The sequence below is a fragment of the Ammospiza nelsoni genome, chromosome 4, assembly GCF_027579445.1.
Source record: "Ammospiza nelsoni isolate bAmmNel1 chromosome 4, bAmmNel1.pri, whole genome shotgun sequence".
In the NCBI taxonomy this organism is placed as follows: Eukaryota; Metazoa; Chordata; class Aves; order Passeriformes; family Passerellidae; genus Ammospiza; species Ammospiza nelsoni.
Genome location: NC_080636.1, coordinates 25646376 through 25707323, shown reverse-complemented (window position 1 = coordinate 25707323; position 60948 = coordinate 25646376). Strand labels below are relative to the sequence as shown.

The 60948-nt window shown below is 36.6% G+C and overlaps 1 protein-coding gene across 1 annotated transcript; it reads left to right on the top strand.

Moving 5' to 3' along the window:
• Nucleotides 1-1527: 1527 nt before the first annotated feature.
• Nucleotides 1528-32984, top strand: GABRG1 (gamma-aminobutyric acid type A receptor subunit gamma1). The gene is made up of 8 exons (XM_059470373.1): nucleotides 1528-1671; nucleotides 9213-9280; nucleotides 20723-20943; nucleotides 23662-23744; nucleotides 24924-25061; nucleotides 25188-25340; nucleotides 28380-28591; nucleotides 32925-32984. The coding sequence occupies exons 1-8, from the start codon at nucleotides 1560-1562 to the stop codon at nucleotides 32949-32951; spliced, it is 1014 nt and encodes a 337-aa protein (XP_059326356.1). The 5' UTR covers nucleotides 1528-1559; the 3' UTR covers nucleotides 32952-32984.
• Nucleotides 32985-60948: the final 27964 nt, after the last annotated feature.

Here is a 60948-nt window from a genome sequence, read left to right as displayed (position 1 = left end):
AGTTTTGATTTTCAGTGAGACTTGCTAGTGTTATCCAAGAGGTGATGCAAGGCCTTTCTATTACAGACTGGTTTGAGGCATTTCCACAAAGGACTGCAATAAAAGGCAGGCATGCCTTATCTCACTCTGTCCTTTCCTGACTTTTTCTGTCCTTTCTTCACATGGAACATACTGGTGGTCTTCTTTCCTGTGGTAAATTTGCTGAAAATTTCCGCTCTTAGTTTCTAGGGCAGCATATGTCCGTGTAATTTAGAAGCCCTTAATAAAGCAGTAACATTTTTAGTTTTGATATACAATGGGAATTGTCACAAGGATAGTAATTTAATTATTTTCTTTTACTGGAATATTGTGCTTGTGTTAACATTGGCTCTGATTTATAGGGGCTGCATATTTTCTGTAATTGCTAGCCAGTGCCCATTTGTGAAGGTAGGTTGTGTGACTGTTAGTTACTGCTGTCAGTCTCAAGCAGTTTGCTTGACCTCAAGCCCATAGCATTTCCTTGAAATAAACTAGATGAGTAATATAGATAGCAGTTTTTAGCACTGGAGGAATATTGAAGTCCATACTCATTTGATTGAAATGGAAAGAAAACTACTTTCAGGCATTCTTTGACCTTTTGGTGATATCTGAGTGAATTTGCAGATGCAACCAAGGTATTGCAATTTTTTTTAATGATCTAGGGATTCACTATCTATTGCTGCTTATCTAATTAAAAGATAGGTAATAAATGAATATGTAATTATTTTCCTTGTACAATTGTTTCATCTTGATAAAATAGGTAGCTAATAAATGATCTGAAAATGGAGTACCATTCCTTTGAGTTAACTATACCATGTATACATTCAGAGACGTAATTGGCATATGTCTGCAGCTTCTGCTTCTCCTAATGCTTAGTTGTAGCACATGGATGTAATGTTTGCTTGCTTAAAATGTGAATGGAGTTTAATCAGAATGCAAGTTTTATTTTTTTACATCATATAACAGAGTCTACTAGGAAGGAGATTCTGTTGATGCTTTTTAAAATAGCATACAATAGATATGCTATTATGAAGATTAAGCATCTCTTAGAAATATCAGCAGCATTGCTTGAGAAAGAAATGCATGTAGGGAAAAGCTTTGGAATTATACTTTTGTTTTAAAACAGGAAAAGGCTGACAGTAAGCTGATGGCTGCTGCTGCCTTTGTGGGTTTGACTCATGGCTTGAGTTTTTCTATATGGGTGATGTGTGGATGCCTCTATTAACATTTACACTCTCCACCATCCTAAAACAAAATGTTGGTAAATATTTTATATATATATATATATATATATATATATATATATATATATATATATATATAGTAAATAAGGGCCTGCTTCTTTCTTCTGGCACGAGAATGCATTTATGTTTGCACAAACTATTCTAAATGGTGTTCAATATTTTTATCTCTTTCTTCTCCAACTCTTGTGTATTCAGTTTCACCGTGACTTGTGTTTTTCCCAATTTTGATTTCCTTTTTTTTTTTTAATCACTCAACATAGAGCTGATAAAGCAGATGATGAGGATGATGAAGATCTAATGGTGAATAAAACATGGGTCCTTGCACCAAAGATTCATGGTGGTGATGTAACTAACATCCTGGACTCCTTGCTTCAAGGATATGACAATAAGCTTCGGCCAGATATTGGGGGTAAGCTCATAAAATGATTCAGTTTACTAGAAAATGTGAACTAGAGATGGTGTGCATTTTGTCAAAGATGGCAAAACTATGCTTGTTGCAAAACTCAATATAGCAAGCTAAATATAAGAGTAATAAAATGCAGTCATTTTTCTGGAACTAGTAAAAAATTGTTCTATACAAGATAAGACCTCATCTTCTATTTATAATATTTTTTTCTTATGGAAGGTACTGGTTTTGGGGGACAGTGAGCAATCTGTAATTAATCACTGAAAGGCAATTATAATTTTCTTTGTTTAACAAAGATCTTCTGTCAGAAAGAACCGTAGATATAAACCAGCCATGGCCATTTCAAGAATTGATCTTAAGTCTTTAGGACTTCATTAAAGCATTATCCCTAGAAATTTTATTCTTACTCTGTGAAATTCGTTGTGTCTATTTTGAGCAAATATAGCTCAACTCAATTGTCTTCTTCCCTTAGCAGAGATTTTGAAAAAAAACCCAGGAGTCTAAAAATATAACTTAGCACCCATTTTTAAGTGGAATATAGGAAGGAAAACTGCATTGCTATAGATCAAACTTTGCAGCTATATGAAGGCTGCATCTTTCAATAGTCAAAGCATCAATTTGCATATAACTATTAAGCATAAATATTTGGAAGAATCATGTTTTGAAAACATGTAGTACATGAAACCTTGCCAGCTCCTTGCATGCAGGATGAAATAAAAAAGCAATATATTTTCTCTGAGTTTGTTTCCTGAAATGTGAAGGAAGAGGTGGAGGACATAAGTATTTGTGATGTACCTGGCACTCCTTATCAAAGGAATGCCATGTAAGTCTGTAAGCTGTTTATACTTTAAACAACAATCTAGACCTGTTTCATTTATGTAGGGGAAGAAAAAGACACAATCTCAAATTAAGCATCTTCCTTTGAAAGCTTCTGACAAATTTTTTTCTTCCCCAAACTTATTAGTTCTGTTTTATTGGTGACTGTTATCTTAGAGGTGTTGAAAGGCAATAATTCTCTCCCTGTCATAATATAATCACATATGAATCTCATAAAGTTTGGTTTGAGTCTTTTCCTTCATGTTCATTTAATTGAATTACTAAAAACATTTAGGCAACACGAAAAGTCCTCCAGCATGTTTTTCCTTAAATTCTCAATGTGTGACAAATGTATAGCTTACTGTTGGTTTTTCCCCATTTGATGCAACAGACAGAAAAGTGATTGTGAGGAAATAAACTGTCTCTTCTAGGATTCCTTCTAATGATTAGCTTGTAGGTGGGGATGAAACAAAAGAGAATTCTCTTTCTCTTCTCTCCCCATAAAACTTACAAGTAAATGGAACAAATACAGAGGAGGAATTTATTCTGACATGTCAAATGCATTTAGATGGGCATGGAAGAATTTTGATGTTATTCTTAACTTTATTTTCATGGCTATGTTCTGAGTCTTGATAGGACAAGAATTGTCTTTCTGTGAGTAACTCAATGTGCAGCTTCTCGGATTCAAAATATCAGTTCCCAAAAGAAGACGCTTAGTTCTAACTTCTCTCTCATAAATGTACCTCTTCTCAAAAGTTCTGTACCTATATGACATTGCTATCTGGGCCCTGCATCCATCCACTATACTAGAACATAAAGTTCATGAATAATCAGCCAGAGTAATGAAAAAAGGAAACATTTGGGGGTATTTGAAGAAATGTTAAGCATGATTCTGCCACAAGGAAGAAATTTTGGACAACATAAGATGAAATTTCTGACTTCAGTTGAAAGCTCTGCATTCTGTCCAGTTGTTTGGAAACTGCAGCAGATATTTGACAGACAGAAAAACAAAATCAGACTATAGTTTATTCATCTTAATCTGCTTCAAGTATGTGGATAAAATCTGGTGTCAGATTCCTTTCTTCAGAGTGTGTGTCAGTTCTTGTACAACAAGGTTATTGAACTGGAATTTTCATTATCTTTCAAAACATTAGAATCCCACTGAACGTTCTTATGATTGAATTACAAAGCTCATTTACAATAGCAACATTTTTTTTGTTTTGAACTTGGATTTTTGGGTTTGAATCCCCGGGCAGAATTTAGTTTTCTTCCTGGTGTTGACACAGAATTTCAGCATCTCGCAGTGAGATAAGAGTTTCATTGTTAAACATGCAGTTAGTTGAGGGACATGCTAAAGGAGAGCCAAATGAAAATTGGCATTTTGGACGCAATACTGAAATTTAATAGGGGAAAACCATTCTGTAATTTTCTGCTTGTCTCATTCAAATAACTATGAGTTGTAGTAATTTCTTCTACCCTTTGTTATGTTTAGTAATCTTACTAGCCTTTAATTCAAGTTATGTAGTAGGCTTGAAGTGTTTGGAGCATAAATGTTCTATCATTCTTCTACTCAGTATTAAGTAATAGTAGTTATCAGATAAAGTCTCCTATCTGTGGTATAAATATGTTTAATTACAGATACAACATTGGAGTGTTGATATACTAATGAAGCAATATTATTCTCACTGTAACATTACCTTCTGGGTGCATGATTTTATAACCATACTGTTTCACCTCTAGCCCCGCATCAACGTCACTATTGTTTTTGAACTGTCCTTTTTAAAGGAAAGAATTCTGGCTTCTCATTTTTTACCCCTCTCATCCTATGGGCACTGATCTACTAATATTATCCTATCAATGTACAGATAATTTTTTCCAGCAGTGATGCGTATATGTGCAAAATACAACTGCACTATCTGAAATATTAATTAAAAATAGGAAACAGTCATCACATATCTACAACTTTAGTGAGTGTTTTCATTAACAGTTTAAGACAACTCATCATTGATGGAAATCTTAAGAATTTGGGATAATTGGGTGGGAATTTAAGGATAATTGCTCATGGATGTAGAAAAATTGGATACCTAGAGAAATGTGGATCGTTGTTATTGCCCCATAAGCAGAACACGGGTAAATAATTACATCTCTCAAGTGCACTAATATGAATAGTCATGTTCTAAGAGACATCAGGAATACATGGAAAATACAGGGCTTTCAAACTGAAGTGCTAATTCTCAAAAAATAAATGTATTAGAAAGTATTCTGTTGAAGAGGTGCTCCTAGTGTAGCAGTGATGAAAGTATGAAATAGGCAGAAAAGTAATAAGCTCAAAATGATGCCTAAAGATTTTTATATATTTTTCATATATTTGTAACTTTGCAGACTGTTAATGCATAGTTATAAGTTTTAATACTTTTCCTGACTTCTCCCATCTTTCAACAAACTCTTAGTAATACATTCTTGGAATTCTGTTTATTAGTCTAGCAAGGACACTTTGTTTTGCACCATACATTGTAGATACAATAATGTAGAGGGTTAAAAGATCAAGGAGCTCCAATGGGGCAGGACCTGGGGGAAATTACCTAGCCAACTGTGCTTCTAATTAGACAATATTTCTCAGATATACTAGTTAAATAACCTTATAAAAATTGTAGAAATACTGTAGCACATGTGCATATTGCCATATTGTGCCACTGTGAATGCTTTGCATTAAGGACTTGCTTTTGCATTCTCATTTTAACACTCTTTGAAAAGTTTTTTAATTTTATTCCAGACAGCAAAACAAGCAGGAAAATACCAAGGAAAGTTAGAGAGAGATGTATTTTAAGAATATTTTCCAAGAATTGAAGAAAATCAAAATACAAGAGCAAAATGTAGAATCACATATTCAGGGAATGTTGAAGGTATTGGACGTGTGCACTGCATAGAAAATCATGGAAATTATAAAAATGGTGGGGTAGGAGTATCTGCAAAAGATGAATTTCTTTTAAGTAGAAGTATAAAAAGTTTAGAGAACAGAGCTCTGCCTTCATCAAAATCACTTTGAAAAAATTCTTCAGAGGTTGACCTGGAAGCCTGCTGTAGACGCTTGAGACTAAATTTTCAATATAAATAGCCATTTAAGTAATAATCTTAGATAGCTGATTCTTAGAATTGTATTGTTCCATTAAAAGCTATTACAAATTGAAGGACTCTGTTATTTCTGCATAGGGTACCCACCGAATTTATTTGCTGAATAAATACCTTATCACTATAGGGGATGCTTCTTTAGGCAAGTATTGAGGAGTTGGAGAAAACATGCTCAAAGAAAATAAGCCAGGATGAAGTTACAAAAGTGGTCTTAGTTAAAGAGCATAAGAAGTATTAATTAAAAACAAAAGTGATGTGACTTAAACCTTCATTAGAAAATGAGGGAATTGTGGTAAACTATGGGGTTAGTGAATTTAGGTGGACTACCATGCTCTAGGTTAATGTATTGAATGGATTGGAGGAGTGAAAATAGCAGAATTAAGGAATAAAAAGTGCAATGTTCTAGACTTTTACAATAATGATTATTATTTGTGTCAGGAAATAGATGTTTATAGAATGAGAATAGCTGATAAGAAGAGCTCTTAAGTGTAGCAATAAGAGATATATCAAATATTAAAAGCTGAAAATTGAGCCCACAAAAGTATAGGCTAAAAACCAGGCACTTTAAATATCAGGGTCAATTACTAAAATAATTTGTCAATTATTGAGATAGATTTTTATTGCTATGATTTTTCTTATGAGGAATAAACATTTTTCAAAACTTTTTAAACCCAGAAGAAGTTTAGTCTAGTGAAAAAAAAAGTCAAAGCAGGAAATCAGAAAGTGAGTATATCTCTCTAGACTGGGCTTGCCAAACAGGTTCCCTGTGTGCTGCAGCTGCATTAGAAGCTGACCTTATGGTCGGCTGCTCCTTTTTGCTCTTCTTTCTCTGTTTCCCCCTTCCTCTTGAATATGCACTCTCACCTTCTTGCTTTACTCTAGCCTGCATCATCCTGTCTTTCAGTTTAAATATTTAAAGTGTTCAAGCCCTTTCTCCCCTTGTTTAGAACACTGCTGCTCTGCACTTCATGCAGGATGTGTTAAATAGCCTTCTTCTTACTTGTGTTTTCAGGGCTGATAGCAAGTTTTAGAGTATAATAGGAAGCAGCCAGGGTCAGAAAATCTTCTCAATTTGTTCTTCTCAAAGTATCAAGAAGGTATTTTCGTTCAGCATTTGTCATTTTTATGAACTGTTACCACTTCTAGTTCAAGAACACAAGAAGTATTAGTTAATCCTTCTAAATCAGAAGTACATTTTTCTGTACCATACAGAAGAACTAAGGTAACAAAATAAGCTTCTTCCAATCCTCAATTTGAGTTTCTCTCTCTGGATCATTTATGTCAATTACAATAATTTTAACAGAGGCAGATTTTTAAACTGTTCTCTGGCTCTTAATACTTCTTATAATCTTACTCAGAGCAGTATGGAAATGGCAAAATTAGCTGAGTGGCTCACTACAGGAAAGCCCTTGTGGCAGGTGAAGTACTGCACGATGCAAGTATGAATTTCTTAAAATTGGCACAGCCTCCATTAAAAACTGTGTCACTGACAGAGCTTGACATTTAGTTGTTAATAAACATCCCAGTGGCTGGGATATCTATAGTGTGGTCTCATGGGAAATTTTTGATCAAGAATAATGATATTTTGAATTATTTTAGTAATTCATTTCTATAGTAAAGCTGGCAGATGACACAAAGACTATTGGAAAGGGGGTGGCTGCACCTGCAGAGTATTTAGCTCCTTCAGTATAACTGGAATTGAGAGGGTAAAAAAAGGAGGGGGAGGAGAAGGAATTCTGTGAGTTGTATTTCAATGAATTATTCAACATTACTTGAGGAATAAGGCAAGATACACTTTGATCCACCTCCTTGTGTTCTGCTCTAGCAGTGGGGCTGCTGTTATAAAAATAAATAGGATTGAAAATTAAAGGAAGAGGATATCCATTTGCAGAATGTGATATATGTCTAAAGGATTTCGTCATACATATGACTAAATACATACAATATGAACTTTCTTCTTACTCTGATATTTCAGTCTGTGTGTATGGGTCCTTTTGTTGTCTCCCTTCCTTTATGAGCTCTGCAGAAATTGGAAACATTTGCAGCTTAGAATCAAAGAATAACAGAATTACAGAATATTTTGAGTTGGACGGGACCATAAGTATCATTGAAGGAAGTACTTATTTTTTCTCCTAGGAGATAAATTGGTTTCCAGAATCTGTTTAAACTTTCTCTGAAGCATGCTGGGGATGGTATGGTGATCAAGTGACTCTGTGCTCTGTGGTCATACAGAAAATCCTTTGTGCAGCCTCACTAGTGTGTCTTTCTGTCAGGCTTATGTTCACACCATTAACCAGATTTGGAATCAGGGCAAATTTCCTCCCAAGTGAGCTTGGCAGGGAAAAAGTATCTTGGGATATTTAGGAAATGCCTCTTGCCTGTCATTGTAGTTGGCAAGGATGTCACTGTTACAGTCTTGCTTTCTGTATGTCAAAGTTTTCAGAGATTAGGTTTGCTGTTAAACCCTTGGCTTTTGCTGTATAAAAAAGTTAAATCTGATGACTGAGGCTCCCTCTCCTATGAAATCAAAATGCCTTTTTGTTTGTACCTTCCCATTTTTTTTATCTGCAGCTTGAAAGAGATGCTTCTTTATTGTGCCATACCATAAAAGGACTAGCAGAGCTCTATTATTATTATCCCTCTTCATTCTATTGGGTACAAGGACATAAATTCTCTTGTGTCCACATTCTGGTTCTTCAGCACAAACCAGAAGATGCTTGGTAAAATGATGAAATTAGAATGCGTCCTCTCCTCTTTCATTTGTGCCCTTTTTTCTGTATAAACCAGTTAGGAGATAAAAAATGAGCTATGAGAGCTTCCTGTACTTCAAGTGTGCCTTTTATGGACTCTTAGACTTTGCATCCTTCTGAAAATGCACAGAGTAAAGAGTATATTCTGTACTGGAATACATTTTTAAAAGTTTTTGGTTTTTTGTTTGCCCAGTGAGAGTGTTTACCCTGTTTTTAAAGAAAAATAATTTTGGTAATGTTTACCTTTTAAATAACTTTAATTGACGAGCTTTCAATTTGGTCTTTTAACCAGTGTAATAATCAAGCTGATGAAAGAGCATTAGTAATCCCTAGGTGTGCTGTAGCTTTATGACTTGAAGAAGCCTGTGGTGAAAAGTTATTTTTTATCTGTTACATATTCTCAGAAACTGATAGAAGGCACTTCATATTGATTCCTTGCAGCTGATAAACACATTTGTCCCAGACCTCATGGTTTGTTTTATGAAAAGAATGTTCCAAACTTGTTTTCTTTTTAGGACTGCATTTTTATGTTGGAAGAGAGTTTTGGGGTTTTTTGTTTCATTTTTTTTCTTTTCTTTTCCTTTTTTATCTATCTTATATTGATCAAAAAGCACAGGTGAAGATTGCATTATGAACTAAAATGTTCAAGTTGATATTTCTAAAAAGTCATATGAAATAAGACAGCCAAGTCATATATGATCCTTCACAAAATGAACAAACCAGAAATTAAATTGTTCTGAATCTAATAAAAAAATACCAGATGCAGTTTTTAGTTAAATAAATTAAATTGCGCTAACAATGCACAGAATTAATGAAATATGTAATTATTATGGTTACTATTTTGTTTAGTGAGAACTACGGTGATTGAAACAGATGTCTATGTTAACAGCATTGGTCCAGTTGACCCAATCAATATGGTAAGTTCTGATTATTGACACAAAATATCATCTGCATGTTGATATGGGTTACTATTATGAAATAATTCTAATCTCATTCAAATTTTTCTTTATTTCTTACTATGTATTCTTATGCTGTCGGATATGATTGTAGTTATTGCAGAGATACATTAAGTTGCACTGAAATTGTTGTAGTTTTAAAAATAGTTTTTCTTTTAGAAATGTGAGGTCACACAGAGTCCATGGTATCAGGTCCTTATTTTAGTTTGTGTTGAACATTTCCACAATATTTGTGCATATCTGGTTTGTCTCTGGCCTGGTTTGATTTCCTGGAGCTACTCTTCAGAGTCTAAGAAAAATAACAATTGACACAGTATTTGAACAAAAATATTTTCAGTGAAGTGATTTTTTTGTTTGTTTGGTTTTTCTTCAAATTCATAGAAATCAAAATTTGAATTAACTCTTTTGTCCTTCTTTTTCCATTTAGTTTTCTGTATCCTTTTCAGTGTGTGTATGTATACACAACTGGTTTCCTAGAAGTTAAGAAATACATCTCACCTAGTTTGTGGTACACCTTTGAGATCTGACCCATCTGTTCAGTACCAACACTGAAGTAACAGCACTTATGAGGAAGTTGGGGATGTAGGATTGTCTTAGTTCTCTTAGGTTGTGTGTTGTATGAAATGGGGGGGGCTTTAGAAAGGCCTTTTGGCATGACTTCCGCCCAGGACTAAGAAGGGGCCTTGTCTTTGGGTGATTTTGAGTTTACCTCCTTTACTTCCTCCCTACCGAATTGCTGACAGTATTGAATTTGCATGACAGAGAAAAGTTTTGTTCAGAGGCTAGAGCATGCCAGTGCAGAGGGCTTCTGAGCATTTCCTGAGAGTGCAGTAGTTCTCAATTATTATTAAGAATCTTGTGGTTTAGACGTGTGGGGGTAGAGAACAGCAACTTTCAGTGATGGGAAGCCAAGCAGGAAAATCCAGTGGTACTTTGATACTTTAAACAAGTTTCTGGATCACTAGAGTATTTAGGCTTATAATACTAAATCTAAAGATTTTTGAATCTGTCTTTTAGAGCTAGTCTGTGCTATGTATTGTGCAACAGCCATGTAAAATGCAGCTAAGTGCTGTTACATGGCACATTCAGGCCTACCAGGCCATCAAGCCCAGCCAACATGGACTTGTGAAAGTAAGGTCCAGGCTGACCAACCAAATCTCTTTCTATGACAAAGTGACCAGTTTAGTAAATGAGGGAAAGGCTGTGTTCTATCTAGACTGCAGTGAAATATTTGACACCATCTCCCACACCATCTTCCTGTGAAAATTGGCAGCTTCCTGAATGAAAGAACATGAAGGATGCACTTTGGCCCATACGTGAGAATTTGTGAGGTTTTCTAAAGGTTGTGTGGATTCAGTGTGCAAGCAATGGAAATTTTTGGAAATTCAAGTATATATACTTCATGCAATTTGGTTTGATTCTCTTCCAAATGGCAGGAATTCTGTGATCAATTTGTTCATAAGACAGGACAAAAGTACCAACGGGTCTTTGAATATTACCTGTTTTTTATTGTACTGTAACTTCTTTGAGAGAAGTTAGAATTATATTATTTTTCCCAGTGTACATTTTTAGTTCAGTAGGGAAGATGATAGATTCCAATCATTGTGGTGCCTGTCAGCACTGCAAGTGATCATGGTTAATTGGCTTACTCAGATGACTGTTTGAGATTGATGGATGCTGTTCATGTACAGCAACTGAGTAAATTTTTTTTTCAGTAGCCTTGAGCATTGTGGGATTTTTTTATGGAATATACTTAAAATTCAAACCAAATATTTCTACTAGCATTTCTTGTGTTACCAACTCTAGAAATTGAGTAATACTTCACAAGTACTATTTAATGATTGTTGTCTCTTTTTTTATTCTCCAAAAAGATTAGCTTTAATTGATTAATCTGGTTCTTGCAATTTGATTACTGCAATTGGAAAATACCTCTAAGACTTTCTTGTTCAGGGAGAATTGACCAAATACATGCAGTATTCTGCTCATACTGGGACAGCATAGCAGTTTCTTTTCAGCAGCTGGTCCCAATTCCTGTGATCAATTTGAAGAAAATGGTGAGGGGTGAGGGAAAATGCAATTACTGTACAATTAATGTGCTGAACAGTTACTGTACAGAAAATACAGGTACAGTACTGTACTGTACTCACAAGTGTTGCTGTAGCCTTCTGAAACCAAAGCAGACAACAGACATCTTTTCAGTCCTCACTTTAAACAGCATTCAGTGTTTTTCCTGTTTTCACCTGCAGTTTACCCATTGTCCCTTAATAAGTGTGAAGCCAGGAGAGGTACTGAAAGTTCCACACAAGTCACTAGGAAAATCTATGCTCTTTGCTGCAAAGTATGGCTTTCTATGAGCCATGTAATAGCATTGCTATGTAAGGCTGCAGTCTTTTTGTGCTGTGGTTTGTTCTGAAATCTTAGATTAGTTCATGCTTTAGGAAATACTGGTTTTGTATTGTACCACTGCATCACTTAAGCCACAGCTGGCATGGTGGCAGTAATGATAATAATCAATATAGTAGTAGTACTACTACTACTACAACTCCTGCTTATTTTTACTTCACTCCTCTGATTTCAGTAGAGTGTGCCAGCATACTGTTTGGAAATACTGTTTGTTTCTTCTCAGATTCATAGCATTCACAGCCAGAGCAATAACCAAACTGCCTCTGAAGTGCCTGAGCTTTCAGACATAAGTGCTCTGTAGTTGCACGGGGCTAATCTGTGATTCTGTAACTTGTTAAAGAAATGGCAGGGGTGCTGAGCTGTGGACATGCATAGGGCCAGACAACAATTCTGAAAAAGCTTCCTTTTTACCTGTGGTCAGTCTGTCAGTGTGTTGTGATAAAGTCTCTTAGTTTCTTGTGTTTGTACCACTTGATCTGTTTAAGTATTGATTTGAATGTATTTCCTACAGCTGTTCCTTTGTTGCTTCTGCACAATGTCTTCCACGGTCACTTTTCTTCTCCTGTGCTGTTTCTTCTTGAAAGTTTCATGCACAAATTTAGACACCTTTCTTTGTCAATAGCCTGTTATTCTCTGTCTCCTTTTGTTCTAAGGAATCTAAATTCTGTTCTGTGTCACTAATATGTGTTCACAGTTGTTTTGTTAGCTCAATATGACTGAATTACAGCTTTAAAGCTTACAAATTTTCACCTCTTATTCACTCTCAGTTGCTGTGAATAATCATTAATTTATGGCATTGAGGACTGGAATCTAAAAATTTTCTATGATGTGATGGGTCTTAGAACCAGGAGTAGTCTCAATTTTGTCTTGCAAATTCTGAATACAAAGGGATTTTATATTTCTTTATTTTTTAACCCATTACATAAAAACTCTTGTCCAAATCCTCATTGTTACGCTACGTATTTCTGTAATCTTTCCAGTTGCAGCTTGGCTCCACTCATTGCATCTAGAGATGTCCTACAGGTAGAATTTTCCACTTTTCCTACTGACTGATCTCTTGTTCAGGTTCTTCTTTTGTCTTCTCTTTCATTGGATTTCACACATAAACTGTTCCCTTTCACTTTCAAGGTACTTCAAAACCTGTCCTCAGTGATTTTTAGTTGTTTTTTTTTTTCCTCAAGAGGCCATTTCCTGCCTCAGATCTTGCTAGTTTCTGCTCCCATACTTTCAACTTTTTACATCAGTATCTCCCAAGCTGCCCTTTATGCTTGAAAGAAACTTCCTATAAATGTCTGCAAAGCAACTTCATTGTTTCTCATTTTGTTTCTGTTTAAGCTTACTTTTCCTTTTGCTCATTTCCTATTTTTCCCCCTCTGTGAAGGTTACAAAATATCACAAAGAATTAAGCTCATGTTGTGCTAAAGTTGCTGTCTGTAATTATGCCCCCAATAATTTGGCTTTCCAAATCTTGCCTTTTATGTTAAATTCAGGCCATCAGCTGCTTGCAGAGGTTATGTGTCCTGTATAAGCAATATTGAGTCTGCATAGTTCAGTTATGATCTGAGATGATCTAAACCAAGAGTAATGTTAGTGTAAGTATTACATAGCACTTCACTGAGAAGGTAAGGGTATTTACTAGTGTTAAAGATAACCCAAACAGCACTTTACTCTTTCTTTTCACCCCAAAGCTGCACAGACTATGTCTCTGTTCTGATGTATAGTTTATCTTTACTTGCTGTGCCCTAATAAACTCTCCAAATACTTTCTGTCTTCTTCAGCTGTGTTGTGTCCTTTGTGTCTGCAGCTAAGACAAGATCCATTTAATTTTTTGTCTGTACCTCTTATCTCTGTGTCAGCTGTAAAATAAATATTTTGAGGAGCATTACACACCTGTTCTTTAATTCCTTATCTGTCTGTCTGTATGGACATACGTTGTGCTGCATTCCAGTTGTGTGAATAATTCTGCTGGCCTGGATTTGAGCTGGGTTTTGGAGAAGAGGCAGAGGGTGTGCTTTGATTGTTGCAGTAGCTGTGATAGGGGTTGTACAACATCTTGTTGTGATAGGGGCTGACCTCAGCAGGGGCTCTTATCACAGGGGTTTCCATGGCTGCCTCTGGGCCGTGCACCAGCGAGAGCTGCTGCAATTCACTGGCCCCTACAAGGGGGCTCACACCACAGAACCTCCTTCTCTCTAAAGCCAGGCAGATACAGCTGGGTTTCTTTCCTCACGGTGTGTGCTACAGAAAGTTCACTTTGCTGACAGGGGAATGCTCTGGAAGCCTTGTCCTGCAGCAGCACCTCCAAACTGTTTACCAAGAAAGTAACCCTACCCCTGGAGAGAGCGTTCCTTGCTCCCTTGGCAGCAGGGCTGACTGCACTGACCAAGTTTTTAGGAATGGAATATGCTTTTGCTGATAAGTGAGTGCAGCTTCACTGCCTGTTGCCCTTGGCTTCTATTTTATTCTGGTTTTGCCCGATTTTAAATTTCACTGAGTCTTTCACATCTGGGTGCTTATTTAGACCACCATGGAGAATGCACATTTAAAACACTTTTTCTTGGGCTATATTGAAGTGTGTCATTCACAAGCAAACAGAAAATGCTGATTGAGATGTTGCCTTTTTGAATAACAGTGGTGTCTCAAGTGTAGAGTTTTATCCCCACAGCAGGTTATGTTCTTAAGATCAGTAAGGCTAGTAAGGAAGTAGAGGCTCCTTTTATGAAGTTCTTCATGGCTATACATGCTCTTATATATTATTTATCTTGTATAGTGTGGCAGATGATTGGTGTTTGAAGGTGATTCCTGCCCCATCAAACAGAAAACCAAATAGGTATACTGTATTTCATGTGGGATCATGTATTTTACAGGAGTTGCAGAGTAGAAACCAAGCCACAGATAAGTCTGTTTGCCATCAATGTTGGGGTTTTTAACCATGGCAGGAAAACCATGTACATTAAAGACCAAACAGTAAGTGTGCAGTTAGCCTTGCTTTGAAAACAGTTGCACCATACTGAATGGTGAAGTATTCCCTTTGCTTATAAAGAGAAATGACAAAACCATGTATGCCTGAGTTATGTAAGGCTTTGCTTTTAAAGTTGCCTGTGAGTCCAGTTTGGGCTAGAGTGTCTCTAATTTCCGCAAGGTAAATGTAGCTGCTTACTCTAGAAGGTACAGTCAATGGAGCAGATAAATCACTATTGACAATCTCTAAGCCAAATCCTTAATCCATTTATTCATGTGGTTTTATATATATATATATATATATATGTATTTACATGTTTGGTGGTTGGTTTCTATTTTTATGGGGTTTTTTTTTTGTTTAGTTGGTTTTTTTTTTTTGTTTCAGTTTGTTTTTTTGTTTCAGTTTTGGGTGTTTTTTGGTAGTTGTTGTCGGTTTTAGTTTTGTTTTGTTCTGAGTTCTCTAGTTTTTTCTAGAGTTTAATGTTTGTTCATGAGAACTACTGGCTGAAATATTCAATATTCTGTTGAAAAGTAAATCAATTTTTTAATATAATTTTTACCATGAGAACGTATATAGATTATGTATATAGCTTGTCTACTTCCTCTCCTTATGCTCTCTTCAAATGACCAAATCTGATGAAATAAAAAGCGTAGATTTTGCTGTAGTGCTTAAGTTTCTTTTCTAGCTAATCCTTTCACTATTGGCAAGATTTTAATGATAGTTCATAGTATACTAAACATTGAAATAAGTCTTGCCTTTGTTGTTTGCATCTGTCAATTTGCATGTTCAAAATGAGGACTAGATTAGCACAGATGCCAAATTATGATGTGAAGAGTGAGATTTTTTCCTGAATTGTGACTATGTAGGTCCTACCTCACCTTCTGTAGATATGATTTGCCATATTTCCACTTACCCTGTGCATATGTTCTCATAGCATCCTCCAGTGTGATTATCTGTACAGTTACAGCAATCTGACCGATTAAAACTCTGGAAGCAGAGACAATGCACTTCTGTTCACTGCATGAATTCTGTTCATTGCATGGCTGCAGCATCATTAATGTAATATTACAGGTATGTGTCAGAACCACTGTGGTTTGTTGGATCTGTTAGGTTTCACCCTAAGGTCAGTAAGTTCAGATTGCTTTAGAGACCAAACAAAAATGGTTTAATAAACCAAAAAAATTTTACTTTTTCTTTGGTCTCAGCCATGGGGACAAAGTTCTGAAACCATTGTTGGCCCTGAAGCAGCTAAACAAAAACTCTTTAAAGGGCTTTTAAAGTAACCGACCATGCAGAGTAGCCACATTTTCAACATTTTGTTAAGAAAGGTTATACATCAAGGATAGGTTAAGTATTTTAATAAATTACTTTATAGCCCCTTATTGATGTTCAAAGAAATTTGGGTGAGGGAAAAGGTAAAGGTTACAAGTGTTTATTGGCACCACCCTGGGCAGATGAAGATAAATTGACTAATGCTTGATGCTTTATTTTGTGCTTGCCTCTTAGGAAATCATGTGGTTACTGGTTTTGTTTATGACGATTTTTGTTTTTAAAATCTTTCCATCAGAGTATTAAATTGGTATTTAGTATTAAATTACATCTCTTATTGTGAAAACATTTAGGCTGGTAGAATGCTTTGTTTAGTTTCCCTTTCTTTTTTTTTTTTTTTCTGAAAAATTCCCTTCCTCACTGACATTGAATTCCAGTTTAAGAAATTAGAATGCTGAATAGAATGATACAACACCTGACTAAAGTCATATCAAGTTGTTAGTTCAACTGCTTTGAGACGCCCCATATGAAGCAGATTTCAAAATGTGCCATTACAGGAACAGTGAGGTGCCCTTCACGCAAAATTTTGGATCTGGTAGAAAAGCTGGGGTGGGTTTCTGAGCAAAGATGAAATGATAGGAATATTTTTTTTTTATTTTTCTATTAAATTCGCTGGTAATTAGCTGTATTGTAAGTCTGTAGTTTGCAAAAAATTTTTTTAGTTCTGAGTTTGGTTTTGGAATTCTGCCTTGATTTTCTGTTTCTGAAAACAGAACTAGGCAACTTTCTTCTGTTCTCAGACAAAATGTGTTGCATTTAACATAATCCAGCCAACAATTTAGCTACTTGTTACTTGCCTTCTCCATTCTTTTTTTATTCTGGAATATCAAATCAGTTGTTGGACTGTCAGGAAAAATAAGAATCCTTTTTTTTTTTTTTGCTACGTTTTTTCCTATCCTTATTGATATTATATTAGAATTTGTGTGCTGCAGTTTATAAAGAGAAACAATTGTATTAGATGATATCTGCCTCTCTTTCTTTCACAGCTTTCCAGTAACTAAAAAAAGCAATCCACTGACCTTTTTCAAAGTCTGACTTTAATTGAACTGTTCATGACAATGAAACATATTGAGGATTTTATTTATCCCCCTTCAGTAGCTGTTCCTGCTTTGTTTGAAGTATTGTTTTTTTATATTAAATGACTATCACTGAGGCCATGAATCTGTTTGTCAGCAGCCACAGTTTGTGCCCTGCCTGGCCCTTTAATGGTAATCTCTGATTAGTCACACTGTTCCCAGCCTTTGGAGTTTGCTAAGATCTTTTAGAGAGGAAAGAGATGGAGGAGGATTGAAGTTATCTGCAAATAATTATGCAGGTGGGCACTTCATGCCAGCTGTGAATAAAAAGTACTCACAGATTTAATCAAATGCCAAATAGGAGCCAATATGTGCCATTGTTCTTGGACCCTGTGAGGTTAAATATGAATAAGCTGTGACTAACACAGCCATAGATGGATTCCACTTTATTCTGCATGCCTATTTTGCCATTAGTTTAATTTGAAAGAGAGGATACTAAACCAATTTTTATAGTTGCACAGTGGCATTAAATGTTGAGTTTCATCAAAGACTAGTAGAAGTGATAGGAGTGTTAATTTTAAATTTTGTAAGAAAATAAGGAAAGCAAGATTGTTGGCTAGAAAGATTTGTTGCACTAAAAGAATATTGCATTAATCTTGTTGCTGTTATGCTTGCTTATGCAATCTCTGAAAAAAGATAGGGCTTTTATTAATCTTGTTTCAGAAATAAAGTACTCCAAGAAAAGACAGTATGGTGATTTTTCTGCCTTATTTTTAATAACTTTTAGGGACCCAGATTTCCCCTTCTTAAAAGGAAGTAGTAAATATTTTGGGGTAAGAATGTGATCACATGTAAGATGCATTTTGTGAAGAATATATGCTGCCTCAATATGTGTTATGTACCCTCAGAGAGGTCTTTGGGAGGCATAGGATAAATAGATACACTGAAGAAATAGGTAGTAATGTCACCAAGGCAAATGGTAGACGTGGAATAAATGTTCTTGGGTGAAATCAGAGCACTGTCTCTGGGTCCCTGCTGAAGAGCAGGGTGAGCTGCTGCTGCCACCCACCATGAGGCTGCAAGTCCATGTCTTTCAGGTGGGATGCATGGTAGGATTATGCCTGTAGTTGGCTGATTCCAGGAGAGGGAGAAGGATGTGTCTGAGTGCAGAAGTGTGAGCTTTTACAAGGAGGACAAGTCTCTTCAGGTGTGTTACAAGAGGCTAGCACTTGGATCTCCTTTGACGTTCAGCAAGATGCTTGGAAACAAGACATTACTAATTTTCTGACGCTAAATTATTGTGTACTGGGTTATTTTTGAACAGTTATAAATGTATCATGGAGAATTATTCTTGGTTTTTTTTTTTGTTTGGGTTTTTTTGTTTGTTTGTTTGGTTGGTTTTTTCTGTTTTTTGTTTACCCCAAGGGTTTTTTAAACAGCTCCTCTAATACATGCTGGTTTAATCTGTGATAGAACTATTTTTCTGCTTAGTAGCTGGTAGAGTGCTGCTGTTTGGAGTTAGCAGGATACAAACCTGCACATTTAAAACTGAAAGGCAAAAGAATACAAGCATCTGAGTCTGCTGAGGCCATTCCCTTGTTCTTTGTGTTCAAAATAATCTTCTTTTTTTAGTCTAATTTATTAGGGTGGCTGGTATTCTATAACAAGCTGTGTTTTCTTGCTTGGGTGGATTTGACTATAATGACTTAGATAATTTTTTTTTCAAACGAGGCATTGCTACTGTGAAGTGGCTGCAAAGAGTAGCACCTTCAAACTCAGATGGTCTTCACTTTTCGTACATTTCATCATGTCTGTTGATTCTGCTCACTTCTTTTTTCATTTCTCCTATTTGTATTGTAAAGGCAATGCATAAATCTTTGTTCATTCTGTCCCATTAAAGCCCATTAAAACACTTCTCTTGTGCACTGCCTTGGGCTCTCCTTTATACTACAGCAAGACAAGTTTCATTTTCAGTTGTAACTACAAATGAGCACAGAAAGTTGAATTTTAAGGTTAAACAGGTCCAGGGTTTTCACAGGTACCTGGAATTCTGTTTGCAGAAGAAGAAATAAGTCAAGGACTTGTTTTGACCTTCAGAATCTTCCTCTGCTGGCAGTGACTCTCAAGAAATACGCAAAGTTTTAGAACAAAGTCACCTTAAAACTTCATTTTTATAGTATTTTTGATCTCTCTCTCTCTCCACTGTTTGCCTCATGCATTACTTGTTCATAACCTTTGGAAAACACTGAGTTACCAGGTGGTAATTCATCTGCCATACATCATAGAGCAAGAGGAAACCTCCCTCTAGCATATCTGTTTCCTGAATTTGTACTTCTCCCATCTGGAGAGGTGGGAAAATCAAGAGAGATTAAGATAGTCCTGGAATATCTGCCCTGGTACTTCTCAAGGATGAAGTGCCAAATTTCTCAAACTTTCCGAAGAGATGGGTGGTATCAGTTGCTGAAGCTAGTGAGGAATCTGCAACTTGTACAGTTGGCCGCTGTGATTGCTTAAAAGGAAAATGAACAAAAAAATCCACTCCAATCAATAAAGCCTTTAGCTTTCATTTAAAAACAGAATTGATTGACTACACTATGGATTTTTATTGACCAACTAAACAAGTGCTAACCCCTTTGGCTCAAGCAAGAGTGTGGACACCATCTCTTCCTCGCTTTCTCCTGTCCATTCAACCCATAACTGAGAGGTGAACAACCAGCACCAAATGTTTCAGCTTGGCCTGCAGCTCTTTCCCTGCAGGGGAGCTGCCCAGTTCTCATTGAAGCCCTCATGGGGCAGCCATGCAGGAAAGATCACATCTGCTATGGGGTACTGAGACTGTTGCCATTAAGGTCAGAGTATGGTCTAGAGCTCTGACAACACACAGAGCTGCTGAAGTGCAGAAACAACTGGCTGGATTCTTCAAAAAGAAAAATTCTTTTATGCATCTGTATTGATATCCCTCTCAAGTTTTACTGTGTCAAGAATTATTTCATAAGATGGGGTTACCTTTTATCTATTTATTTTGTTTTTCACCTTTCTTTTCTGGCCATAAGTCTACAGAGGAATTTGATTTTCTATTACAGAAGGAACTTCCTTGAGGCTTTAACAAGTAAAGTGGAATTTCTTTAGGGAAATTTCCTTCTTGATTATGATTATGTATACTTTTGTGTGTATGTTGGTAGGTGTACAAGGCAGATGGTAACAGATAGTTCTGCAAACTGGCATGTTTGATTTCCATATATTAATGAATTCTTCATAATCTGAAATTTCTTGAAAAATGTTAACTTGTGTGTTGAAAAGTTTGGAGGAAAACATAGAAAGCTTTCTTTGTTTGGTTCTTAAAAGTATATCTCTCTTAACATAGTCTAACCTTGAAGTACTAAGGTTGCCCTTAAATTTCTGTCCAGGGCCCCCAGAGGTGATTGCAGTATGCGGGAACCTCCAAGTTACACTCCCATCACATACCTTCTTCCTGAAGTAATCAGTGTGTGTCAGGGGAGAGGAGGTAGCGACAGAAGGCTGTGTGCATCTTTTGTCTCTCATTCTGGGTTCACTGGCTGCTGTCTGCTATGCAAATGGTAATACAAAAGAGAATAGAGCAAGTGGCTTCGGATTTGTATACGAGTCAGAAAACAGTTGGCTTGCAGACGTTGGGAAACGTAAACATAGATATGGTTGTTTCTCTGTTTTTAGGAATACACTATAGATATAATTTTTGCCCAGACTTGGTATGACAGTCGTCTAAAATTTAACAGCTCAATGAAGGTGCTTATGCTTAATAGCAATATGGTTGGAAAAATCTGGATTCCAGACACTTTCTTCCGGAACTCAAGGAAATCTGATGCTCACTGGATTACAACTCCAAACCGTTTGCTTCGAATCTGGAGCGATGGAAGAGTATTGTACACTCTAAGGTGGGTTTTTATTATTTGGGTAGAAAAATAATCAAAACATATTCCTTTTATGATCAGGAATATGAAAATAATGAATATGAATCAAATTCCTGCCATCTCTTTTGTTATGGACAATAGGAATTTGCAAGGAATTGATTAAACAAGAAAAAAAAAAAGATCATTTGATCATGAAAAAATTAAATTAATAGTATTGAAATATAATGCGGAGATAATTGACTAAGGACAAGTGAAGGTAATAGCAAATTTTGATCTCATTTAGGTACAGGCAAGATTTAAAAAAGGATGCTATATAGTATATAGCATCTAGGCGGTCTGTCACTAATATATTGCAGATAAATTATTTTTGGTTGAAATACTTTAAAATCTAATTTCCACCAAATGATATTCTGTAAGTAAAATATTAAATGCTTCAAATAATGTTTGATTGAAAGTTTGATTAAAGCTAAGGCCCCAGCCCTGTATGTACTACTTAACATCTGTACACTTGTAAGCAATTAAAATCAGCAGATCTATTCATCCAGAATAGGCATAAACAAACATGTTGGTGATAATTCTACTTGGCAAATGGGAGATACTTGTGCTTCTTTTAACCTTAAGGCTATTTGTACTGCTTTTTGAGTCACTTTTCAAACAGTTAGTGAAAGGCTGTAGTCTACAGAAAGTATTTTAGGGTCATCTCTGTCATATTTTCTAAATATGCTGAACAAATCCTATAATAAGTCAGGGGTTGATCAAGAAGTAGTCTATGCAGAGGATGCCATAAATATGATTTTGCTCTTAAGAGTTTGTTTATTTAGTTATCTATTTAAAACAGAAAGTGGCACTTTACTTTCTTCTCAATCATTTATGCTCTGTTCATATGCACTATATGTTGTATGAACAATGTATAAATTTCTCATGTATCAAATGTAAGAATTAGAATGCATTACAAGGATTCTCTTCACTTTATTTTTTCTTATTGTGCTTATTTGGGAGCATACAGACATCCCTGAAGAGCACTTTTTAAATGGTTTATTATGCCAGTTGGTGTTTATAAAAGTCTCTAGAGAGCCTCTCCTGTTGACATGCTTTTTTTTTTTCTTTTTCTAATTAGCAATTGTAGAGTCATACTTGGACTTTACCCTTCCATTGTCCATTCATTTTCAATGAAAAAAATTCTTCTAAAGAGATTCAAAGTAAAAAATCATGTGAGCCCTCAAAGAGCAATAGGTTAGAATTATTGTGTCAGAGCATGAGAAATAAAGTGCAATGAGCTGGTAACAGAACAGCAGAACACGCTGTTACCCTGCACTGCAACACACAAACATCCATATGGGTGAATATATGGCCTGAATTTGACCTAAGGTAAAACAACATTTGAGAGGTTCATACCTGGCTTGTTGAAGGAACAATAATGGGATCTGACAGTTCTCCAGGTCCGTGGGCTGTCCTGTATCACCACTCTTTCCTTGTTGGTAATCGAGGGGGCAGACGTGGTGAAAATATGAACCAGCCTTACTGAATCTCCTCTGAGGGTGTCCCATGGTCTGTCCGTTGCACCATCTGTGATTCCAGATCTAGTTGTGGTGCTTTGAACACAAGGCTCAGCTTGTTTTCTTTTTCTTTGAGTGTTTAACTATGCAAAAATTGAAAGTGGAAAGTAAAGGCAATAAATGCATAGATCATAGCTGACAAATTTGAAAAGCATCTCCATAGTGATGCAAGTATTCTGCTTGAAAGTGTGGGGAAGGGTCTTTCTTCCTCTCTCTCACAGGTTCCTTGTAAACATTTGGTCAGGTCATAGTGGCAGTTTGTGTAGAATAAATACTTTGTTCAGAGACTTGTAAAACTATCTGGCAGCATGTCTTAGAGCCTTTTCCTATCTCTTGTCTAATATGTAAGCATTGCACACATTAAAGTATGTGAGCATTATGGCAATTTTTAAAGTTGATTTTAGAAGACATTCTGCCTTTCTATACAGTGTTGCCAACAAAGGAGGAGGTATTTTAAATGCAAAGAAGTCAGTTTGAAGTCTAGCCCCTTGCTTTGGCTTACTAGTGAAAGGTAGCAGGACTGGGTTTTCCACTTATTCCTTGGAAGTCATGTGGAAATTCGTGATAGCATTTTCAAAAGCAGAAAGGGATTTAGTCCAGACAGTTATGAGTCCTAAATCAATTCTAAAATGTTTATAAGTTGTAAATTATTTGAATGCCTTAGACATTAAACAGGTAGAAACATAGTTTGCTTTTCCTATCCAAATGCTTTTTTCACCAGAGCTGCTTCCATGAGTATAGAGCAAGTCCAATGTGCCCCACAATGTTTCTCTTATGCAAAGCCACCAGATACAATGATGGCAAATGCAATGTGACTTCATAAATGTGTTCTACAAAAACTTCCTTTTTGTGCTATCATAATCTCTCTTTCCCCTGTCTTCAGACCCTAATTTTTATCCCCTATTTTTTGTAGAGCTGAGAGATGCCTCAAAATCAATTGAAATTTTGGAAATGGCTTGAAATACCACTTGAAACAACACAGATTCTCAAATTGCATGCAATAATAATTCCTGTTTTGTTCTTTGGTACTAATACTGGATGTTGTTTTTCTGATACACAGGAGGCTATTCATAATATCCATTAATTGGCATAATTTATTTCAGTGTATGTTATTTACTATGTAGTATAAAGTATCTGAATTCTTGAATATAACCTATTTTCTTCTTCCCCTTCCTTTTCTAATTAGGTTGACAATTAATGCTGAATGTTATCTTCAGCTTCATAATTTTCCTATGGATGAACATTCTTGTCCTCTGGAGTTTTCAAGCTGTACGTGGTAAAATACTTTTGTCCTCTTTACATTCAGCTATATATTTACTTAAATTTTGTCATCAGGAGAGCAAATGTTTCCTTTTTAAAGCCTTGAGGCAAAAGAAAGAACCGACCATTCATGTTTTGACTGGATTTATTGTGTTATTTAATACACTAATTAATTACTTGAATCACATGTATTTTTTGCAACTTTAAAAATAGTCTTTTTACTTAGGAGTCTAATACAGTGGCTATTACAGTTAATGGAAATGCACTGTCCTGGAAAAACTTTGTTTCCTTATTCCTGCAACTTTGAATTAGTTCCATATGGTGTACTTAAAGGAAAGAATAAGATATGTCTTGTTCAACTTGCTTCTATAAATGCTGAATCAGTAGAAGTCCTTTTCCTTTCAGTGGAACTTAGTTTATATGAGCAAAACCACTACCTTCAGGCTCTATTTTTGATGCAAACTATGTTAAAAAAATCCTAGAGAATTGTGCTATTATAATCACACAATCATTAATGTTGGAGAAAAACTCCTACATCAAGTCCAACCTATGACTGAACACCAACATCTCAACTAAACTGTAGCATGAAGTGCCGTGTCCAGTTGTTTCTAGAGCACCTCCAGGGAAGGTGACTCCACCATTTCCCTGGGCAGCCCATTCCAATGCTTCACAACATTTCAGTGAAGAAATTCTTCCAAATATCCAGCCTGAACCTCCCTGATGCAGACATGAGGCCATGTCCTGTCACCCTGTTGCATGGGAGAAGAGGCCAGCTCCTGTATTGCTACAGACTTCTATCAGGTGGTCTTCCCTAAACAATCAAATTATGTACTAAGAAGTGTACTTTTGAGCTCTTTCTGATAATTTAATGATAATGTAATGACATTTATGTTTTAATAGTGATGATTCTGAGCCAGTTTTTATTACTGGAGTTTGAGAATACCGTGTAGATATTTTATAAACATTTGTATTTACACAGTTTTTGGTTGATTGTACATTTACCTTGACTTAAAATTGAGACCATTTATTTTGTGGTTAAATTTTAAGTGTATCAAAAGGAATATAGATGGTCTCAAATCCACTTAATGTACAGCTCTGTTTTAATTTATAAGAAACTTCAGAGATCATAAAATGTGCTTTCTGTGTACATTCTATGGCTTAGTGTTTGATTTTTTTGTTTCATTCTAGATGGATATCCCAGGAATGAAATTGAATACAAATGGAAGAAAACCTCTGTTGAAGTGGCAGATCCAAAATACTGGAGATTGTATCAGTTTGCATTTGTAGGGCTACGAAACACAACTGAAATTTCTCATACCTTGTCTGGTAAGGCAAAGTGTTGAGTTTTATTTTGTGAATATCTATTTAGATCAAAACTAACATATGAAGATAAAACTGAAAACCATATTATATGTCAGATAAATATATTTTATTATTTTTTTCAATTTTTAGGTGATTATATTATTATGACAATATTCTTTGATCTCAGCAGACGTATGGGATATTTTACTATTCAGACATACATTCCTTGTATACTCACAGTTGTTCTTTCATGGGTGTCATTTTGGATCAATAAGGATGCAGTTCCTGCAAGGACTTCTCTGGGTAAGAATGTCTTTTTTAAGCCTTGAAGGATCTGGTGCTCCTAAAGAAAACAAATGTGTAGCACATTTATTTTCCCACAATTATTCCCCTTCAGATTGTGACCATTGGTCATTCTCTCTTGAACTGCAACATTGGGAGTAGGAGAATCCTGCTGTAGTTGCGTGGCAGAGTTTAAGCAAGCAAAGCTGAGCATGGAAATCATGATCCAAGTTTGTCAGTCTGCTGTTGTTCACATAAATATGTTTTTTCTTTTTTATGTTTTTTTATCATCTCCGAGGACCGTCATGTGGCAATTATTAATCTGACACTTAGCGTCATGGAACAAATTGAAGTCATTACTACATGACCAAAAATGGCAAAAATCTGGTTTAGTTTTTACGTTGTTTTTTTTGTGTTCTTGGCATTGGTTTTTGGTTGGATTTTGTTTGTTTGTTTCGGGGGGTTGTTTGTTTTTGTTTGTTTGGCTTTTTTTTTTAGTAGAATGATTCAATTATTCTTTTAGACTGAGGATAGGACAGAAAACTTGCAACCAAAGTTACACTTCAAGAAGTTAGGTCTATAATTCACAAAAACTCCTGTTTTTACTACAGACAGTCTGAAGTGTTTGCAAGTTCTAATACGAAGATAATTATGTGTTAGTGCCATCTTGGCTGACCTGTTCAGCACAGCATCAGTCTGCTAAGTTTGACTATTTAGGATTCCTGTGCTGCCTTGGAGAAAAGTTGCAGTCCCCACATAAAGCCTAATAAACGGGTACACAGAGTGCACAGGACACAGCTTTGAGCTTAGCAGGGACAGATAGTTGTAGCAGAGCTAGTGACAGCAGTCTGACCTATTTTGGGGTCAAGAGCTGAGAGTTCTATCTTAGGAAGTTAGAGATGTGAGTTAATTTTCCTGATCAGCTGTATTGCTGTGAGCACACCATTCCCACCCTACAAGATCATTTGCTACCAGAAGCATGAGCCCACACTTTAACTCCCTGCCTTTCCCACTGAAACTGGACCTGCCAGATTAATGAGTCAAGAGAGAAAGTAAGCAAGAACAAGCATGGCTCAGTAGCCTAATGAAAAGGTAAGGGAAGAAAATCTCAGTCTAGGACTCTATGTTGTTTGAAAGTGCTGAAAAATTTAGTGAAGAGAGTCTAAAGTCTTGAATAAATAAGTGAAAATTACTTTTGATAGTTTTAAAACTTGATGCAGAAATTTCATCAGATTTCTTTGACTCATTGAACATCATTGTGGATTCTGTTGGTATCCTTCTAGTTCTGTATCCAGATTTTTGTTTTTACAAAGTACTTTTTATATGCCATGAAACTGATGTCACAGTTAAGCTGAAGAGTTCAAGCTCTCAGTTCAGCATTACTAGCCTTCATCTACTTGAGATGGAATACAAACTTTTGTAATATGTTATTTACAGCTCCCTGCAGGTAACTCTGAACTCCTTTCTTGTAAACATGTAAAATCCATCGCTTGACAGCTTGTAGGATGACTTTTCTTACATGCAAATGTTCTGGAGAAGGAGAAAGAGAGTACCTGTCAAATAGACACAATTCTATGGAAAGAGAAATCAATACAAGAAAGCCAAACCTAAGCCAGGTTTATTATGGCAGGTAGCTGTTTTGCTGTTGAAGGTTTGCTCCCTGTGACAGCCCCCTATGCATTTCACATAGCAGACAAGGCTGGAAAAATTTCTCTTTTCGTCCTCTCTGAATGGATGTTGGTACAGGGAATGGTGGGTGCCATTTCCCACCTGTAAGGTGTGCTGGGGTCTGGTACCCTGAAAAGGCTGGACCTTTTTTTCTCATATCTGTTGGAAGATCCTGGAAGATTGTGGTTTCCCAGAGCAAAAGATTTGGGGTGATTACAGATATTTAAATATGTAGTTATACAGAGGAAATGCCAAATCAGTTTTCAAAAGTATCTGGTGGGAGTGAAGCACTTTTGAAGAACACTGGTTATCTGTTTGCCCCTTTAGGCATATAATTTCATTGGGAAATCTCTTGGAAAAATACTATTGCCTTCCTGCTGCAGGAGCAGTCCATAGTGACCAGTGATTCCATACTTTGATTTGTGAGCCATAGACAGTTTTTGCCTGGTGTAATGCTTTTTTTTTTGTTTATTTGTTTTGTTTTGGTTGTTTTTGTTTTAGTTTTAAATAATCTTGTGCATGTAAATAACAAATTATTTGTGTGTTCAAGTATCGCTCTTCAAAGGAAAGGTCACACTTAATTTTGGACTACTGTGTAAATGGATTTGCATCTCCCTGAAGCATCAAATATAAGAAGAAAGTGTTAAAACCTTGTAAATGCTAAACTAATGAAGAGTGGTACAATTGAGCATATATTTTGAACACATAGTTATTAAGGCCAGTTTGTTCTTTTAATTAGCTTGTATGTAAGAGAATCAGGGGAAACATTTTTTATTACTTAGGACACAGTGTTGAAAGCATATCTGGTAACTTAGACAATGAGACCAGAAAGCTGTGAATGTCATCAAATTTGATCTTCTATGTCTTCTTCAGAAGGAGACAATTGGAAACATTATTAATTTTTCTTTTGTTTACCAAAAGCTTGAAATCATTGATACATAATACATCTTTTATTTCTGAATGCATTCTTTTTAACATTTTAATAGCTTGAGCTAAGGGACTTTCTTGTGCCTATAAAGTTTGTGTGCTTATTTGTACCCATTTTTCTACTGTATTTATGTGTACATTTCATGTCAGATTTATAAAATTTCACAAATTTAATCTCATTGTTTGTTCAGTGTGAGCTGAAAATAGGATGGATTTAAAGGGAAGGGGAAATGTGCTGCTTTCTCTATGATCCCAGGGAGGATGCTGCGTCCATAGGGAGGGATTCTTGCCATAGCACCAATGTACATGAATGTAATCAGTGGTGAACCCCCTGGCCCCTCCTGTGGGTCACTCCTTATATGACACATCAATTAAATAAGAGCTAATATGATTACTTTTTTTGGTGACAATATGATTTGATTACCTATACGTTTCCTTTTTCTGTCTTTTTTTCTTTCTTTGCAGGGATCACAACAGTGCTGACCATGACAACGCTGAGTACAATTGCTAGGAAGTCACTCCCAAAAGTTTCCTATGTGACAGCAATGGACCTTTTTGTTTCAGTTTGCTTTATTTTTGTGTTTGCTGCCTTGATGGAATACGGCACCTTACATTACTTTACCAGCAACAGAAAAGGGGTCAAAGGAAAAGAAAAGAAGGCAAAATCAAAGCCATCAGTAAGTTTAGGCAAACAGGAAAAAAAAATACAGAGTGGTTTTTATTGTACCATTCATTTTGAATGACTGCTTCTTAAGTAGAAAAGCTAATGTTGAAAGATAATTAACACTAATATTTATTTTTTCTTTTTTTTGCAATTAGGGGCTTGTACTAATTTTATGTAAATACAACTAGTAAGCAAAGGGTTTAGGTGATTTCACATATGTGAATGAGGACACATGAGCCTAAGGTGGAGAGTGGTTTGATATAATATTCCATGTCCTTGGTGCTTCTAGAACTGCCCATGAAGTGTGTGCCCACGGAGATGGTTCTGCAGGGGCACAGGGCTTCTGAAAACAGTCCCTGGCAGACCACAGCTAAAACTGTAGCAGTAAAGATAATGTGCATGAACTGAAGGTATGAGGATTTCTTTGGATCTGCATCACCTAACTGAAGTCTTACAAAGCTTTGCAAAGGAAAAAATGCTTGTTATTGGCCAGTATTCTGAATCCCACTACAGAAATTCTATCTTAACTCTTTTCTAAATTGGCTTCCATGTTTCTTTCTGGTTAAATTAACCTTCTGCTTTTACAAGTTGATGTTTTTATGGTAAACCTCTACACATCTCAGGATCAAATATTATTCAATTTTAAGAGTCTTTCTGCTTGTGTAGTAAAAGTGTTGTAATTTCCAAAGAATTTGTTGGAAGTCAGTACAAATACTTAAAGGTAGTCTTTAAAGCAAGAAAACATTGGAGAGAATAAGATAAAGGAAAATGTTATAAAGCCCCTTTCCAAATCATCTCGTCAAAAGATGCAGGTACATATCTGAACCATAATACCAGTTGTCTTTTCTGCATGAAGGCTGAATACCAGCTCTGTATGAGGTGAAACAGAAATTGATAAGAAATTACAGAAGTAATTGCAGGTATGGAAGTGCAGAAATCCTGTTATGAGCCATATCCATTCTGCAGCCCATGTTGGCAAGGACTGGTGCACCCATTCTGAGCAGCCCTGCTGTGGGCCTCTCTTTTATGGGGACACTGAGGCTGTTGGGGCTTGATTGCAGGGAAATGCAATCTTAGGCTTCATTTGGTGAGCTGTTCCAAGGGGATCAGCTGTGTGTTTAGGACAAGGCCAGTGGTGAAGTGTTAATACTTCCCTGTGCTGCCTTGGTCGGATATTACTGTGATCCTCAGGGAATCCTTCACAGTCAGGAAAACTGGAAAATGGAAACTGCAAACCTGCTTCCTGTTAGTGGTAGAAACACATGTAGGAGGAACAGAAGGAGAACACAGGCTTTGGCAAAGGCACAGTTGAGTTTTGAGGGTAAAAGGTAAGAGAGCATGTGGGGGCATCCCAGTGTCAGCACAGCAGATTCAATTTCAGGTTGCTGCTGCAGGGAGGTCTCAACAACGCAGGGAGCTGAGTAGGTCTGAGTAGGCATGCACAACACAGAGAAGGCAGAGATATCAGGATGTACTGCTGTATTCAAACCAGGCAGATATTAAAGATCAGCTGCTGACAAATGGAAAGACACTGAGGCAGTTTGCAAGTATGCTCTATTGAATGAAATAATGCCACTTTGCAGAATCTGTTCACACATCACCCATGTGTGCAATAATCTGCCAAGGGCCTTGAGATTTTCAGTGCATATGAAAATTTTAAATGCAACATAATGATGAGATAGAAACTATGAAACTTACTGAATAAATAGCTGGAATTTGCACTAATATTAAAATTAACAATATAATACTAAAATACTGTTCAGTTGTGTTTTACTGGGTTCTTAAACAATGCTTTTTTATTTCTAAGTTGAAAAAAAATCTTTTTGCACAGAGTTCTTTAAACATGTTATGGCTATAAGACCATACAAAATAAAGAGATTACACAAAGAAAGGGAGAATTAAATTTAATGTACCTAGATGCAAGGATTCTAATTTGGTAAAAGCTTTTCTGGTGATGTTTTATAAAAAGTTGTGACTTTTCTTGCTCCAAATAAGTGAAGAAAGCATCTAATTAGTTAATAAGTCATACCATTACAAATCCTTTTCTTTTTTTTTTTTTTTTGTTCTTTTCTTTTTCCCCCTTTATTTTTGTCAAGGACTTCTATTAATTATTTTTGTCTTGTAGTTATGGATATGCAACTCAAAACAACAGTTTAATTTTCAAAGTCAGTTTAATTCTTTCTGAAAACTCACAAGTTATTTTTTCCTTGGGAAACTTGCCTTGCATAGATCTTTTATTTCTACTGCAAAATGCAATAAATGGTTACTATTCCAGGAACTGATGCCAGTAAGCCACAATAAATGATCTTGTGGAAAAAATGGCAAGACTTTGCAAATGATAACAGCAGTATTATCTTACAAAATATGTGCTGGCATCATTCAAGAAAGGTAGTATGAATTGGCTTATGCAAATCCGCGTTAGTAAGGATAATGAGTTTGGGCAGGAAAGATTAAACTTAATTAGTTATGGATCTTGTTCTGATCATCATTTGACCTGAAATGAGTGTATCACCTGTGCCATGTTCTCCACAGACAATGGCTTTCTTTTGTACTGGTATTAGTGTTATTGCAGAATAATTGGGGTTTGATCCTATCAGACTGTATTATAAATGATCTCATAATACATGCTCTTTTATCTACAATTTCAGTAGGCATATCCATAAAAAGTCAGTGTGTACTTCTATATCTACATGTTGTGAGTGTTCTGTTGTTTTGGTTTTGGTTTTTTTCAGTTTCTTCCAATTTATATCAAGGCATTTTCTTGTTAGGTGTTGGTCTTTTTTTCCTCTTTTCCCTCTCATTGCCTCTTAGACATATTTTATGTATTCCCTTAGGTAGTTAAGCCTACAGGACGACTGTGTCTGCCTCTCTTAAGCCACCTCTTCAAACTTGCAATTCAGCAGCCACCTCCAGTCTGTGTTGGTGATGTGAACAGTGGAGAGCAGTACTGTAATTTTTTCCTTCTCCCATCATGTTTCTGTATTGAGGATTCCTCTTTTACCCCACTAGTAGAAATAACTCATGCCATAAATCTTACATGGGCAAAACCCACAGTGAGCAGAGCAGAGTAGGTGTGAATCAGAAATAGGCATCTTTCCCTGTTTATCTACAGCAGACTAAAGACTTTTTCTTAATTAAAAAAAACCCCTGAACCTATTTTTCATGCTTTGTAAAAATAACCCCTCTTTGCAATGCCTCAAATTAAGATGGAGGCATGTAACTCCTGTTTCTTGGTATTGTCAGTATTTTGTCATAACTGAAAAGACTAATGAGGTCCTTCAGGATGATAATTAGCTCCCTAGGTCATCATGTATAGTCAGTTTTGAAACAGCAGTCTGTGTGAAACTTTCTCTGGTAGAGACACTTATTAAATAAAGCTATTTGAAAACATGGTGGATACTGCTCTGCATTAACACCGTCCCTTAGGACATTGGGTAAAATGCCCCTGAAGCAAAAGAATGTCACCTCAACAATGTATAGAAGTCTGTGTACCGGCCAAAGTAATTCCCAGGAAGTGGGACAACAGGACTTTAAAGCATAATAAGAAGCTAAATGATGGCTTCCCACTTTCCATATTTTTTTCATGTGTTTCAATTTTCTATATTGTATAATTGGTTAATAATATCCAGTTAGATTTTCTCACTGCTTCCTTTCCTGCTGTTTTATATCCTTACATAACCAAATATGAAGAATGTGGAAAAGAGACAACACAGTATAAGAGTAGTGTTAATATAACCGTTCTCCTTGGTCTGAAGATTTTAGAAAAGATGCCAAATGTGGAGTGGGGTAAGTTGAAAGAATATTATGGAATAGTTTAAAACAGCTGTGAGATTTAGAAAGAGAAGATAAAGGACAGACGAGGAAAGAGAATATATTTTGAAACAATCAGGAAAAGAAGGATGATGCATATAAAACTGTGAAGAAACAAAGAAATAAAAGGGGAAAATGTGGGTTGTGTTAGTGTGAGTTAAAAGGTGCAAAGGCAAAAGTCACAAGTAAGGGAATAGCAAACACTATATGTACTAGGCAATTAGCCACCCAGATTTTTTCTATGAGAATTAAAACATTTTACACTGAGTTTTTATCAGATACCAGAAGGTTGTTATGACCATAGAAAGTAAAAGTAAGAATTGAGAACTAAATGCACTCGTGACTTGAGTGGCGTTCTCCTAAGGAGTCATGTCTTGGATTCTGAAGGTGGGCTGTATTGTTTAGGGATTTAATATCTGAGGGTTAGAGGGCATAGCCTGGCCTTACATGTCTCAGTCTGATAAACTTCCCCAGAGATGCTGTGTAAAACCCCTTACCTTTTTTTTTTTTTTTTTTTTTTTTTGGTGAAAATGTAGCTTCCAGAAACACATTTAGTCTCCTAAGGACCCAAAAGACAGGAGGACCATCATTCCTTTGTTAGTGGTGATTATAGCCTGCTTGTGGACTTGGTTGTGACCCAGTTGTCAAGAAGTGACTGACTTCAAAATGTTTGTCTGTGTTTGTAGATGGGATCAGCTAACCCTGTCTGTGTGACTAATTATCTACTATTCCCAAATCCCAGCACAACCCAATTTTCACTGTGGCAGGTGAAAGTAGTTCATGGTCTTTTGCCTGCATGCACTAATTACATATAGCAGTTCATAATTTTCTAAGCTCCCCAAACTGTTTTCTTTACTATGAGAAGTTCTGTATTTTTTAGTGAAGGTGATTTTATTGCTGGGGAAATCCTATGGAATTATTTAATGTGAGGATAAAAGCACACAAAACTATATTTCTCTTTTTTTTTTTTTTTTTCTTAAGAAACCACCTGCAATTGCTGTTCGACCTGGATCAACACTAATTCCAATGAATAGCATTAATCATATCCCTGAACGTGATGATGATTATGGATATGAGTGCCTAGAAGGAAAAGACTGTGCCAGTTTCTTCTGTTGTTTTGAAGACTGCCGCACAGGATCTTGGCGAGAAGGAAGAATACACATCCGGATAGCAAAAATTGACTCCTATTCTCGAATCTTCTTTCCAACTGCCTTTGCATTGTTCAACCTTGTTTACTGGATTGGATATCTTTATCTGTAAATTTCAGAGGTTTGACAAACTTAGAAAAAAATATTAATTGAATAGTCATTAATACTTTTAACTGAGCAAAGGTTAGAGCTGGTCCAAAATGACTCAAATTGTTTGTATGCTTTAAAAATTTGAAACAATGAAAGGAAATATGATGATGTAGTCTCCCTCTTGTGATCAACTGTAGAACTGATACTGCTATTTTGAAGAGAACATTTTGAAATAAATATCCCTAAGATTTCTCTTTCCTTAACACACATGCATACATTTTTTTTCCAGCTCTAAGAAAATGCAGAATCACAGGCTATGCTATTTAACTGAACCAACCTACATAAGCTCTCAGTTTTAATCCTAGATGACAATGCAGAAGGATTTTGTAGCATCTCTTACACCTTTGCAAAGAAAGCCTTAATTAAATGGGATTAGTTACTCTCATCCATTTCATCCATAAGGTGATGATTTTGTTAATCCCTGATTTTAAAAAGTTGAAATGTAACATTTCTCTTTTCAATCAACCATTTTTTCTCTCCAGTATGTTAAAAAGTGTGATTAGATGATAATTAATCAATTCAGATTTATACAGAATGCAGATATAAGATCAGCATGGAATGGATTTATCAAAACACCCAAGGATAATTCTGAGCTTGTCTTATCCTGACCATGGATAGAGACTTTTGGCTTTCAACCTTAGATTACATTTATATCTGTAATCCATTTCCTGTTACTTCATTGTCTTGAGTTCCCCAAAGTTGTCCAAGAGGTCTACAGTTTTCAGAAATTCTTATCCAGCTGCCATTGCCTGCTCATTTCATGGAAAGCAGACTGGTGTTGGCCCAGATTCTGGCCATTAAGCATAATGATCTTCACATACTCAGTGTTGGAGAAAAAGTCATAACTCTACAATTGGAAGAATTTGTATCAGCAGAATTTGGAAGTGCTGTAGCCATTGTACTCAGTCACTGGGTTAAATCCCCAGTCCTAAGAGTGCAGTGTGTGATCTGCTCCCCTTTGCACTCAGTGTGGTTTTGTAGATCTGGTTTGTTACTGCACATGCTGCTCACTGAGCCAAAGCCAAGTGGTATGAGTGTATTGAATGTGTGGAGTGGGTTGCTGGGTAATTACCTTCATGATATTTGTTAGTTTCTAATGGAAAAGATGTGTTATGGAGGGAGGGGTGGGGGTTAAAATAATCCTTATTCATTGCTGAACCTTCTCCAAGATGGGATACATCCCCCCAAAATCATAGGACCAGCTGCCCATCCTTTCCGTGGTAGAGCTTTGGTAGAAATCCTTCAGTAGTAGTCTTTCTGGACTGACCTCTTGGTGTTGACTATTGCTGCCTGGCAGCATTTGGTATCCAATTTCTATTTCTAAAACCATTGTCTTCATTATAGAAAAGTGGAGTATTTCCTCCTTTCTTAAAGACAAATTGGTCTCAAGTGAGTTTGCAAAAATCGCTGTAAAATTAAGATATGCATTAAGTAAAAGTCAGCATTACACAGAAGACCTTACAGATCTTTAAAGAGGATTAATGGGATTAGTATTTGGCTGTAGGTAAGGATGTTAAGTGCTAAAGATAAAGACATGATTAATAGCTAAGAATAGAAAATGTTCCATTAAGGGCTCCCCCTCTTCCCCCCAATATTTCTGTTGAATATGCTCCCTCCTCTGAATTTCTCAGAAGGGATTACTGTATTTATAGTCTTATCGGTACCATGCATAGTAATATATGATATACAATACACTTTTCAGAGGAAATGTTATTCCAGTGTTCAACCCCAAAGTTTAATAGAGAGTGCGAGATTATGTGCAGTTGTTGTGGAAGGAGGTGTGACAAAAGATCCAACTTTAATGAAAACTTTATTCCAGTATTTAGCTGATGAAATGTAGGAGTGGTTGAGAGAATCTGAAAACCCTGATGATGAGGTTGGCTGGCATTATTTGTGGTATGACATTTCTGAGTACCGGCTCTCCTGACTGTTGGACCGAGTGTAGAAGTGCGGCATCATTAATGGCACTGATCTGCTCTAATTTATTGAGCAGGTTTTTTAGAGTCTAATTTTCATAAAATATTCAGTCCAAAAGAAACATGTCAGTTTTTATTCCATAATGTAGGTTGATGCTTTTTGACAGCATGCTGAACACTTTCCTCTGTAGGAGGAATGAAGGTGGCTTCAGCAGTATGTTGGATGTGTGCTTGAAAAGCAGTCAGCTTGCTGTACAACGCAAGGCCCAGATTTAGTGAGTTCCTGAGGTTCATTAATTCACCTTTAAACTAAGGAGACTTAAAAGAACTTGGCACTTCACTAGAGGAAATACAAATTTCACAGCCTGCTCTCCTCTGGCTCATCTAGTTAGCTTTTTCTATTCATGTGGTTGTCAGTTGCCAATCAGCCTCCAGTGACTGAATTGGAGAACTGAAAACATTCAGAATTGGCAAGGGATGCATAAGAAGTCTTTCATCTCTAATTTCTATGGAACAATGTAGTGGAGTATTAAACCTATTGAGTGTTATGGCTGTTTGGCTTATGGCTACACTTGCTTCTGTCTGTTGACAAACTATTCTGTGTACTTCATTTGTTTCTGATGAAATAATTTTAGTTTCTCATAGTACTGTGAGTGCAAATAGGAATGAGAATGCAGTGAACTGTTACATGGCATGTAATAAATGTGTTATTTTAGTCCTATGCATTTCTTTCTAATCTGCATGTAAGCACTTGATTCCAAGAAACCTTAAGTGATACTTTAAAAAAATAGCAAGAAACAGACAGTATAATTAATTAGAGTTAGGTGCTGCAATCATTTTTCAAACTTACCTGGATAAAAAATTTGTTTACTCTTAGCTGGGATCATATTTTTTGGGAGTCATATTATTCTGACCATTACTGCATAAGCACACACTTAAACATATTCCTAATTAGTACTGTTATTAGACCAGAATTCAGAAAAGGGAGTTCTTATGTACTGTCATAAAGAGTGATGCTATCACGAATTGATGCCATTAACACATGCTTAATTTGCACTAATTTCAATAATGAGTGTTCAGTAGCTCAAATAATTGAACATTAAGGATGTGAACCAGAGCCTTTTCAGTAGGAGATTTTCTCATTGAAAGAGAGGGACATAAGAGGAGAATTTGCTGTAAAGGCAGAGAGGGGAAAAAGTCTGGGAAAACTGTTTTATACTGCACCTATCTTTGGCATATCTTGAAATGTATTTCTCAAAAAAGAGACTTTTCCTTGATATTTCTGTATTAGTGTTTACCAGTTTTCTGTTTTAGTGGTGAGTACAGTTCAGTGTGTTATTTTTTAGTAAGGTTCTGTCTATGATTGTAGCTCACTGAACTTCAGTGCATGTCTTCTGTGTCTGAATAAATCTGTTTTATGTAGTGGCAGTGCAACCAAAGCATGAACTCTGGGTAACGTATTTTGTATTCACACATTGATGTGCTTCAAAGACTTTAACCTTATCCAGTTTTCTGGCATTCAGAGATATAGGATTGTGTTAGACTTTGAAGGAGAGTCACCTCCAACAGTATTTTTAAAACTTTCTGTTCTTTATTTGGTATGGTAGTAAAACATTTGTTTAAAATTGGTATATGAATTATGCTTTGTAATTTGTGAACACCTTACAATCAAAAGAGAACAGGAGGAGTCTGGATTTAAATATCTATCTGCCTAAAGGAAGATATGTTTCATTTAATTGTATCAGTCATAATTTCTGGCTGCTGTTTCCAAATAGCTGAGAACTAGTGCAAATACATTTTTCTGTTACTATAATTATTTTGGAAAAATTCATTGTAGTTTCTCTCAGTTATAACTTAAATATGATCTTTCATGTTTATGAAATAATTCTGTATTTTTAGTCATTATAATAGATACAGAAGATAGAAACTAATGTACAATTCCACAGCTGAAAAATCCAAAGCCAAGAATCAGAATTACTGTGCTTCTCTTCCTAAAAAAGCTCAGTGGATGTCCACATGCCTCATGAATGCACTGGAGGGGGAGGCTGACTCACAGGGAGTGGTAGAATACTCTCCAGACTGTAGAAAAGACTTTTGCATTGGTTCATGCCATGAATTTGCTACAAAAGTGGTTCAAATGAAGGAAAGGAATGGATCTGTCCTCCTTTTTTCAGTGATCTCTTATTTCTGCCTCATTTCAGTCACCAACAGCAGTTCAAATGCTCTGTTTGCTGCCAGATGAAACAAAATCAGAAAAATTGTCTTTATTTTACTCTTAGTTGGTTAATATTTCACACAGATGGGTGGGATCATCTGACTGAACACACAAGATTATGACCAAGTTTTTCTCCAAGACAGGTGGTGGGAGTTTGCAGCTGGAGGCTGAAGGATTGCTTGTTGTGATGGGCATTTTTCATTCAGTTGCGAATCTGCACTGAAAACTGGTGGGAGGAGAGGAAACAATGATATGAGGGAAAGATTGATGGTGGCAGTAATCCCAGAATCAAGTTACATGGATCTGAGTGACTTATATTTAGTTCATAGGTTTCTCACTGGTATTCGTGATAATTCCCTTGGTTTCTCTGCAACATAATGAAATATTTCTAATGTTTTAAATAAAAAGGAAAATACTGTGTATTTCCTATGCATTAACTACTGACTGAACAGGCAATAGGAAGTTATCTTAAGTTAACATTCTGGTGAAATATTGAACAGAAAACAGAGATCAGGTTAAATGAGAAAAAACTTTTTTAATTCTCCATTTATCATTGAGGATAAAACCATGTTTAAAATTACTGAGCATTAATTAGTGCAGTAGGCACTGGGAAGGGCCTAGTACCCAGTCTAAACTGCTGCCAGTCCCCTCAAGGGCTAAAACATTTGGGAATAGAAACCTGACTCAGACTGTACTCAGTTATCATCCCCTATTTCCATCAGGAAGTGAGAAAGATGAATTGTGATTATGCCAGACATGAACTAGGGTGGCTGGGGTGCTCCAGGGAGGTTGGTTTCTGGTTAAAAGGAAGGGTCATTTCTGCCTCAGACTGTAATTTGAAACATTCTTCCCTCAGAAGATGCATCTGTGCTGTGACTTCCATGATGATGGAAAAGCATCCCTGCATTTAATGTTTATCTTTGCACAAGAGCAGTTTCACTGAATTGACTGTCCTGCTGTGAGGCACTGAGATATTCCCTGTGTGCTATAGAAGAGTTTTGGTGGCACTCCTGGGCAAAATGTTTAAATCTTGTCACTCGGATCAGTCACAGTTGTCTTTTGGATGTTATGATGCCTGTGAAAAGGCAGTAAATGAACTTTTGATTTTACTTATTAGTAGAACTCACTGAAAAAGCCAGAGGGGTAATGAAGGCTTTAGCAGGAATCTCAGATGGCCCTTGGAGAGAGGAGATTGGCTAAAACTGAATCAGACCAAATGATATAGCCCTTTTTACCATAGATGGGTCCAGTTCACTAGTAATGTGTTGATTCTGAAAAAACTGTGAAAGCTTCATGGTATTTTAAGGGGTAAAAATAAAATCTGTAAAATTCTTATTCCCCTTCTCAGTGAGTAATCTTGCTCTGCCTGCAGATTGTGCTTATAGGACATCAAACTCACTTAGGCTGTGCGAGGAGAGCCATGGGAGATGTAAGACAGAAGACCTGTAAACTGTTCTACCTTTCTCAGCTCCTTTTCGTAGTCAAGAAAAGAGGTTCAGAAGGGTAGGCGTATGGCATGTGCAAATGACAATTCTTCTACTGACAACAGGGCCTGGGTCCCACTGACAGGATCAAGAGGGATGAGACTGCTCACAGTAATAAGGCTTCTCTTTTGTAATTCTTTGTAGTAGCTACTTTTCCATACATCACTGCAGGCCTACTTGAGATTCAAAATATTTTTCAGGTTGGAAGTAATTCTTTTGTGTATTTCTGGCTTCATACAATGTCTTTATCATCAGGGTTTGAGCATTGCTGAATTCAAAAGGAAAGATTTCCTTCTGAAGTTTCCTTGTCCCGGCATTGCAGATCGGAAATAGCTTCCTGCCAAACACTGGAAAAGTGATTTTCAGTTGATGCTGCTAAGGAGGCAGACTGGTTCTCAGGGGTGGCATTAGGATTCCTATGTCATTTAGACAGGAGAATGTTGAAGGCTGTTAAAAGCAATGACCAGTGCTGCCTCCACAGAGGATGTATTACTTTTGCCAATTTGATATTTAAAAACAAAATCTAAAACTGTTACCGTGGGTGGGAAATGAGGATGAGTCATCATTTTACTACAGATATCTATTCCCTTTGAAATGTTTTTCTTCCTTAGGAAGATAGTTTATAGGAGTCTTTTGGCTTGTGAAATATTCAGAAAAAAGGTGATGGTCTCCTTAAAGTCATGTTAGTCCATCTGCCCAACGATGGCCTAAGAGCAGTGGAATTGAATAGTTCAGATTTTCCAAGAAGGATAAATATGGAAATTTGCATATTCATAGGCTCAGTATTAATATATAATCTATGTTCACACTTCAGTCACTGAAAAAACTCTTAATGGTTTGTGCATATTCAGAGTATCTTTTGTATTTCCCACTGTTGGCCACTACAAACACTTGGACTCTTTGTCTGAACATGAAGAGTTGTGTTATGATATTTTTTATTACAGTTTAAATTGCTATAGAATATACTTAAAAATCTAGTAATCTCATAGTGATTCCTATATTTTAAAAATTGAATATTTTTACTTAATTTACTTAAGCATAATATTGCTATATTTTATATTTCCCTACATTAAAGTTTTATAAACAATTGCAATTTATGGTCTGAACACTAAAGTTACAGAAATATCTTTGAAAAATAACACTTGTTGATTTATGATTTGTCTCAGTATTTGTTATATTGAGGGTCCAGTATTCAAAAGCACCCTTAATCCAAATCTCTGTCTGACATCTATAGTTCAGATAATGTTTCAGTTACTCTGACTTCGCTTCTTACTAATACATCCCTGTTTTTAATTCAATGTTTAAAAAAATGCTAATATTTTTAACTACCTAGGTGAATATTTATACTACGCATTTAATTTGATAGAGTTTTGGCTCCAATGGACAATGTTGCAATATTATGCATCAGTGTTCCTTTTAAAGTTATTTAATAATGCCCTTGTGGATAACTTAATATGGAATATAAGATAAATGTTGTAACTCTCTGCGCTGCTTCTAAGGTTTATATATAAAGTACATGATACTGAAGCAAATTTATTATTACATTTCAGTTTTCCTTCAAAAAACATCCTCAGTTGGGGTATTATTATTATTATTATTATTATTATTATTATTATTATCCTGATATTTACAGTTCTGCTTAGTTCTTTGGTACTTTTCTAATAGTCTTGAATGTATTTATCCATTACTAAATTCAATTACCTGGAAACATCAAGGTATGCTCACAGTCTTTCAATGTGATTAAGCCATGACTTCTTCAGCCTCTCTTAAAATGCCATAATTTTTTGTGTGTAATACCAAAACTAAAGCATTTTCAGGTATTAAATTGAGTTTTACTTGCTTCTCAGTTTTGAAAAAGTCTGTCTGCTGGGATATAATAAAACACTGATAACATCATTTTTATATTTGACAACATTATTATATGATCATGGCTGAACCAGAAGACTTCAGAGTTGATAAAAAGATGATGCTCTTGGCTAAATCCCATTAACAGCTACAATGATGGGTGTTATAGAAATTATAATGGCAGTGGCAACAACATATATATATATATATATATATATATATATATATATATATATATATATACTGGAAATCAAGGTAGGAGAACTTATACATCAGTTTCTGACTGTTATTTTAACAAGATTCCTTCTGCCAATAAAATTTATATTCTAAATGTGACCAAAAGGGTCATTAAAAACCCACTTAAGATTACATTTGGAAAGTAGGAGTGGTTCAGAAGCTTAAAATAATTATAGGGTTTTGTGGATTAATTTTTACTTCTTTTTACTGAAGAAGAAAGAGAGTAGAGATAAGCAATGATATCACTGAAGGTTAATATGAAACTACCATCTATGTGAATAGTATATTTTCATACATATCTGTAGGTAGGAGCAAATGTCCTCATTTTCATCTGCATTTGCAGAGTAGATGGATTCTGCTCTCCATTTTCAGAACTCTGTGGGGATCATGGTAAAAGATCAAGCCAGAGTTTTGCAATTTACTCCTAATTTTTGGATGCATTATTGTCTGATGTGCAGTTTAAGACACATGAAAGAAAAAAAAATCTGCTTTTCAGAAGTTTAGCCCTTTTTAAAAATTATCCCTTGAGCATTCAGTTTCAAGTACTTCTAAAAAAGTAACTAGGCATCACTGAGTGTTTTAAATAAATTAGATTGCTATAGAATAGTGCAGAAAGTTCAATTGTGGTTCAAGGCTAGAATTTTTTAGCCTTTGGGGGAATTTTCTTTTTTTATTATTATTTTCTTGACATGTGGGGAGAGAGGAAAGCAAAGAGACAGATTTCATCCTATGGTTGCTTGCTTTTCCTTTGTTTTCAGCAGCATAGCTCATGCAGGATGGTATATCAGCTGCTAAAAGCTGATGTTATGGAAGTGCAAATGAGACTTTGAGACTGGTAACAAGAACACAAGTAACAGGCTCAGAAAGGAGGTGCTTGTGGCCCTCATTATCAGAAGGAGCTTGGAGGCACAAGGCTTTGGAAACAGAAATTCTGAAGTAAGGTTATGAGAAAGAATTGGATTATAAGGACCTCTAGAGAAAAAAATCTCAGAAACCTTTTGCCAGAAGACTGACAATGGTTTGAAGGATAGGTTTTATAGTTCATAGCTCTCCTGTGAATGTTAACATCTATTGAATTTTCATATAAATGTTGCACTAGTCCTTGTGCATTGAAAGGAAATGTGTTTGCACCCTGGTGCATGGTTCATACAGGTGTTACTGTGATGTAATCTGTAATCTTCTAAATGTAAAACTCTGAAAGCCATAGTCTTAAAAAATAAATTTGTACCCCACCATTGAATAACATGTGTTCTGTGCAAAATGAATAAATTAGATGTTTGTGCTCTGATGTCTCTTAAATTGATAAGAATCAAGAAAGTTTCAACACTGAATTTTGTAAAGCAGTTGTAATGCATTGTTTATACTGTATCTGCTGTGAAGTTGATTAGTTACACTGTGAAAAAATAAATAGTGCCTGGCTACTTACTTTCTTATGCTATTTATCTTCTATATGCTGTACATTCTTTTCTCTTTAAGACAACGATGACTATGGTCATTCTGGTGAAAATAATTTTACACGCTGCTCTGATATACAGCAATCCTTTATTTGCTTTAAATTTTCCCCTTCTCCTCCCTCATTTCCTGTCCTCTTTTATTCCTTTGATAATAATGTAGGAACAACAACAGTCATGACACAGAAATAAAGCTCTGGAACTAAAATTCCACTTTTATCAGTCGTTTTGTCTGGGACCAGTTTTATAGCTAATAAGTATGTCCTGCTTGTAACTGCCAAGAAGAGTGGTCTTTCTTTCCCATTCAGCTCTTTCACTTTGGCCAGCACTGGTGCTTGGCTAATACCACTCTCTTTCCCATTCCAGAATCCCTTGTGGCCATGATAGGTGTCTCCCTCTTCCTTGTTCTTTCATTTTAGGAGAAGTTGTAATGCTCTGTTAGATGTGCTTCAGGTCAAGGAGCAGGGCTCATGCTGAAGCGAATATCCAGGGGAAAATCACTCCTCATTATTTTCCTCAAATACATTCTGTTCTCTGGCCTGACTGTCCCACCAGCCTGTGAGTGTCATCTTCCTCATGTATGCAGTCCCAGGAAATATTTTTAATGTATTCCTTACTGAAAGTGGAAAGGTGATCAAAGAGGGATTCACTCAACGTAAAAACCCTGGGAAATTAGTCAAAGATGTTTAAAGTCTCTGGTAGTTCTGGAAAATGCCACAGATATCTGCAGTCTCTTACATATCCTTTTCAGATTAAATTTAAGGATCCCTACATTTCCTTTAGCATTTAATGTTCTTTTTTCCCTGGTAACTACCTCCAGTATCATGTCGTGACAGCTTATTTAAATTATTATCTTTTTGTTTAAGAGCGTTGACGTCTTGTCCATTATACGTGCAGTGGTATTTCATAACAACAAACCTTGGAGTTCAAAATGCTTTGAATGGACTTTTCAGGCCAAAAGAATCAAACCTCTGGCTGCCACAGTACTGTTGATGAATGAAGGAATTGGGCAAAGCCTTTATGTACAGACTTCAAATAAAAATCTGTCATCTGTATTTTTAAGGTAAACATTTTTCAGTATTATTGTCAGTGGGGTGGATTTCAGATATAAATGCCTGTAAGGAGCCAAAATGACTTCATTTCTCATGGAAAAGCCAAAGTTAATTATTTTCTACCAAACTGAGACTACTATGACTTGGGGTAACATAAGCCTTGCTGACTGAAATTACTAAATGTCAGAGCAGAGCCAGAACAAGAAAGTTAATTTTAAGAGTTCCCAACTACTTCATCCTAGTAATATCTAAAATAACCTTTTAGTTTGTAAGAATTAGTAAACAAATGTCATAATAAATAAATATTTCTTAGTAATACCCAATTTTATTATTTGCTAATAGTATCTGCAATTGAAATTAAAGAGTTCTTCTAAAGTGTGTATTAGGAACTCAAAGTGTATAAATGAAACCTGTGGATATTAAAAAATTCTTGTTGAAAGAAATAACTGCTACTTTTCAAAGTGGTAGGTAAAGCTGTCTCTGCGTTCCCTCTCATGCCCTAAGGTCCTGCACAGTGGTTTTTTGTGAGGGAGTAACCTGATCCACAAGCCCTGAGACTGCCAACAGAGCTTTTCTTGGTAAGGGTGACATCTGTGGTGCTCTCACTTGTCTTTTGCGAAGGGGCCTGTGAGCACAGAAGTCCTTCTGCACAGGCCAGTGAGCAGGCAGCACACGGTATCAGTTTTCACACCCTACTAGCTGGCAACTGAATGTTTTCATGTCTTCACTGCCAGTTCCTCATGGATTGTGTCAGGTCAGGAGCTGCTCTTCTGTTTTCTCATGTGTTCCATCCCACCAGAAACACTTCAGGTTTCTTCATCCTTTCTCCTTGTTTCAAGCTTTGGCTACCATCTTCTCATAACTTTCCTTAGCAAATCTGGTTCTCAGTTCTTTTCCTTACATTATAAATCACTGGTGTTTCCTAAACTTCCACTGTACTGTCCATACTTTTCTGATTTTCTGCACCTTTATTTTCTCATTTTCTGTTATTGCTGGGTTAATTCACACTTTCACAGTGAGAATTGCGGAGGTTGAGAGATGATCACTGTGGAAGTAATGCTGGCCTAAGAAATGAGACATTTCCTCACACACCACCAGCATCAGGCAATGTAGTATATCAGCATCCTGCTGAGTGAAGAACACCTCGGAGATTTTTCTCTGGCATAAGTCAACAGATAAGAAATAGAAAATAAGCAGTAGAGCTTTCTTAACACTCTCCTAAGGATGGCATAAGACAAAAAGGACTAAAAATCCTTAAGAATGATTTTTGTTTATGTTTTTGATTACATGGTCCTGCTGTTGAGGTCAGTGGGCTCTGAGCAGCAGAGCCTCCAAAGGTGCTTGGGATCCTGAATGCTGGGGATCCCTTAAGTTATATTTGAAGGGATAACCTGGCAGAAGTTCAGATACTTTTGTAAGCTTCCTGCCAGCAGCACCTAAAGTAAAGGGGGCACCAACACCTCAGCAGTGACCTTATTTCCCTTCTCCTAATTGTTATTTTTCATAGAGACCCCTACTAGAAGACCTGGGGGCTCAGAGTATGAATCAATGTTTAGATATGAGCCTTAAGACTTGGAATTCAAAGTTGTCCTTTCCCTGTACTGACACTGAATCTGCAAGACTCAAATATTTCCTCTTTTATTTGAGAGAAATAATTTTGTATGTCTCAGCTTATATCTATAGGACGTCAATAATGCTACTCATAAAGCTGTTAAAAGTAACATTGACTTAATGAATGCAAAGCACTCTTTTTTTGTAAAGAACTTGTCAGAAAACTAGAACAAATTATATTTGTGAACTTAAATTCTGAGAAAGAAACATATGCGTCCCCTTAGTCAGAAGTATACTGATTAAGCAGATGGGTGATATTTCTGTGTCTGGAACTTTCCTAAGGTAAATAAATCAGTAATTAATGAAGACAAATTCTGAGAATTTAGCAATCAGGGTTCCCCTCAGGAAGTAATAAGGAGCAGAGCTATCTGTCTAGTAAATTCTGAATCTGAAAACTCCTTGGAAAGAGGTGTGAAACTAAGAACTCTGATATCTTTCTGTTATTAGTGATAATACACAGGAGCATTTTTATCCTGCTTATCTGTTTCCTGTTTTGGGTCTGTTGCTGATAACAAAGCATGCTATCTTAATAATGGGCTTATTTGTGGTTTGTCCTATAGGCAGTATTGGAAGACTCTAAGACCTTCATAGTTGCAGTAAATTAAGCAAGTACATCTAGGTTTGAATGAGTGGGGAAAAAAATCTGTCAGCCAATAAAGTTAATAGCAAAGTTTAGTTGCTGTAGTGAGATTGCTGATCTGATTTTATTGAAAAGTTGACAGGATCAGTCTCAGTGTAAGGCAGCATTGCTCCTCTGCAATCAATAGAACTGATTTACAGCTGCAGCTGCAGGACCAAAATTATTTTCTAACTAAGAGCTGTATGTTCTGATGTGACTGAGAAGTATAACCAGTGTTTTGCACCAAAGTATTTGGTCTGGAATTGCAGCCTTCTCAGCACATAGGTCACAGTGAGATCACATGGTCATCATTCAGACTGTCAATGAGCATCCAGCACTGTTCCCATCAGAAGCTGCTACTTATTCCATGCAGTCAGTTGCACTGAGTACATTGATTTGTGTTTTAACAACAGTCATCTCTGCTGAGAAATGAGTTTGATTCCCTATATTTGGAATTTCTACAGCAACATGCAAAAGGGCTTTGAAATATAATTTACTAAAATATTTTCACCATGTAGCATTTGTTGGGCTAGAGATTTTTCGCTGCCTTCTGATAACGCAGAGTGCTTTAAAATTCTAACATAATTATTTAACTAAATGGGAAAATCCTGTTAGAGACAACCTTCACATTTCCCAGCAGCAACAATGAAGATAAATGTGAGTGTGTTATCACCACAGCATTCCAAAAAACACATTAAGGGAAGTGATACATCAAAGCTGACGTGTCCTAGAGACTGCCAGGGATTAGTGGTCAATAACTGGGCAGCAGGGCCAGAAGAGTGCAGGCAGCCATGGCTGGTGCCCTTGCTGTCAGAAGCAGTGCCCTGTAACAAAGGCAGCAGTTAGAAACTTGCAAAAACTTGGAAGTTGTGCAGATGTTAAAAGTTGTGTTTCTGGACGATTGCCATGTATGGCTATGGGTCCCACCTCAAGCCACGTGCTGTCATGTCCCTGAGAGGAGGAGCCATGTGGGGGGAAGGTGACCCTGGGCACCCACAGAGGCTTCCCCTCTCAACTGTCCTGGGAAAAATCACTGTTCTCTATTGCCTATACCTGGGTGATCCTTCAGCCCTTTGGGTGAAGCAATCAGATCTTCTTGGAGCCCTGTGCATGTATGTGTGTGTGTGTATGTGTTTTGGGTCATTGTTCTTGTCCATGTGATAACAATATTCCTGATGGGTACACCCAACTTCTGACCTGTTAAATTACATTGCAGTGTCTCTGTTGGTGACACCCTCACCCTCTGTGTTTGTTAGTTTTGGGAGCTGGCTTTAACTGCACACTTGACTTTTTCTCTCTGTGAGGTTGTTTTTATGTGCTTTAGTGACAACTCTGTGGCCTTTATGTCCTAAAGCATTTCAGATTGCTCCTCTCCAGGAGAAAACCTCTTACTATCTTTGTTTAACATAAAGCCAGTACCGTGCTTCAGAAACAGAGTAGGAGCCACTTTATGATAAAGATCATTGGTGTAATTTCCACTTTTTGCAACATCCCAGTGCTTAAAATGGGCTTAATAAAAAGAGGAGCAGTTTCTTGTGTGGACAAATAGTGACAGGATAAGGGGCAATAGTTTTTAACTGTAAGAGAGCAGATTCATATTGGGTATTAGGGTGAAATTCTTTACTCAGAGGATGGTGGGGTACTGCATTATTGCTCCAGTCTCATTTCTCCTGTGAGAAAGACAGTGGTGCTGTCTACTTAGAGACTAATGGCTCACTGTCAGGAAGAAGAGTATTATCTTTCTTCCCCCACGCCAACCACACAATCCATATCACCTTTTTTTCAGTGCTAGTTGCTGCAGTACTTCAGAATGAAACTAGAAATGAGTATCCGAGAGAATACCTATATTCTTCTTTCTTGGTGAAAAATTTGTACAGGTAATTTGGCAGAATACTTCTGGCCAGTGGATCAGAGAACACAAAATCATGTATTTTACCTTTCTCCAGGGCAAGTTGGGTTTTTACTTAGGAGTTTTCCTCAGTTTTACCAGCAGTGCTGTTTCTTCTCTTAGTGTTTTATCTTGCTTGTCACCATTTCACTTTCAGACTGCTACTCTTGAAATACCAATCAGACAGGTTCACAACTGCACATCTTAAATGGATTACAGCAGAAGAGTAAATGAAAATTTCTGTATTCGAGGCCTTTCCCACCCTTAGAGCCTCTGGACCTCACAGAGGAAGCAGAAATCTTGCACCAAGCAGAGATTAACCTTTATTTGCTTTGTATTTCTGAACTTTTTTGTGTTCTCAATTAAAAATATTCCCTTTGAAGGCTTTCCCTCGTGAAATGGATTATTGCTTGCCTGAGAAATAATAATTGGCTGATAATTTAGCCTGAAAAAAAAAAAAAAAACACTAGTTCATAATTCTTAATACAGTGAGGAAATTATAGTTGTCTGTGAGGTAATCCAAAACTGCTTTCTAATAGCCATTATTCCCTCTGGAAAAAGCTGTACAAAGGCCAGGTTTTACCTGGAGACACCTTCATTGGGAGATGGAAGGTGAGGGCTCCTCCTTGCTCCTTTTTCTACCCAGACAAAGCTTTCCAAGAATAGTCTCTTCACAGTTTCCTTCTACCGTGTAATTTCCTAGAAAGAGGAAGCAACAGAAGGCAGGAAGATTGAGATCCAAGCACTGAAGGAGGTAAACAAAACTTTAAATGTCAGAGGAAGACACTATACCTTTCAGTGAACCCTCAGATGATGTATCACCCAGAGTGATGGTGAATAAAGTTAAATCCAGTTGGCAGTGGGTCACTCGTGCTGTTCCCCAAGGCTGTACAGAGGGATCTGGACAGGCTGGATTGATGGGCCAAAGCCAATGGCATGAGGTTGAAGAAGGCCAATGCCAGGTCCTGCACTTGGTTTACAACCCCGTGCAGTGCTACAGGCTGGGGGAAGAGTGTCAGGAAAGCTGCCCAGCAGAAAAGGACCTGGAGGTGCTGGTGACAGGGGCTGAACATGAGCCAGCTGTGCCCAGGTGGCCAAGCAGGCCAATGGCACCCTGGCCTGTGTCAGCAACAGTGTGGCCAGCAGAGATTGTTCCCCTGTACTCAGCACTGGTGAGGCCACACCTCAAATCCTGTGTCCAGTTCTGGGCCTGTCAGTACAAAAAACACATTGTGGTGCTGGATCATGTCCAGAGAAGGGCAGCAAGGGTGGTGAAGGGGTTGGAGCACAAGTCTTTTGAGGAAGGCTGAGAGAACCAGGGGTATTTAGCCTGGAGAAGGGAGGATTGAGGGGAACCTTATCACTTTCTACAGCTCCTTGAAAGGAGATTGTAGCCAATCTGGAGGGCAGGCAGTTCTTCCACATAATAAGTAGGAGGACAGGGAGAAATTGTCCCAGGTTGCACCATGGGAGGTTTAGATTAGATATTAGGAAAAACTTCTTGATAGAGATGTTTGTCAAGCATTGGAGCAGTCTGCCCAGGGAAGAATTTGAGTCACCATTCCTGAAAGTATTTAAAAGATGTGTAGAAGCGACACTTGATGACATGGTTTAATGGTGAATGTAGTGGGTTGATCTTGGCTGGATGAAATGTCTTGTGCCTCTGTGGGGAACTAAGCTCACCCAAAATTAACAGGGTTTTTTGAGCTGCACTTCTAGACACTAATTTAGCCTAAGCCTGGTGCAAGAAAATCTGTAGAACTAATTAGAAAGAGCAATCCATTCTGTACGACCTGATTTAAACTTTCAGCTGGGTTAAGTCTTGTTCCCTGTTGCTACAAAGTCTATGGCTTGAACAGAAGATAAGAAATAATGGAGTCAGGAGGAACTATTTTGGACATTATACAGCTTACTTTGAACTTAAATTGAATTGCAGTCTCTTTGTAGGTGCTAGATGATTTTTTTTAAATTTTGTGGTTCACAAACAGAATAATAGAAGTATGGAAATAGAAAATAATTATTAAGGAAAACTTCCTTTACAATTGAAACTATGCTGTTTGGATAATCTTGTGTACAGTCCTGCTGAAGATTACCAAGCTTGTTTACCTTGAGTCTTGGTCATATTATAGATTGTTTCAATCTTTGGAAGTGTAGAGAAGTTAATTAAACAGAAACCTGAAGGGAAAGAATCTCAACTGCTGTTGAGGTTTATCTTTGGCAAGATAGTATATGAAATTCTATTGAAAATGCCTTTACAATTAAATTTTTAATTCCAGCAGTAGATGATCTGTTTGTAGGTTACAGCTGCTTGGGACTGCCTCTACATAGTAGACAGGACAACTGAGTCATACTTTTACTGAAGTAGCCCCTGGCCTGCAAAAGATGTTTCTAAACCAGAGTGTCATCCAGAGGGAATTTGGTATGCGTTCTAGCTTTTCTTTGGGCTGTGCTAGAATAACAATCTTGTTCTTTCTGAGGTAGCTAGAAGAACATGCTGTACATCTAGAAACAGGAACTTAAGAGAACTGCTACAATCTCATTATGGGGGTACTGGACTTTACCAGTTTGTACCCATATTTCTGTTAGGAGTTTTTAATGAGACTGAAGCTGGAAACAAAAAGCCACAGAAATTTAGGCATTTAACATTGTGACATTTACACAAGTGAATCAAGCTGTGAGGATATAGTTTTGGAAAACAAAGGCTCTTGTCATTGCAGCATGGCCAGCCTTTGTTATTGATCTGCAGAACAGCCTTCCTGACATGCTATTTCTGTTACTTGTATAGTGGAAATTCTAGCAAGCCCCTTTGAAATGCTTTTGTTTTGTTGTGCTGAACTATCTGGTTATTCTTAGATGACAGGTAAAATGACCCCCTCTGTTTCCAGTGCTTCTGGAAAAACTGATTGTGTCTGTAGTGGGTTAGCTTTCACCAGCAGCTAAATTTTCACCCAGCTGCTTTTCAGGCTGTGTTCCTCAGCCGCTGGAGGAGAGAGAAAATAGGGACGAAAGGGGTGAGAAAATTCCAGGGCCAAGATCCCTTGCCAGTTACCACCACAAACAAAACTAACTAGACCTGGGGAAAATTAACTTATCACAAATTTAAATAGATATCAAATTACTGATTTGGGTAGGAGGAAATGAAACAAAAAACATTAAACTAATAATACCTGTCCTTCCTCCTTTTCCAGGCCACCCCCCACTCCATTTTTCCTCTGCTCTGGCTTTGTCTCTTCAAGGCCTGCAGTTCTTTAGGAGTATCTTCTTCACCATGGAGCATCTTCTCCTTTTCTTCTGGTCTTGTTTCACTCCTATCTATGCTCCTCCACTGCCCATGTGCTGTTTTCTGCCTTTTTAAAAATACGTTTTCGCAGAAATGCCGCTGGCTTGTCTTGTGGGCTCAGCTCTGACCTGTGGAGGGTCTATTGAACTCTCTTCTCTTCCCAGTGAGCAATCTTTCACCAATTCCTAGACAGGCCTGAAAATTACTTTGAGAAGTAAACTTTGTGAAGGTATTTTGAAACATTTTATTTTGTATTGTGAAACAGTCATGACTGTACTGAGAAGATCATTGTCCCCCTTGAAGTCCTCCAGGACGCAAGGATAGCTGTGGAAACTGTACATTCCTCATCATAGGAGGTTAAAAATCAGCAATTTATTTTAATGAATGACAGTTACAGTCTGAAAGTATAGTTTTTAATCACAATACAGAATATTTTCACTGAGTCTTAGTGATTTAAAGCATTTATTTAAATCAGTGATGAATTATAAACTCTGCAAGTATAACTCAGAGTTAAGAGGTAAATTCTGACAGTCAGTAAGCTGCAATCTTGTGGCCAATTTATAAAATCTTTTCATACTATTAGACCATTCTAAGTGTTTGAACAATGTTAAAAACACCCATTATCATATTAATAGTTGTTTTTAATGTTGTTCAGGCATTTGGAATTTACTGCTAGCAAAACTTTGCAATGAAGTCTGGTAACTAACTAAATTTTCCTTTGGCAAGAAGAATATAATTTATTCCACCTAAATAGTTTTTCAGACTACATTGTTTTGATTTTTCCCTGTAGATGCATGGTACTTATTCTGTTTTATCCAAGAATAACATCTTTCATGAGACTGAATATTTACTGTTTGAAGTTCTAGCCCCCTTGATAATATTTGCTAGTATTATTAAAACATAAATGCAAAATTGCTGCTGTTCAGAGTACACCAGCGGGGAAAGGCCAGACTGTTGATCAGCCTGATGCAGAGACATGCTGACAGCAGAATATTTATTTACCATTTCTAATTCTGAGTCTGCCCCAAAAAGTGTCATTTGTTTTTAGCAGTGATTCCAGCTGGCATTTGCATCGCATTGCATTATGTTATGGTCTGGAGAAATACTGAGCTTTGTAGGTACAGCACACAATTTAAAACAGCAGCTCCAAATGAAAGGCATGACTAAGAAAAGGCCCTTGAGGTTTAGCACAGCTGTTGGAGAAAAGATGAATGGAATTTAGTCTAGAAAGACTGGAAGACACCATTTCAGAAAGATAAGTGGTCTCATCAAGTCAACTAGAGCCCAGAGCTACTTTCTGAGGTGCTCAAGTTGATTAAATCTGCCTGAGAGTTTTTTACATGCATGCAAAATGGTTATTTCTTGAAATCCCTGCTAGTGCAATTATAAAAATGGTCTCAGATGAACGAGCACCATTTTTTTGTAGTTTGCTATTCCTTCTTTCAGCCATAAATCAGACCAAACCCAAAAATACTACCCACTGAACTCCCAGCTAACCTCTAACCAGACTTCCATATTCTGTTTGCATTCGTCTCAACAATCCAGTAGCAGGTAAAAAATTCTTTTTTCCTTCAATGCCTTGCTCCTTTATTTCTATGGAAGCTTGCCATCTTCCAGCTGGCCTTATACAGAGCAGACCTTGTTTTTATTCTTTGCCCCCATGTTTACCCTTGGGAAGTTATTTAAGAATCTCTAACAAGAGCTGTAGGAACCCCAAAGAAGTGATGTGTGCCACATAATGTTACTCAATTGTAGAAATGTGCTTAGAAATGTACTCAGAAATGTGTAAGTTTAGTGATTTTTGGTCGTAAAAAAAAAAATCCAACTCAACTCAATGGACAAAAGTTTATATTCAGCAACAATTTAGGCATGGGCTAAATCTGCTGCTTCAGAGCTTTGTATTTAAGGTTATGTTAGATAAGCAAGAACTACACATACACATATTGAAACTCATGTGACAAACTGAGGAACATGGAATAGGCTTTCCACCTCCTGTGCATCTTCAGCTGATGACCCAGCTGCAGAGATGGGTGGGCTGAAGGCAGTGTGCTTTGCCTTTTTAGATACTACTGTCACCACCTCTGATCATCAGTAGATCTTTGTCAACCTAGCTCTGAAGATGACCTGACCAAAATAAGTCAGAATGGTGTTTCTACAGCTGAACTTCACAGCAGAAGGTTTGAATGGGAAATAGAGGTTCCTTCCTCTCTAGTTTCTCCTTTTCCTTCCCCAGACACTTTTTTTTCTGTCTCCATCTGCATTTGCATTATGCTGACTAGCAGACTGAGTTTGTTTAACAAAAATGCTTTACTCTTCTGATTGGAAAGGTGGCAGAAAGAGCTATCTTTCACTGGCACAAGTTTGCCAGTTTTTGGCAAGGGTTATAGGATCAGGGACCAGACACTACAAAGGATTAAAATTCCTAAAGCAGGATTCATGCAGGCATTTAGTGATGAAATCCAAAACTGTGACCTCAAATTGTATCTCCTTAATCTTGAAGCTGTCTGAAATCACTGACTTAATTTCTGTCAGTTCAAAATCTATTCTTAGACTGATGATATATGTGTGCAGCTCCACAAATTTTGTTCCCAGATACATTTTCAAAAAACATAATGTCAGAGGACCACAGTATTTCACACAGCAGAAAGGTACTTTTTCTGGTTTTCACCTCTGGTTCTCTATTGCTCTGACCTACATATGTAATGCCATCAGATAATACTGCCTAATTCTATTTAGGAAAGGAGCATCAGGGGAGACTTGGTGATACAGGAGAGTCCTAAAACTATATTTCCATTTCAGGAGGTGTAATTTATGTTGATTTGAGAGTCCTAGAGATTAAAGGTAACAAGAATAGAGTAAGAACTCTTAAAAATTAGTGATGAAAGTGTTCTCTTCAGCCATTTAAATTGCTGTGGGCTAGGTCAGCATACTGGGCTTGAAACCTAGTCTGTTCTCAAGTGTTTGTACATTTCAGTTGTCTTTGCCACTCCTACAGTGCCCGCAACTTGGCTGTGGACTTGGGACTGCAAAGCTTGTTTCAAAAGCTTGAAAGTTCTCTGCAATAACTTTAATTTTGGAATACAGTTACCTGAAATTTGTTGGCATGATGAAGCTCAGAGTCAGACTGTTGAGAAGAGAGTGTTTCTGGCTGATATAAAATGCAGCTGTATTTATCTCCCCTCAGCTGTGAATTCCCTTTGCCTATCACAAGTTTAGGAGGGCGAAACTACTCTCTGTCTCTGATTATGCAGAAACATCTTTGCTGCAACTGAGCTGCAAAGACCAATTGGTTCCACAGAGAATCATTTGTGTCTATGTACCAGCATACAGATAAAGACAACTGATAGAAAAAAAGACAAGAGATGCTATTTAAATGAATATTTCTGTGTACTTGCTTATTCTCAATTATTAAAAATAATAATTAGAAGATTGTTACTGCTGGAATGACAATGGTATTGTAATATAATATTCCCAGTGATCTTACACCAGTACATTTCCTTTCACATCAATTAGGTACCATGGAAAAACTGGAGAAGAAGAATGTTTAGCAATGTGATACAAGTAAAAAAATAATACATTCTCAGACATTGTTAGCTCAGACTAAAGCCTGACTAAAAAAGGAAAAACTGTATTTATTTGGAAAATGACAGTAGATAATAATGAATTCTCACTAAAGAAAAGACCGCAGTTAAAACTTGGACCTTGGTTTCAAATTTTCTGGCAAATTATTTTGAGCCAGTTCATAGCTAATGGTAAAGAAGAAAAACTTCTAAAACACCCTATTAATTAGAAAATTTGGAAAAGCAGTAAATAAAACTTTTAAATCTTGTATTAAAGTTCAGATTAAAGGAAAATTATTATTGTGTGTTCTGGGGGGGTGGGGGATTGTGTTTATTTTTGGTGGGGCTTGTTTTGTCCTGTTTTCTTTTTACTACCACTGTTTCCTGCAAAGAAACTCAAGCTTTATGGAAATTTCGTCATATGTGAAAGCATTTTTTAACCAATAGAATCAGTATTCCAGCCTTCTGGTAAAATGATCACGGCTTTGACCATTGATGGTGTTAAATTCAGTATAGAGTAAACATCATCTCTTCACTGAATCTGGTGATGGAGGACCAGACTGATCAAAACTGATTGGAGATTTGGCCAGCTGACTCCATCCTGTAGTGAATAATGGGATTTTTCATTGTTTCCTGTGACTATCAACACTTCTACTTCTAATGGTTTCATCAGATAAGTAGGAAACTTTTACAGTTTATCTTGGAGTTCTTAGTGAGTACTCTTATATTGGTACCTATTTAGAACTTCTCCTCTGTAGTTTGTATATATGTGACAAAGTAACATGGCATGTGAAGGAAAGAAAGAATAGGAAGTCCTGTAAAATTGTGTATGCTTCATTGGTGGCTGTAGAATAAAGATATAAAATAGTAAGAAGAATTTGTGACTTTTACTATCTACTATTTGATATAAAAATGCATGTTCTAAATTTACTTTAAAACAGGAGCAGAGCCTTTCATTTTAGAAAGGCAAATATTTTGTCTGCAAAACAGACAAAAGTTCCTAAGTTTCTAAATTCAGCACCTTAATTTCTTTGCTCCATGACATTTGCAAAGAGCAAGTGGTAGACTTGTTAATAAGCTCTAATAATTTATCATGGTTGAAATTACTTTATTTAACACCACAGCACTGAGAAATCTAGTAAAAGAAAGGAAAAAAACCTTTCAGTGCTGCTCAGAATGAGCAGAATTCATTTGGTATGTGGCAAGTATTATGCTATGGTACTTACACTTTGAAATTGAATCAGCTCTTATTCTCCTGCAGAATCTTACTTGAAATTCAGATGCTTGGAAAGATGGTCAGGAGAAACAGAGTAACACAGATTTGTGCCTGTCATTCTACACTTGTTCCAGAAGTAGTGGTTACTGGGCAGCTGAGTTAACAGTAGAATAAAACCACAGTTTTTAGAAAGAGTTCTGAGTAGGATGTCTTTAAAGCTCTAGTCACATTACTGAAAGAACAGTGAAACTGAAAGCTGTCCTTAGATGTTATTAACAGCATTTTTTAAACTAAATTTTAATCTTTGATGTCATTTCAGTTCACTATTGACCATGAACTTACTGATGCATTGTTTGAAGAAAGTGCTGTGTCTTGGGGCAGAGGGGTAGAAGGTGTGTTGTTTAGGTTCTTTGTGAGAAGAGCAGTGGCCAGGTTCTGTACTCCCAGTGTGCAGCCACCCAGATGTGAAATCAGTGTTGGTTTTCTTTGTTCCTTTTCAGAATTTATAGATAGCTATCAGTTGAGATGGGCAGATTGTGCATGCTGGGTGGCATATCTTATCCCGTATCACATGTAACTCCAGGCTCTAGGCTTGCTAGAAAAATGGCCTAGAGCATGTAAAAGGCCAACTCATGGAAGAATGACAGCTGGCTAAAGCTGAACCCAGATGAGTTTAGATTTGTTTTGAATTTGTGCCCTAGTTTTGTTTTCTACTTGGATTCTTCATCAACACTAAGCTTTCCCCTGTAGATACTAGAGCAATGCTCAGTTCTTCTCATTCTTATGAGGAAAGCAATCCTCAGCTGTTTATACATGAACCTGCTGCTGGTTGCACTGCAACAATAAGTTGTGTCTGAAGTCCTGTGTGCTTTCAAAATTCTACTGCAGAGCACTGGAATGAATATTCTCAGAAACAAAAGACTTAGACTATTTTTCACAGTACTTCCTCTATTTCGCATCTATTGAGAAAACATTTTCTCAGGCATAAAGGTCAGTATCAAATCTAGGCTGCTTACAGTGGAGGGAGTCTTCTCAGAGGAGATGGAATAGAAAGAAAATGTCTATAACTTTATGATGCCAACTGTCCTCTACTTTGCTTTGTCAGGTCCAGTTCATTAAAGCAATGTTTTCATTGTGATCTATGTGACTCAACAAGTCTTGGTACCAGTAAAACACAGTATTCATCTATTCCCCTCACCAGTACTGCAATGCTTATTTATGACCAATCAGACTGCTCTGCAGAAGGTACATTCATGCCAATTACATGCTGCCCATTGCATGAAATGCCTAATTAAAGTTTCCTGTATTAATATCAGTCTGATGGAAGTCAACTTGCTAGCAAACACTTAGTCAGAGGCAGGCTAAGACCTATGTAAGTCCCAGGAGATGTCTGAAACATATTTTTCTCTGACACAGTTTGCATTAAGCCACTCTGTAAGCCACAAATTCAAAGAGAAAAGGTAGGTATAAAATCATTCATACATACAAAAACAAATTTTAAAGTATTTTTATGTAGCACAGCATAATCTCTTGATATCTTGGGTTTTGTTGCTAGTTTTCCTAGGTTTCCTTGTAATTTAAGAATCTCATGTTTTGTTGTTAATATTTTGACTTGGCTGATAGAAAAACAATTGGCAATTTACATTCAGTTACATTATAATTATGATCAATATAAGCATAAACATGTTTGGTGTCATACCTATGAAAAGGACAGGAGTGACCCTGTGCAAGTGAAACTGACTCTCTGTTGCTGTGCACTCTAGAACTGGACAGCATTTGTGAAGGTGAGCTACTCCAGATACATATCATTAATGTGGCAATAGGTGAAACATTGAGAAATTTTAAATTTTTTCTAGATTTTATAAGGGATAAAGAGCTATTTTCTTTAAAGTTCTTATTCTTTTAGACTTAAATATTACACTTTTAAATGTAGCTTATATAGCTACAGATGTGGTTCGTCCTGATAAGGCCAGATGAACATCAATTGAAATAATTTGCCTTTGTTAAGTGAGCATATCCCATTGATTACGCAGCAACAATTATGTGGTACAAGGAGGGACAATTAAACTCTGTAGATTTAAACTATTTTATTATATTGAACTATATTATGTGGTTTGTGGAAAGAACATGACACATTTAGCGTAGTAATAACAATTTTCCAACTCACAAGTCATTTAAATGGAGATGGATCTAGTAATAGTCAGCAAAAGTGGCTTTCCTAAAGCTCATACTCCATTTTCAGTCTCACTGCCTGGAGGTTATGAGGGATGGCATTTCAACATCCTTTTTCATGGCCTTTTCAGGAATGAGGCTGCATCTCATTAAGATAACTAGAATATGCTGCAATGAGTAGATTATGGTCATTTCTGGGAGGCTGCAGGTATGGAGAGGTTCTTGCTTCTTACTGAGAAGCTGAAAATATGGAAACTTGGCTTTTCTTTACATTTCATTACCATCCTGACAAAAAAAAAGTACACCTGTCTGCATCATATGCAAAGATTATGGGCAACTTTTAATGTTTTCATTAATACCTTATAAATACAGGAAAACCCCCCCCCCAAAGAATAAGCACGAAGACAGCTGAAGGAACTAGAAAAAACAATGAAAACCACACTGGGATTCAGGGGTTCATTGCCCTTTATGGTGAGGTCTTGAAAAGCTGTTCTCCTAGGTTATTTGCATGGATCGCAAAGTAAGGAAATAACTGGAGTGATGGTTCATGGTCCAAGTTTTCAGCCAGGACAGGGTTAATTTTTTGCAACAGGTGTGAAGGGGTGTGGTCAGGATCCTGATGTTATTGAATACAACCTCACATCTTTGCCAGGGTGGGGGAAAGAGATTCTTGAAGCAGGGGAGAAGGTAATTCCTTCAGGTGGAGAAAACACGGGGAGAGAGAGCCCCCACCATGTTTACTCCTGATTTACCCCCCTGATTTACCCCTTTAATTTGAAAAAGGGAGATGAAACTCTACAACACAAGAGAATAAGTTTGTACCTAACAGCAGAAGATTGGAACTGAGCTTGCAAAAATGGGTATTTGTTTATTTTGGGGGGCTTTTTGTATAATTTGTTTCTTTGTCTTACACATTTTGCTATTAATATTTTCGCTGTTACTGTTCTTTTTCTTATCTCATTGCTGTTTCCAATAACTTGTTCTTATCTGAACCCATGATCTTTGCCTTTTGTGCTTCCAGTTGGAGGGGGAAGGAGAAGAGAGTGGAGGTTATAGTGTGAGTACTAAATTGGAGAATATCACTACAAACCCATGACATCCAGTCATTGAAAATACATAGAAATCAGAAGTTTGGAATAAACAGAACTGAACTTCCAAGGAATGGCTATCAGTTTCATTAAAGTTACAACTGTGTTTAGACCTACCTGACTTGTGAGCAGCGTGGAAATTGTTTGCAGTATGTTAATTTTAAAAGGAAAAGAGCACTAGGATTAATTTTTTTTTACGTAGCACAAAAATGGGCCATGGAGGAATTGTTTCCAACTGCTCGAGACTTGTAAAGGAGGGGAACTTTTCCAACAATAAATCGGACTTCTTGTTATCTTTCTATAGGGAGAAACCAAGAATTTCTGAAGTCTAGCTCTTTGGTACCTGCAGAGACACCAAACTCTGTTGTTCAGGTTATTGTAGCAAGGACATAGATTGTTATTATGTACAAAATATAAACCACCTTTTTATCCTTATCCTCTCCCTTCACAACTCTATGGACATATCTAAGCATTATGCATTCACAAGACGTCTTTAGATGTTGTCTAGAAAAGAAAAGAAATCATAGATAAATCGAAACTTTTTATAAAAGCAAACGCAAATTTTTCTTCCTAGTACTTTGGAAATGTTCTTCTCTTGTTGAAAGACATAAGGCTAGTGAATACAAAATGACCTTTCTTTTATGAACCTCTGTTAGGGGGATTTGAAACCTAAGATAAAAATGTTTCATTCAGATTCTTCATGTTAGAGCTAATCTTCACAGAGATATAGTTTACTTTTTACTTCTGAGGTAGAAGCTGTATAGTCCCTTGGAAAAAATAATTAGTGCATTCACTTAACAGCATCCACTTATTCTACTCTAGAAATGCAGATTTTTCTCAAACAATATTTTTCTCACAAGCAATCATGGTAGGTTTTTACTCTAGGTAAAAACATATGCTTTCTTTATTAATTATGAAGGGGAAACAAATGATAATATTAATTATCTGCTTTGCTAGAAAATGGCTGTCCCTAGAAAGCTAAATCACCCAATCTGATTGCAATAATTAATTTCATCATGATAGACGCAGCACTTGAATTTCATTAGACTATGCATTATGTATTGTCTAGAACACTATAAAAATTGAGTATGCAGAGAATTTGTTTTTTAAAAATAAATAGGTCTATAAACATATTTATATCAATAAGCCATACAGGAAAGAAAATGATAAAATTGTTTTCCCTCATGAGTTGAAACAAAATGCATTAGTATTTTCCCCTTAAAGATTTTTTTTCTATTTTCTTTTTGTTGTGGGAACCCTGCTGAAGGTTGATGTACCTTATTTATCCCTTCAAGCTGAAAAACTGATATGAAACACTACAGCGGAAGAGAATAGGTTTGTACCTAAGAACAGATGATTGGAATTGAGCTTGAAAAGATTTTCAATGCCTCCTTGCCTAAATTTGTACTAAATAAAAAAAAAAGGGTTTCAAAACCCAAAAAGCCAAGATTCCATTGCAGTGATATTTTTGTCTACAGATTTTTACAAGCTACCATAGTAGCAGAAATATTTTTACTTGGCTTAAATAGCAGCTGTAGTTCTTCATATCAGGCAGAACAGGAAACCTTGGGGTTAAAAGATCTCACTGGAGGTAAAAAAATGGATATAGGGGAAAAGATAGGTTGTGT

Excerpts from the sequence above, each read along its gene's own strand:
- GABRG1 (XM_059470373.1), top strand. The coding sequence starts at position 1,560 with ATGGTGAATAAAACATGGGTCCTTGCACCAAAGATTCATGGTGGTGAT. Across the intron at positions 23,745-24,923 it reads TCCTCTGGAGTTTTCAAGCT|ATGGATATCCCAGGAATGAA; the intron begins GTACGTGGTAAA and ends GTTTCATTCTAG. Across the intron at positions 25,062-25,187 it reads AATTTCTCATACCTTGTCTG|GTGATTATATTATTATGACA; the intron begins GTAAGGCAAAGT and ends TTCAATTTTTAG.